Source organism: Micromys minutus (assembly GCF_963924665.1).
Source record: "Micromys minutus genome assembly, chromosome: 31".
Lineage (NCBI taxonomy): Eukaryota > Metazoa > Chordata > Mammalia > Rodentia > Muridae > Micromys > Micromys minutus.
This window is the reverse complement of record NC_137966.1, coordinates 17,002,089-17,074,177: the sequence shown is the minus strand read 5'-3', so window position 1 is coordinate 17,074,177 and position 72,089 is coordinate 17,002,089. Positions and strand designations below refer to the sequence as shown.

At 39.5% G+C, this 72,089-nt stretch overlaps 3 protein-coding genes across 3 annotated transcripts; all 3 read right to left on the bottom strand.

The window, feature by feature from the left end:
* Positions 1-7,707: 7,707 nt before the first annotated feature.
* On the bottom strand, positions 7,708-8,649 carry LOC308440301 (olfactory receptor 1f45-like; the record flags this gene model as incomplete). Its single annotated transcript, XM_080942317.1, has 1 exon — positions 7,708-8,649. The coding sequence occupies one exon, from the start codon at positions 8,647-8,649 to the stop codon at positions 7,708-7,710; it is 942 nt and encodes a 313-aa protein (XP_080798443.1).
* Positions 8,650-28,403: 19,754 nt separating this feature from the next.
* Positions 28,404-29,342, bottom strand: LOC308440300 (olfactory receptor 1f45-like; the record flags this gene model as incomplete). Its single annotated transcript, XM_080942316.1, has 1 exon — positions 28,404-29,342. The coding sequence occupies one exon, from the start codon at positions 29,340-29,342 to the stop codon at positions 28,404-28,406; it is 939 nt and encodes a 312-aa protein (XP_080798442.1).
* A 16,890-nt stretch (positions 29,343-46,232) lies between these two features.
* LOC308440299 (uncharacterized protein) lies at positions 46,233-62,318 on the bottom strand (the record flags this gene model as incomplete). Its single annotated transcript, XM_080942315.1, has 2 exons — positions 46,233-47,188; positions 61,376-62,318. 2 exons carry the CDS (start codon positions 62,316-62,318, stop codon positions 46,233-46,235), a joined length of 1,899 nt encoding a protein of 632 aa, XP_080798441.1.
* Positions 62,319-72,089: the final 9,771 nt, after the last annotated feature.

Sequence of the window (72,089 nt, the reverse complement as noted above, 5' to 3'; positions counted from 1 at the left end):
AAAGGGTAGGGGCCAGATGACATTACTTTAGGAGATTGTAAAGTTAAGCCTCTCTCAATTAATGACTCTGTATGCAAAGCTTAGAAGTAACACAACTTTACAATTCTATTGGCATTGTTTCCATGGGTGGAGGCAGAGGTCCAAACTCCCCATGTGCAAAATTTTAGGGGCCTTACTCAGAACCACAGCTGGGCTCATCACCCATTGATATTGTGGCCAGCTCTCGTGTCGTTTTTTCTGGGGGGGGAACACTAGGACACTGAAACCCCCATCTAGTTGGTTATACCGCCCAGAGAATGTCTAGCTGGAATTCGACTATTCTCTGTGCAGTGCTCGGCCTGACAACCCATGTGCCAAGTCCAAAACTAAATTTTTAAAGCAGCTAACCAAGCTGCTGGTGACAGGCTGTTTTCAAGAGCTTGCATAGCCTGTACCATGACCGCTTTAGTTTGGTGCTGTTCGCACCATATTTTACAGAAACACCAATAGCATACTAGACAGGCCAGGAGGAGCATGGATATGAGCGCTCCCATCCATGCCCACTCCTTAATAAAACTGAACAATTGTTGTAACCAATTTATAACAGACTGAGCAGTGGGAAGGCTAACTTTTGTGTTATTGAGAGTCACTATTTCAAACAAAAGTTGGTTAGTAAGGTTTTCTGCCTGCAAGGACCAATTGCCTTTTAGATAATTACTAATTGCCTGTGACTGGTGTTTATCATAGGTCCAATTCTCAGCCAAATAAGGGGTAATGCACAAACCATTTAGAGAATGTACACAAGAGAGGGTTATCAACTGATGGAGTTGATCTAGCTGATGTTGTAGTAGATCAGCTCTTTGGTTTAAAGAGAGAATACCTGATACTATATGAGAATCTATTTTTCTTTGTGTCTCCAATGCTGTAGCTGTCTGTTCTACAATTTTATTAACTACACTAGCTGTCTGTACTGTTTTAGTCATAGCTACTGCTGCAGTTGTGGCTTGGAGGTATTGTGTTTTGGAGGCACTGCAATTAGGAGCATCAGAATTATTATTGCGATGAAACAATAAGAAAAAGAAGGGGGCTTGCAGACATACTGCAGCCTCACGTATAGTATAATCAGCATACAAACTATTAAACTTTATATTTGAGAGTTTGAGTTTCTTGTCTCTTGTGGCTGAAATATTGTAAATAGAAAAATTGTTTGTAGTCAGTAAAGAAAAAGGCTCTAGGGTAGTAAAGGCACCCTTGTCATTAGATAAAATCCATAGATACCATGGCCATCCAGTACTTTCAGTGCTATTCCAGGTGAATAGCATTCTACCTAGAGGTGGGGAGAATTCAAAACCTGGAGCTATCTGCTTTGGTTTGTGGATGGGGCTCTGGCAAGAGGTAAGCTCAGGAGGGAAATTCTGTATGGGGAGGCAGAATGGGAGAATCTTACGTTTAGTGGAATTATAAAATATTTTTTCCTTTGTTTGATGGGCACAGGCCATGTACAACCATTATCAATGTAGTAATGTTAATTTTAGTATTATTACTGCCAGACCCTGATCTGGAGGTCGTTCTGCTTGTTACCTGTGTCAGAGCCTCATTTCGGAAAGTTAGCTGCACCTTAGAACATTGCAAAGGGTCTAGCCAATTGTGGAGGGAACTATTGTGAAGCCAAATGCAGTTTGTACTAAAATTAACTAGGGTAAAGCATAAGGTGTCAGCAAGGGAGAAATTTGTGACAGAGTAAAACTCTGCTGAGAGGTCAGGTTGTATGCAGGGTAGGCCAGAGTCACAATTAGTAGAAAAGAAAACCGGTAAAACAGGGGAATAGGGATGAATGGGGAGGGGGACTGGCCAGATCTTGGCCACCCCCCAAAAGATGGCATCTTCAGCTCTCATGACGGATGTTATCATTGCTAGGAGTAATAAAAGTTTCTGCATCTTTGTCTTCTTTCAGCTTTCTCGTCAGCCGTTTAGGTACCCACAAAGGATCACTCCGGTCCTGGGGAAAAACACAGCTTCCCCAGACAATTAGGCTTCCTAAGACTGCGAACCAGGGTGCAATGGTATTGCATTTATTTAAAAACCTTTTTAGGGTGCCCTTTTTCATTTTGAGGTTTTCTTTCTTTCTTTCTTTTTTTTTTTTTTTTTTTTTTTTTTTGACAAGAGTAGCTCTTGAAGAGCCAGAAAAATTGGATGAGACTGAGAAGTTTACATCCTAAATCTTTTACTTTCGGTTTGCTGCTGTTGCAAAGTTCCTTGCTTGATACCTGAGACCTTATTACTGCTTTTCTCTGTGGTCCTTATCATCCCAACTTACCTTGGGAACTTTTCCAGCATTGCCCTGACTGCAAGAAGTTCTGACCTTGAGTGGAGACTTTCATTCGTTTGAAGAATGTAACAGCTGTTGCAGCAGTATAAGCCTGACCACTGTCTGTTTTAATATTTGCAGGTTTTTCCCTGGCAGCCCATGACTCAAGGCAATTTCTGTCTTGTCTTTTGGCAATGTATCCTTTTGTGCTGTTTTATTTTTTTGATGCCTTGTTTCCCTTCTCTCACTATGACTATCACCAGATTTTGACTGACTCTCTTGATATTCTCTGAGTGCCTTTTGGCTGTTTTTAATAGCAGCGCTACAGCGGCTGTCTTCAAGACAGGCACAAATCAACTTCCAGATAGGTCTCATACCTGATTTTAACCTGTTTTCTTTATATGCCCTATCTAAGTCTCTTCTTAACTTGTCCCAACAAGGAAGGTTAAGGTTCCCAGAGACCACAAACCATGGAGCATGTAGATCACACCGAGACAAAAATGTTTGGATGTTTTTCTCGCTTAGTTTCACTTTTCTTTCTCTTAGTAATTCTCTGAGAGCCAAACATATGGGATGGCTCTGGTTACTCCCCATGTTGGGGACACACTTATCTACGTGTGCAGATTCTTGGACCATGACCAAATGAGCCTAATGAGCGTAATGAGCCTAATGAGTCTATCACTCTTCTGCGGGGATGAGGAACACTATCAACGCTATGACTGTCTACACCGGTACAAACAGTGCAAGTTCTAGGAAGTGATCCATTCAGATCGTCACTTACTGTGAATATTATAGTCCCAAATTGCAGGGAGCTTCATAGTCCCAAATTACCGGGAGCTTTATTGCCCCAAATTACCGGGAGTTTTATTGTTTATTGTCCCAATCCAGGGAACTTTATTGTCCCAGTCCAGGGAACTTTATTGTCCCAATCCAGGGAGCTTTATTGTCCCAATCCAGGGAATTTACCGGTACCGCTCCTGACACCGCTGGAGAGTTCTGAATCTTCACGGCTCCCCCTGGTTCGATTCCCGGGTTTTCAGCACCATTTGTCGTGCCCAACCTCATCCCGCAAGGAAAAGATGCAACAAGGCCAGATTCTTCTCTCAGCGGTTTATTCAGGACTCCTTTCTTGATGCCTTTTGTGGAGGGGGAGCCCCGTGCCTGGGAGGCTCTCTCCTTTTATTTTCCCTGCTGTCCACCAGCTGAGGTGTATCATTATAATTGGTCAGTAATGTGGCATGATATAGGTGCATGCACTCTTGAGGTGTTTACTAGTTAGAGAGGGCAGCAGCCAGCGCCATCTTAGGGTGCAGCCCTTTGTCTCCAAGTCCAATATGGCTCCCTACACTGGATGAGGTAACTCAGACCCAAGAGGAAATGCAGGGTATATACTCATTATTAGACAAAAACAAAAAGTACAGAACACCCAAGATTCAATCCACAGAATTCAAAAAGGTCAACAAGCTGCAGGTCCCAAGTGAGGGTGCCTCAGTCTTACTTGGGAGGGAGAAGAAAACAACCACAAAGCAAAAGGGAGGGAAGTACATGGGAGGCAAAGGCGACTGAGGAAATGGAACGTGATCTGGTGTAAAGTGTTAGAAAAGGATGAAGCCCTGAGGGCCAGCAGAGAAGATGGAAAAAGGAGGCCTTGAGGGTTTGGAGATTGTGAGGACCCTTGAGAATGTACCAGAGACCTGGGAGGTGAGAAACACTTCGGGATCAAAGGGAGGGACCCCTTCATGTAATGCACTACATGCCTGAGAGGTCACTTGTAGATCCCATCTTCAGCTGAAAAACAGGGCATTGAGTGAAGGATGGGGTTGAAATCCCACAGTCAAATTCTGACCCATAATTGTTCCTATTAAAAAATACTGCAGGGATGGATATGGAGAAGAGCTTGAGAAAAAGAAAGTACAGAGAAAGACCCAAAAGGGGATCCAACTCAAGGGGAGGCCCCAAGGCCTGTCACCATTCCTGAGGCTTTGGACCACTCACCAAAAGAGACCTATCGTGACTGCCCTCTGAAAGACCCAACAAGCAGCTAAAAGAGTCAAACACAGATGTTTGCACCCACCCAACCAACAGAAGCTGCCGATGCCTGTGGTTTAATTAAAGAAAAGCTGGTAGAAGTTGAGGAGGAGGGTGAACTTGTGAGAGGACCAGCATACTGAATTAACCTAGAACCCTGAGATCTCTCAGACACTTGGATCACCAACCAGGCAGCATACAGCAGCTGATATGAGTCCTGCAACACATGTACAGCAAAAGACTTTCAGGTCTGTGTTTATTCAGAGAAAATGTACTTAACACTCAGGATACTGGATGCCCTAGGGTGTTCAGAGGTCTAGCGGATGGGTGGGGTGGGGACATCTTTGTGAGGACAGGGATTTTAAGGAGGAGGTATAAGATGTGTAACAGGAGGAGGGTGGATCAAGAGGGAAATAAAATCTTGAGTATAAAAATAAAAGAAAATTAAAAAAATAAAAAATTAAATATAAGTGTTTACTCTATTGACATTCATAAAATAAACTAATATTAAATTTGATTGAGAAAATGTGAACTGGAATGATTCTGCATGTCATGTTGCATGAGTAAAGCGTTGTCTGTATTGTTGAACATTACAATGTACTATTACATATGAAAAATATTACAGGAGAATCGTTTACCCCAAAAAAAGAAGACCTATGAAATATGGAAGTTTAATTGATTTTCAATCAGATTTACATTTCCATCACAAACAGTCAGGGGTGATATTAAATCTGATGAAAATAAAAGATTAGGAAAAATATTTCATATGTTTCAAATCTATTTTCTTTTCTTTATTGAGACACAATCTCACAGTGTATCCTGTAACCTGGATCCCACAATATAACCTCAGCTGTCCACAAACTCGGGATCCTCCTTCCTCAGCCCCCGGTGCTGGCACTTTAGGCCTGTGATACCATGTCACTTTATTAGTCATTTTCAAGATAAATTTCAAAGCACGCTGTACATTTTTATGTTTTTAAGGAAATGTCAAGCTACTAAGGGGTGGACATACATAAAATAATTCAAAATTAACACATAAAGACTTACAATAATTTAGAAATCCTGCTTTATAAAATAACTGTTGAAGGCTTAGTTTAGACTACATTTTGAGTAAAATTATGTGAGCCCATTCACATGAATATGACAGAAAGTGATAAAGAGTGTAATTGGCCTGCAGGATACTGGGATTGAAGAAGACATTTTCCTTTTTTAAACCTTTTTTCTGCTTTACTATTGGATGACACATGTGTCCATGGAAAGATAAAACAACAAATTAGCAATAGAATCATTTTTCTGTAGCTTCAAATAAAAATTTTTCCAATTTGAACCATCAATATTGTGAAATATATATTGATATTCATATAATAGTCTCTCTGTCTCTGTCTCTCTGTTTCTCTCCCAGAGACAGGGTCTCCAAAGAGTCCCCCTCTCCTGGAACTCACTATGTAGAACAAGCTGGCAGACATGCATCCTGACCTGAAATTATTCACTGTAAACAAACAACATGCAGCAAGTGTAAAATAGAACGAAAGGATGGTTTGACAAAATGTCACATCAAATGGAGACTCAGGAAAGAGGAAATGTGAGAAAGCAGGGGTCAGGTGGAGGTTAGGAAATCAGGAAGATCCTGATCCTAACAAACAGCTCATCAGAGGCCTCAGCAGAGTTTAACCTGAGGAAGAAAGAGTGAGCAAACCAGAAGACAGAGGAAGACACAGTGCAAGCTGAGGCTCAGAGAGGAAGGAAGAATGGAGGACAAGGGACAGAGGATGAAGGCAGACAGTGCTGCCAGACACACACAGAACAGGACTCTAGAGGAAATGGACAGGAAATAGTGGGAAATTGCTTATAGAAACAATGTCTGAAGATGTTTCACATTCGCATGATAACTATCATCTATACATCTTAGAATTCCTACCATCTTTAGCCATAAACTATATAAGAACTGGAGGTGGAAGATGCCTTCTGGGCCCTGCTGTACACATGAGCCCACAGCGAAGTGACAACATATATGAGACAGGTGTGAGCAGAAGCTAGACACAAGCTCAGAGAAAGTGGGTGTGAGGTCTTACTGCTAGTTGATATCTGGGGAGCTGTTGGCAGTGTTAGCCACTAGGAAAGGAAGAGTCAATTTTCTTTAAGAGAGCAGGCCCTTTAACTCAACCGCCTTTCAGTGAAGGCCGTACATTGGAGTATATTGGAACACAAATTAAACTTGGTGTGAAAGAAAAAAAAAGAAAGAATGAGAGGAATGGAGAGAGGAATGAAGGAAGAGAAAAAAGAAAAAAAAAGAAATGATAAAAACCAAATGAATGAAAATTTACATTACAGTTGAAAAATTAAGTGTTAGAAATAAAAATACACAAAATCAACAGAATCAAGTTACAGGAACTAACTTTCAATTTTTTTCTTTGAAATAAAAACTGAAATGCAACATATATTGTTTTCATTCAGTGAAAGACAGGACAGACTAGAGTAAATAGCAGATAGTCTCTAATAAAACAACACAACAACAATAAAAACAACAGCAAAATAGAACAAGCTACCCAAGAACAGCAGCAAACATGGACAGAGGTAGAAGAGGACAGAGGGGCTGACATGTCTGCAGATTAGATATGTAGAAGACACAGTTCATTTTTATTAAATTGACAGATTTCCTGCTTAATGTTAGATGCTATGTAATGTTCAGATAACAAGAGTAACATAGTGAATACAAATCAGCTGCAGAAGTAGGGTTGCCTGGAGCTGCAGACCCTTCCTTCTCAACACAACAGTCTGTCCTTCCTGTGAGATTTTCTCATGTTGGTGTCTCTGTGGTGAGAAAGATGAAAAGATCTGGTATCCCAGAGGTGACCCTGATACTCCCAGTTATATGCTGGCACTCTGCAAGGAACATGGAGCATTGGAAAGAATGTCAGTAGCAGACAGGTCTCTGATGCAGTGAAGCACAAGATGCTGAAAGTGCAACTGAACACAGGAGCAGAGGATCTGCTGATGCCAACAGAATAGCAGCTCACCTATTGCCCTGAATATGGTGATTGTGTGTCACTGCTGCTGCCTGGCCAGTCTTGTTGTGAACTGCATGAAGTCAGCCATCCATAATTATTCCAATCCAGACACCACATATCTGGTGCAGGAATCAGTTCTCTATTGTGACAAAATGTGACCTAGTTTTGACCTTACCATTGGTTGCTTCCCAGTGTTGTCCCATTGAGACTCTTCCTCTTCTCCACAATTGTGCAATGGTGCTCATGGTGCAGTCTGCCATGTCACTGACATGACAATCCGCATAACAACCTTTGTTAAACAGTTTTTTATACTTTTATTTAAAGGATTTGTATCTCAGGCTCTGATTGTGGTAGAGAATATAGATGCTTTCCATCCAAAAGACATTACTGCTTAGGTAGAAACTGCATGGTAAGCATTTTACTTAAAGCCCCTTTCATGTCCCTGTTCCTCAGGCTGTAGATGAAAGGGTTCAGCATGGGGGTCACTACTGTGTACATCATGGAAGCTGCCATGTCCTTCCCAGGTGAGTGAGAGAATGAGGGGTTTAAATACAGGGATATGATGCTGCCATAAAAGAGGCAGACCACAGCCAGGTGTGAGCCACAGGTGGAGAAGGCTTTCCATCCTCCCCTAGTGGATGAGACTCTCAGGACAGCACAGGTGATGTGGATGTAAGAGATCAGGATGCAGACAAATGGGGTGATCATGTTTATAGATCCCACTGTAAAAATAATCAGATCATTTATATGTGTGTCTGAGCAGGAGAGTTTGAGGAGGGCACCCATATCACAGAAGAAGTGAGGGATGATGTTGTTTCCACAGAAGGAGAGTTGAGCCATGAGCAGTGTGTGCAACAGACAATTCAGGCTGGCTACCACCCATGACCCAGCAACAAAAAGAGCACAGAGCTTCTGGGTCATCTTTGTTGTGTAGTGTAAAGGGTGGCATATGGCCACAAATCGGTCATAGGCCATCACAGCCAGCAGGAAATTGTCCATGTCACCAAACACACACATAAAATACAGCTGTGTGAGACACCCAGAGTAGGAAATGGCCTGATTGCCACTTATGTAGTTGGCCAACACCTTGGGAACAATAGTAGAGGAAAAGCAGACATCCACCAAGGAGAGGTTTCTTAGAAAATAGTACATAGGAGTCTGCAGGTGGGAGTCTGTGCTGATGGCCAGGATGATGAGCAGGTTTCCCAGGACAGTGGCCAGGTACATGATGAGGAAGAGCAGGAAGAGGAGCTGCTGCTGTTCAGGCTGCATGGAGAGTCCCAGGAGGAGAAACTCAGAAACACTCGACTGGTTGATGCTGCTCATGAGTGTGAGCCCAGCTACAGAAAGGAGAAGCAGAAGTCAGAAGGCCATCTTCAGGTTTAGATGCTACAATAAGGTTCACATTATTCCTTTATTATAGTTTCTGAATGGAGATTCACTCCTATTTTTAACATACTCTATGTACAAATCACAGTTTTAGGTCATGTTGGTTTCTCAGAAACACACGCTCATCTGCTTTGTACATAAAATAAAAGCATTCATTTATACACACCACTCTTACCTGTATTTTGTAACATTTTCAGACTTCCTTCCAATCATTGGCAATATAAAGAAAATTAGAAGCATCCTGGTATTTCATTGGTCACAAGCTCCAAATTATGGAACTGTGACTCCTGCTGCTGCCCCCTCTATGGGAAGGAAAGAGCAGCACTTTTTTTTTGCAGAAGAAACATTGGCATCTCTAGTATCCTAAAATTACCTGTTCTATTAGTTTACCTTAGAGTTGTTGGCTAATAGTGTTTCTTATTCTAAGGGTAGGAAAAAGTTGGGTATATAGAAAGGTTCTAAGAAGATGAAGAGTGAAGATCAATATAAGAGCCCTCTGTGTTGGAAGGAGGTCTGGGAGGATTAGACAGTTATTTACTGCAGCATGAAGTCCCACTGGGGAAAGACTCCCTGAGTTTCTCATTAAGGACCAGCAGAAGGTAGCTGTGTAAGCCAGCTCTCGGTCCCTCTTGACCAGCAAGGACAGAACATAACATCTAAGCTCCAGTCAGACCTTGGAGATGAAGCAATCTGTGTGCAGTCAAGTTCCAGAGAGAATTCCCTGAGACTGATGTAAGCCTGCAGTGTTGAAGAATCAGTCCCCATTCTTCTTCCTCCTCTTATCACAGAAAATGAAGTTCTGGCACTATTTGAGGAACAATCATCTCTTCCTCACTTTTGATCACTTACCACATGGCCCAGTTGCTTATAAGGAGTCAATTACATAAGTGTCATTATAGGTTCAGGTTTAAGCCTGCACAATATCTAGTGTAATGTTCAATGAGAGAATATTTAGATGGAAGTGTGTAGACCTCCATGGCTGAAGGGGCCTGTGCTCAGAGAACCCACACCCTTGAGGATGGAATTTATCCAGGTGACAGTGATAGGTGCAATTCTGGAAATATAGACTCAAGTCCAGCTCCAACTGCTTCCTTTATACTTCCCATCACTTCCCCATAGAGGATTCATTAGAAGACTTCAAATTCAGTATGGGAGCATCCCCTGTGTGATTTGACTTGTCTGTGAACATCCAGAAGCTTATAAACTTTTCCCAGTTGATTTATAGATGAATAAAAATGTTTTAGATTGTTTGATGTCTTTATTGGACAATTTCTGTATTTACATATCACATGTTATTCCCCTTTTCCCCAATATAGTCTCCCCTCCCTTTCTCATTGCCTCTATGAAGGTGCTCCCTCTCCCAACCACCCTCTGCCCCCTTAATGTCTTGACATTCCCCTACACTGGGAAAACAAATCTTTGCTGCACCAAAAGCCTCTCCTCCCATTGATGCCAGAGAATACTATCCTCAGCTGCATAAGCACCTAGAGTCATGTGTCTCTTTGTGTGACCTCATTGGTTGGTATTTTAGTCCCTAGGAGCTCTTGTAGGTTTGGTTCATGAACAATTTTATTTTTCCCATGGGGTTGCAAACCATTTTTAGCTTCTTCAGTCCTTTCTATAGCTCTGTAAGTCCTTTCTCCAGCCCCCTCACTTGGGTCCCCTTGTTCAGTCTGATGGTTAGCTGCAAGCATTCTCCTCTGTATCAGTATTGCTTGGTAGAACCTCTGAGGAGGCATCCATATTATGTTACTGCCAGTAAGCACTACATGGCATCACCAACAGTGTGTGGGTTTAATGGCTGTATATAGGATAGATCCTCAGATGAGGCAGTCTCTGGATGATCTTTTCTCTATTCCCTGCTTCTCAATTTGTCTCACTATTTCCTCCCATGAGTGTTTTGTTCTCCCTTCACAGAAGGACTGAGACATCCACTTTCTGCCCTTCTTCTGTTTGAGCTTCTCTAATTCTGTGAATTGTTACATGGATATTCTGAGATGTTTGGTCTAGTATCCCTTATCAGTGAGTACAAACCATAAGTGCTTTTTTGTGACTGTGTTACCTCACTCAAGATCATAGCTTCAAGTTCCATCCATTTGCCTAGGAATTTCATAAGGTCATTGTTTTTAATAGCTAAGTAGTACACCATTGTGTAAGTGCAATCATTTTCTGTATCCATTCGTCTTTTGAAGAACATCTGGGTCCTTTTCAGCTTCTGGATTTTATAAAAGAGGCTGCTAAGAGCATGGTGGAGCATGTTTCCTTGTTAGATGTTGGAGCTTGTTTTGGGTATAAGCCCAGGAGTGGAGATGACAAGGAAACTTCAACCCTACAAGAGGAGAAGGAGGAAGTTGGAAAATCCTCCTGGCTGCTGAGTTCAGGATTCAGGGACCTTCTGATGACAAGATAGATGAGGCCTTTATTCCCAGTCAGTGTCAAACTGTAAAAGCCAAGTCTTTTCTCAGCTCAGCCTGGGAACGAGTGACAGAAATGACAGCATGGATTTTTCCAGTGGAAACAGAGATCCAGGGACACAGGCCTGGTGATACTATTGCATGAGTAGCCAAAGCACAGAGAGGTCTAGGCGGAGCACAAGAAAAACTTAACCCTCTGGTTCAGTGGAGCCGAACCGCTGGCAGAGGGACTTGGGATCTTTCTGAATAGCCCTGGCTCAAAGTCTACACACACAGGCCCACAATAAGGCGCATGACCTTGTCAGTGGGAGCTGGGGTTTGCCTGGGAAAGGCAGTGCTTGCAATTAAAGTTAAACCAGGACCACGTAAACCATCTAAATAATCTCATAACACCTAAAAAATAGAAGCAGTCATCAAAAGCCTCCCAACTAAAAAAAGCCTAGGTCTAGATGGGTTCAGTGCAGAGTTCTATCAGATATTTAGTGATGATCTAATACCAATACTCTCCAAACTACTCCACAAAATAGAATCAGATGGAACACTAGCTAACTCATTTTTCGAGGCCACAATAATCCTTGTTCCTAAACCACACAAAGACCCTACAAAGAAGAAGAACTTCAGACCAATCTCACTTATGAACACTGATGCAAAAATACCCAACAAAATACTTGCAAACTGAATCTAAGAACATTTAAAGCGATCATTCACCATAATCAAGTAAGCTTCATCCTTGGGATGCAGGGATGGCTTAATATATGGAAATCCATCAACGTAATTCACCATATAAACAAACTCAAAGCAAAAATTACATGTCATCTCACTAGATCCTGAGAAAGCATTTGACAAATTCAACACCCCTTTATGTTAAAAGTCTTGGAAAGAACAGGAATCCAAAGCCCATACCTAAACATAATAAAAGCCATATACTGCAAAGCAATAGTCAACATCAAGCTTAATGGTGAGAAACTTGAAGCAATCCCACTAAAATCAGGGACTAGACAAGGCTGCCCACTCTCCCCCTACTTATTTAACATAGTACTGGAAGTCCTGGCTGGAGCAATTAGACAGCAAAAGGAGATCAAGGGGATACAAATCGGAAAGGAAGAAGTAAAAACATCTCTGTTTGCAGATGACATGATAGTGTATGTAAGTGACCCCAAAAATTCCACCAGAGAACTTGTCTAGCCTATAAACAATTCAGCAAAGTGACTGGATATAAAATTAACTCAAACAAATCAGTAGCCTTCCTTTACTCAAAAAATAAACATTCGGAGTAAGAAATTAAGGAAAAGATACCCTTCGCAATAGTCACAAACAATATGAAATACCTTGGTGTGACTCTAACTAAGCAAGTGAAGGACCTGTATGACAAGAACTTCAATTTTCTGAAGAAGGAAATCGAGGAAGATCTCAGAAGATGGAAAGATCTCCCATGCTCATGGAATATAAGTATCAACATTGTAAAAATGACCATCTAACCAAAAGCAATCTAAAGATTCAATGCAATCCCCATCAAAATTCCAACCCAATTCTTCATTGAGTTCGAAAGAGCAATGTGTAATTTCATCTGGAATAACAAAAGAATTAGAATAGCGAAGTCCATCCTCAAAAACCAAAAAAAAAAAAAAAAAAAAAAAAAAACCATCTGTGAGAATCACTATCCCCAATCTCAAGCTATATTAAAAGGCAATTGTGTTAAAAACTACATGGTACTGGTACAGAAATAGGCACATGGATCAATGGAATAGAATGGAAGATCCAGAAATGAGCCCTCACATATATAGTCACCTGATGTTTAACAAAGGAGCTGTAAACATTAAATGGAAAAAGAACAGCCTATTCAACAAATGTTGTTGGTCCAACTGGCACACAGCATGCGGAAGAATGAAAATAGTCCCTTTCCTATCTCCTTGTACAAAACTCAAGTGCAAGTGGATCAAAGATCTCCACATTAAACCAGGTACACTGAAACTATTAGATGAGAAAGTAGGGAAAACCTTAGAACACATAGGCACAGGAGAAAATTTTCTGAACAGAACACCAATGGCTCCAGCTCTAAGGTCAAAGATTGACAAATGAGACTTAATGAGATTACAAAGTTTCTGTAAGGCTAAAGACACTGTCAAGAAAACAAAATGGCAGCCAACAGAGTGGGAAAAGATCTTTACCAACTCCACATCAGATAGAGACCTAATATCCAAGATATACAAAGAACTCAAGAAGCTAGACACCAAAAAATCAAACAACCCTATTAAAAATGGGGTACAGAGCTAAACAAAAAGTTCTCAATTGAAGAATATCGAATTGCTGAGAAGCATCTAAGGAAGTGCTCCACATTATTAGCCATCAGGGAAATGCAAATCAAAACTACCCTGAGATTCCACATCACACCAGTCAGATTGGCCAAGATCAAAAATTCAGATGACAGCAGATGCTGGCGAGGATGTGGAGAAACCGGAACACTTCTTCACTGTTTGTGGGGTTGTAAACTGGTACAACCACTCTTTAAATAATTCTGGTGATTCCTTAGAAAATTGGACATAGTACTACGTGAAGACCCAGTTATTCCACTTCTGGGCATTTATCCCAGATACGCTCCTACATACAACAAAGATACATGCACCACAATGTTCATAGCAGCTCTATTTATAATAGCCAGAAGCTGGAAAAAACCCAGATGTCCTTCAGTAGATGAATGGAAACAAAAATTGTGGTACATTTACAAAATGGAGTACTATTCATCTATCAGAAACAATGACCTCATGAAATTCTTAAGAAAATGGATGCATCTAGAGAATATCATCCTGAGTGAGATAACCCAGTCACAAATGAACAGACATAATATGCAGTCACTGATAATTGGATCCTAACCCTAGAAAGCTCTGAACACCCCAGAAACAACTCACAGACTGTGTGAAGTTGAAAAAAAAAAAAAGAAAAAAAACCATTATGTTTACTCCTTACACACCAAGAAAACCTTGACTAATTCCAGGTTACATCCTGTTTTCTATGTAGTTTATGCTCATTGTAACTAGTAAGATCTTAATGCACACTATCAAACCTTATATAAAAAAGGAAAAAGCCAAACAATGACAAAATGCATTCGTATAGTTTTATGCAAAAATGTTTAAAATTTTTACATTTATCTTTGTTTTTTAAAAATAAAGTTCTTCAATAAAAAAAGAAAAAAAACAAAAACAAAGAAAATACTACTGGGTGTGATTATGCGGGAAGACAATTTTGTTAGCTTTTTTTATTTGTAGTGCTGGAGGTTGGTCAAAGCTAAGGATTTGCAGTGGTAGCCACTGAGCCTCACCTCCAGCTTGACTTCTTTGTTCCAGCCACAGCTACAGCCTCAGTCCCAACACCAGGTAAGACTTAATTGACTCAGCTAACATTTAGTTTTTCTTTCTTTGGCTTCTTGCTCTTGGAGTGAGTTTCTCTGCTGCAGGTAAGTCCTACACTTGTTTAAAAGCTCTTGCAGAGTTGGGATCAGAGCTGGGTTTAACTGTTTGGGAGTGTGTACTGACAGGAAGAAAGCAAGTGCCCTCAGGTCCTACAAAAACCCAGACAGGGAGAGTTCAAATCCTGAAGGCAACATTTGGACAAAACTTCACAGTTATATGAAGATGTTTATTTCCCAGGCATCTATTCTGGTTTTTATGTTAATGTGGAATAATGCTAAAACCAGCATTAGGACATTAGCATTCAATCAGTTGAGCGATTCAACTGGCTCATAAGCATCTTGTTAGGAAGCTGCTGCTGCCTAACAGTTGGTTGTTTTCTGCATTATTGTGTGCTTAGTAGGTCAGAGTAAAGACTTTACAGAAACCAGATAATGCAGCTTATACTTAAATAGTAATTTCAAACTCAAACCTCCCTTAGTACATCAGAAATGTGGGTTTTATTTAATGGAAGTCAGTTTTTCAAGCGCAGTCATTGTGGATATCTCAGTAAGGACCTCCCTGCTTAGCTTGGTTTGGCTGTTGTTAGCCAGTTTTGGCTCGTAAGCATCTTGTAAGTAAGGAAGCTGCTGCCGAGTGACAGTAGGTATGTTTCCTGGATGTTCCAATGTACAGCTGAATGTATGTAAATCGACACTCTAGTTGTAACTGCCTTTATAATCTTTAGTGTGACTGCTTTGATTACTTAGCCATAGAAAACAATACAATGCTCACATGTCTTTTTAAAAAAGAATCTTTCCTCAAGGTCAAAGCACACATTGAACCTCACACAGTAATAGTAGGAGATTTCAACACCCCACTCTCACCAATGGACAGATTGTGAAAACAGAAACTAAACAGAGAAACAGAGAAAGTAAAAGAAGTTATGGACCAAATGCATTTAACAGATATCTAGAGAACATTTCACATTAAAACAAAAGAATAAACCTTTTTCTGGGCACCCCATTGCATCTTTTCAAAAATCAACATATAATTGTGCACAAAAGAAACCTCAACATATACAGGAAAATTTAATTACTCCTATGTATCTTATTGGACCACCATGGACTAAGGCTGATCTTCAATAACAAAACCACTACATCAACAACAACACCAACAACAAAAAACAACAGAAATCCCACATACATGTGGAAGCAGATCAGTTATCTATTCAGTGACAATATTGTCAGGGAAGAAATAAAAAAAGAAATTAAAAATGTTTTAGAATTTACTGAAAATTAAAGCACAACATATCCCAACTTATGATAAAAACAAAAGTAGTGTTAAAAGGAAAACTTATAGCCCTGAGTTCCTCCATAACACAATTGGAGAAATAATACACTAGCAGTCTATCAGTACATCTGAAGGGTCTAGCACAAAAGGAAGAAAAATATACCCATGAGGATTAGACAGCAGGCGATAATCAAACCCAAGGCTGAAATCAACCAAGTAGAAACAAAGAGAACTATTCAAAGAATCAACAAAATTAGGATCTAGTTCTTTGAGAAAATAAACAAGATAGACAAAACCTTAGTCAAACTATTTAGAGGACACAGAGACAGTTTAGAAATTAACAAATTCATAAATGAAAAGGGAGGCATGTCAATAGAAACTCGGGAAGTTCAAGAAGGAATCGGATCCTACTACAAAAGACTATATTGAAAAAAAACCCTGGAAGATGTAGATAAAATGGATGATTTTCTAGACAGAAAAAAGGTTCCAAAGTTAAATCAAGATCAGATAAATGATCTAAACCATCCCATAATCTTCAAGGAAATAGAAGCAGTCATTAGAATTCTCCTAACCTAAAAAAGCCCAGGGGCAGATGATTTTAGTGCAGAATTCTATTAGACCTTCGGAAAAGAAGAGATACAAATACTTCTCAAACTATTCCATAAAATAGAAACAGAATGAACACTACCTAATTCTTTCTCTGATACCTAAATCACAAAGAAACCCAAAAAGAAAAGAGTACCAATTTCCCTTACGATTATTGATGCAAAAATACTCAATAAAATTCTCACAAACTGAATTCAAGAACACTTAAAATTGATCATTCACCATGATCCTGGGAAAGCAGTGATAGTTAATATACAGAAAACAATCTATATAATCCACTATATAAGTTAACTCATAGAAAAAAATCTACATGATAATCTCATTCTATGCTGAAAAAGCCATCGACAAAATACAACACCCATTCATGTTAACAGCATTGGAGAGATCTGGAATTCAAGGTTCATACCTAAATATAATAAAGCAAGCCAATAGCCAACATCAACCTAAATGGCGAGAAAGTCAAATCAATCCCATTATAATCAGGGACAAGACAATGCTGCTCACTTTTGCCTTACCTTTTCAATATAGTACTAGAAGTTCTAGCCAGAGCAATTAGACAACAAAAGGAAATCAAAGAGATATAAATTGGGACCAAAAAAGTCAGTATATCCCTATTTGCAGATGATATGATTGCATACATGTGACCCAAAAATTCTAAGAGAGACCTCATACAGCTGATAACTTCAGCAAAGTGGCTGGATATAAACTTAACTCTAAGAAATCAGTAGCCTTCCTCTTCTCATAGGAAAAAATGACAGAAAGAATTTAGGAGAAAAACACTCTTCACAATAGTCACAAATAGAACTTCAAATCTCTGAAGAAAGAAATTATAAAAGACCTCAGAAGATGCAAATATCTCCCATAGTCATGAATTGGTAGGATTAATATAGTAAAAATGGCTAGCTTACTGACAGCAATTGCCAGGGTCACCGCAATCCTCACCAAAAATCACACTCAAATATTCATGAAGTTAGAAAGAGCTTTACTCAAAATCATTTGAAATAATAAAAACCCAGGATAGCAAAATCTAGTCTCAACCATAAAAGAATTTCTGGGGGAATCACCATCCCTGACCACAAGCTGTATTGCAGAGCAATAGTCATAAAAACATGGTATTGATACAGAGACAGGCAGGTAGATCAATAGAATAGGACTGAAGATTCAGAAATAAACTCACACACCTATGGTTTACTTGATCTTATGCAAAGAAGCTAATATCATGGTGTGGACAAAAGACAACATTTTCAACAAATGGTTCTGGTTCAACTGGCAGTCTGCATGTAGAAGGATGCAAATCAATCCATTATTATCTTCTTGTATATTGCTCAAGTCTAAGTGGAACAAGAACATCTACATAACACCAATTAAGTTGAATCTAATAGAAAAAGAAGAGAAGTGGGTAAGTGCCTGGAATACTTGGGAACAGGGTAAAACTGTCTGAAGAGAACACCAATGGCTTACAGTTTAAGATTAACAATCAACAACTGGTACCTTATAAAACTGAAAATCTGTAAGGCAAAGGGCACTATCAAGAGGACCAAACAGCAACCCACAGGTTGGAAAAAGATCTTTATTAACGCTGCACCTGATGGAGGGTTAATATGCAAAATATACAAAGAACTCAAGAAGTCAGACTCCAGAGAACCAAATAACCCTGTTAAAAGGTGGAGAACAGAGCCAAACAGAAAATTCTCAACCAAGGAATCTGAAATGTCTGAGAAGCACTTCAAGAACTGTTCAATATTTTTAGTCATCAGGGAAATGCAAATCAAAATGATCCTGAGATTCCTCCTCACACCAATCAGAATGGCTAAGATAAAAAAAATGCAGGTTACAGAAGATGCTGGCAACTATGTGGAGACAGAGGAACACTCCTCCATTGCTGGTGGGCCTCAAGAAAATTGGAAGTACTTCTATCTAAACACCTAGCTGTACCATTACTGGGCATCTACACACACAAAAAATGTCCAAACATGCAACAAGGACACATACACCACTATGTTCATAGCAGCCTTATTTATAATAGCCCGAAACTGGAAACAACCCAGATGTCCTTCAACAGAAAAATGTATACAGAATACATGGCATAGTTACACAATGGGTAACTACTCAGAGAATTAAAACAATGACTTTGTGAAATTCACAGGCAATTGGATGGATCTAGGAGATATCATCCTAACATAACCCAGTCACCAAAGAACATACATAGGATGTACTCATTGATAAGTGGATATTAGCCCAAAATTTCACAATGCCCATGATTCATCTCACAGACCATATTGAGCTTAAGAGGAAGGAAGACCAGAGTGTGGATGCTTCAGTACGCCCTTGAGTAGGGAACAGGATTATTGGGCTAAGTAGAGGGAGAGGGAGACCATGGAGAGAGGAACAGGAGGAAATACAGAGGCGGTGTCAGGTACTAGAGGGGCTGGGAGAGAAGGAAAGAAGGTCATGGAATTGGATACAAATATGTAGCAGGGGAGATGAGGAACTGGGGATAACCAGTGGAAAGAGTCCAAGACACCAGAGAAAGATAGGTTTGCAGGATCTAGTGGGGTTGACCTTAGCCAAAATGTTCAGAGAAAGGGAAGATTGAACCTCTAGAGACCATCTCCAGCAGATAGGCTCTGCCCCAGATGTGTAGCCACACACCTGGGACTGGGTATCCACACATTTCAAAGGGACAAAAAATGAAGTAGAGACTGAAGGAAAGGCCATCTGGGGACTGCCCCACCTTGAGATTCATCCTGTCTGCAGACACCTGTGGTCAGGAAGCACTTGCTGACAAGAACCTGGTGTGGCTGCTCCTTAGGAGGTTAGGCCAGCAACTGACCAATGCAGATGTGGATGCTTGCCGCCAACCATGGCATTGAACTCAGTGATCCCGTGGGGGAGCTGCAAAAGATCTAGAGGAGCAGAGGAGGGTTGCAACCTCATAGGAAGAACATCCTCGGCTGGCCTGACAACCTACTTCTCTCAGAGACCAGACCACCAACCAAGGAGTGTACAGAGAGGGATCCATGACTCCAGATACTTATGTAGCAGAGGATGGCTTTGCCTGACAGCAATGGGAGGTTTGGGCTTTGGTCTTGTGAAAGTTTGATACCCCAGTGTAGGGGGGTTTGGAGCTGTGGGGTAGGAGAGTGTGAGTGGGTTGGGCAGCACCCTCATAGAAGAAAAGGGGAGGTTGGGAGAGGGTGGGTTTGGGATGGGGGTTTGTGGAGGTGTATCCAGGAAGTGGGATATTATTTGAGATGTAAATAATTGAGTGATTAATTTGAAAAAAGAATGTGAAAAAGATGAGGAGAAAATATTTTGTATGTTTCAAATTAATATTCTTTTCTTTTGTTTCTTGAGATCAAGTTTCACAGAGTAACTTATGTCCCAGAACCCATAATATAACCTAGGCTGGTCACAAACTTGTGATCCTCCCTTTTTAGCCCCCTGGTGCTCATTACGGTAAGTTTATGATATCAGTCATTTTCAAAATAAATTTCAAAATATATTGTACATTTCCATGTTTTAAAAGAGAATTGAAGTACTAAGTTGTGGATATACATAAAGTGAATTAAAATAAATGTATAAATATTTGAAGTAATTTACTAAGCCTAAGCCTGTTTTATAACAGTTGAAGCCTGAATGCAGATCACTATTTGAGAAAAATTATGTCAGCCCGTGTACACATATATGACAGAAAGCGATAAAGGAAACACTTCACTTACATGCTGAATACTGGGAATGTAGAAAGCATTTCCCTCTTAATTAACTATTTTCCTGTTTTAATATTATATGCCATACATGATCACGAGAAAATAAAACAACAGCTCAAATGAGTAGTAGGAATATTTTTTTGTAGATTCAAATAAATTTTTCTCTATTTGGACCATCAATATGGTGGTGTTGATATTTGTTTATATCAAGGTCTCTCTGTCTCTGTTTATCTGTCTGTCTGTCTGTCTGTCTGTCTGTCTCTCTCTCTCTCTCTGTCTCTCTGAGACAGGGTCTCCACATAGTCCCACTGTCCTGGAACTCACTATGCAGACAATACTGGCAGACACACTTGCTGACCAGAAAATATGCACAGTAAACAAATGACAAGCAAGTACATGTAAAGCAGAATTAACCCAGAGTTTGGCAAAAATGTCAGAACCATCGGAGGCTTGGAAAAGAGGAAATGTGAGAAAAGGAGGGATCACGTGGAGATTAGGGAATCAGGCAGATCCTGATCAAAACAAACATCAGACCAGAAATCAGAATTAATAGTGAGCAAACCAGAAGTGAGGGAGAGGGAGAGGGCAAACTGAGGCTCAGAGAAGAAGGAAGAGCCAAGGACAATGGAGGGAGGTGAAGGCAGGCTTGCTGCCAGACACATAGAGGGCTCTACAGAAAAGGAAGAAGTGGGGGAATTACTTTTAGAAATAATGCCTGAAGATATCACCAGTTTCTTTGAAATCGATAATTTATACATCTCAGAAGTCCTACCACCTTTAGCCACATAGAGAAGAAGAACTAGAGTTTTTATATGTCTCTCAGGCCCAGCTGTTCACAGAGTCTCACAATGGACAATATCCATTAGATGTCTATGAGCAGAAACTAGACACCAGCAGCAGAGCAAGTGGGTGTGAAGTCTCACTGCCGGCCTCTCGATGGAGAGCTGTTGGAAAGTGCTTCCATTAGGAAAGAAAGGGTCAGTTTTCTTTAAGTGTGCTGCACCTTTAAGTTCACCAGAGTCTTGTGAAGACCAGATGGCAGCACAAGCTAAAATGGTATGAGAGAGAGAGAGAGAGAGAGAGAGAGAGAGAGAGAGAGAGAGAGAAGAAGGGGCAGTGGGAGGAAGAGAACAAAAGGAGGAAGAAAGAATGGGAGAAAGAGGGAAAGAGAGACAGAGAGTGAAACACAAAGAAACAAAAATTAAAAAAGATAACAACAAAAATATTTATTAGAATTGAAAACAAAAAATTTTTGAAATAAAGATACAAAAGATCAGCAAAACCAAGTTACAGGCACTACCATTAAAAGTTTTACAATAGAGCAGTGAGCCAGCAGTGAGCCAGCCTGCGGTCCCCTGTTCCCCCTCCTCGCCCCAGCTTGCTTCAGGTAACCAGTAACCCTGCATCAGGCTATTCCCAGCGGGATAACAAGGAGCTAGGAACCACACACAGACCACCCTCCACCAGGATCAGCAGTGAGCCAATGGCAGACAACACAGAGTGAGGAACCACACTCAGACCACCCGCCACCAGAAACAGGAGTGAGCCAGAGGAACAGCAGTGAGCCAGCTGTGAGCCAGTAGTGATCCAGCTGTGATCCAGGGACAAAAGACTGACAACAAGATGGCAAGAGGAAATGGAACAAACTTACCCCAGGTAAACCAAGAAAACCTGGCAACACCAGTACCCACCTCTTCCATCATAGCAAACAGTGGAATGCAAAACACACCAGAAAAAGAAGATGCAGACCTAAAATCATACCTCAAGACAATGATAGAGATCCTTAAACAAGAACAAGAGAAAAAGCAAAAAGAATCAGAAGCTTTTAAAGAGGAAACAAGAAAAACATTCAAAGAACTCAAAGAACTAGAGGAAAACAGAACCAAAGAGATGAAGGAATGGAAGAAGGAATTTAAAACGGAAATTGACACAATAAAGAAAACAGTAAAAGAGATAACCCTAGAGGAAGAACACGTAAAAAAGAAATCAGGAGTCACAGATGCAAGCATTTTCAATAGACTACAAGAGATGGAAGAGAGAATCTCGGGAGCCGAAGACAACATTGAAAATATAGACAAAACAGTCAGAGAAGATGGAAAAACCAAAAAGCTCCTAACCCAAAATGTCCAGGAGATCCAGGACACAACGAGAAGACCAAACTTAAGGATAATAGGAATAGAAGAGGGAGAAGAGTATCAACTAAGAGGCACAGTAAATATCTTCAACAAAATCATAGAAGAAAACTTCTGTACCCTTAATAATGAGATGACCATGAGCATAAAACAAGCCTACCAAACTCCAAATAGATTGGATCAGAAAAGAAACTCCTCCCAACACATAATAGTCAAAATGCCAAGTGCGCAAAGTAAAGAAAAATATTAAAAGCAGTAAGGGGAAAAGGCCATGTAACTTATAAAGGCAAACCAATCAGAATCACACCTGATTTCTCAACAGAGACTATGAAAGTGAGAAGAGCATGGTCAGACATCATGCAGACCCTAAGACAGCACAGGTGCCAGACAAAGCTGCTATACCCAGCAAAACTCTCAATCACCATAGATGGAGAGACTAAAATACTCCAAGACAAAACTAAATTTATACAATATCTGACAACAAACCCAGCAGTACAACGAATTATAGGTGGAAAACTGATTACAACAAGGGGAACTACATTCCAATAAAAACAAGAAAACTTCTAAGCAAGAAAACCAAAAGAAGAAAGACATACAGGCACAATTCAACCTCCAAAAGCAAAAATAGCAGGAAACAACAACCATTATTACTTGATATCTGTTAACAAAAATGGACTCCATTCCCCAATAAAAAGATATAGGCTATCAGACTGGATACATAAACAAAATCCAGCAATTTGTTGCATACAAGAAACTCATCTCAGAGACAAAGACAGACACTATCTCAGAGTAAAAGGGTGGGAAAAAAACTTCCAAGCAAATGGCCCCAAGAAGCAAGCTGGAGTCACCATTCTAATATCGAATAAAGTAGATTTTAAACCAAAAGTTATCAAAAAAGATAAGGAAGGAAACTTTTTACTCATTAAGAGGAAATTTGTCAGGAGGAACTCTCAATCCTTAACATATATGCTCCAAATACAAAAGCACCGATATTCATAAAAGAAACCCTAGTAAAGCTCAAAAAATACATTGTGCCCCACACAATGATAGTGGGAGACCTCAAGATCCCACTCTCACCAATGGACAGATCAGGGAAACAAAAACTGAACAAGGATACTGTAAAAATAGCAGAGGTTATAAACCAACTAGAATTAATAGATATCTACAGAACATATCATCCTAAAAAAAAAAAAAAAAAAGAAAAGAAAAGAATACACATTCTTCTCAGCACCCCATGGCACCCTCTCAAAAACTGACCACATAATTGGTCACAAAATGAGCCTCAATAGATATAAGAAGATTTAAATACTCCCATGCATCCTCTCAGATCACCATGGTCTAAGGCTAGTCTTTAACAACAACAAAGACAACAAAAAGCCCACATACACATGGAAACTAAACAATGCTCTGTTAAACAATAGCAGGGTCAAGGAAGAAATAAAGAAAGAAATCAAGGATTTTTTTAGAATTCAATTAAAATGAAAACACAACATACCCAAACCTATGGGATGCAATGAAAGCAGTAATGAGAGGAAAACTCATAGCTCTGAGTGCTTCCAAAAAGAAGCTGGAGAGAGCACACATCAGAAACTTGACAGCACAGTTGAAAGCTCTAGAACAAAAGGAAGCAGATACGCCCAAGAGGAGTAGACAGCAAGAAATAGTCAAACTTAGGGCAGAAATTGACCAAATAGAAACAAAAAGAACCATTGAAAGAATCAACAAAACCAAGAGCTGGTTCTTTGAGAAAATCAACAAGATTTTAAACCCTTAGCCAGAATAACTAGAGGGCAAAGAGAGAGTATCCAAATTAACAAAATCAGAAAGGAAAGTGGAGACATAACAACTGAAACTGAGGAAATTCAAGAAAGCATCAGATCCTACTACAAAAGCCTCTACTCAACAAAGTTGGAAAATCTGGAGGAAATGGATGAATTCCTAGACAGATACAAGGTACTAAAGTTAAATCAGGACAAGGTAAAACATCTAAATAATTCCACAACACCTAAAGACATAGAGGCAGCCATCAAAAGCCTCCCAACCAAAAAAAGCCTAGGTCCTGATGGGTTTAGTGCAGAATTTTATCAGACATTTATTGATGACATAATACCAATACTCTTCAAACTATTCCACAAAATAGAATCAGATGGGAAACTACCCAACTCATTTTTTGAGGCTACATTAACCCTCATTCCTAAACCACACAGAGACCCTACAAGGAAAGAGAACCTCAGACCAATGTCAATTATGAACATTGATGCAAAAATACTCAACAAAATCCTTGCAAACTGAATCCAAGAACATATCAAAACGATCATTCACCATGATCAAGTAGGCTTCATCCATGGCATGCAGGGATGGTTAAACATACGGAAATCCATCAGTGTAATCCACCATATAAACAAACTCAAAGAAAAAAACCACGTGGTCATCTCACTAGATGCTGAGAAAGTATTTAACAAAATTCAACGCCCCTTCATGTTAAAAGTTTTGGAAAGAACAGGAATCCAAGGCTCATACCTAAACATAATAAAAGCAATATACAGCAAACCCATAGCCAACATCAGACTTAATGGTGGAAAACTTGAGGCAATCCAACTAAAATAACGGACTCGACAAGGCAGCCCACTCTCCCACTACCTATTCAACATAGTACTGGAAGTCCTGGCTGGAGCAATTAGGCAGCAAAAAGAAATCAAAGGGATACAAATTGGAAAGGAAGAAGTAAAAACATCACTATTTGCAGATAACATAATAGTGTTTGTAAGTGATCCCAAAAATTCCACCAGAGAACTCCTACAGCTGATAAACAAGTTCAGCAAAGTGGCTGGATATAAAATTAACTCCCACAAATCAGTAGCCTTTCTATATTCAAAGGACAAACATGTGGAGAAAGAAATTAGGGAAAAGATATTCTTCACAATAGTCACAAAAACTATGAAATACCTTGGTGTGACTCTAACTAAGCAAGTGAAGGACATGTATGACAAGAATTTCAAACCTCTAAAGAAGGAAATCAAGGAAGATCTCAGAAAAATGGAAAGATCTCCCATGCTCATGGATTGGAAGGATCAACATTTAAAATATGGCCATCTTACCAAAAGCAATCTACAGATTCAATGCAATCTCCATCAAAATTCCAACCCAGTTCTTCATTGAGTTGGAAAGATCAATGTGTAATTTCATCTGGAATAACAAAAGACCTAGAATAGCGAAATCTATACTCAACAACAAGAAAATGTCTGCAAGAATCACTATCCCTGACTTTAAGCTATATTACAAGGCAATTGTGCTGAAAACTGCATGGTACTGGTACAGAAATAGGCATGTGGATCAATGGAATAGAATAGAAGATTCAGAAATGAGCCCTCACGTATATGGTCACATGATTTTTGACAAAGGAGCTGTAAAAATTCAATGAAAAAAGGACAGCCTATTCAACAAATGGTGTTGGTCCAATTGGCACTCAGCACGCAGAAGAATGAAAATAGACCCCTTTTTATCTCCTTGTACAAAGCTCAAGTGTAAATGGATCAAAGATCTCCACATTAAACCAGGTACACTGAAACTATTAGATGAGAAAGTAGGGAAAACCTTAGAACTCATAGGCACAGGAGAAAATTTCCTAAACAGATCACCAATACCTCGAGCTCTAAGGTCAAAGTTTGACAAATGGGACTTAATGAGATTGCAAAGTTTCTTTAAGGCTAAAGACACTATCATGAAATGGCAGCCAACAGAGTGGGAAAAGATCTTTACTAACCCCACATCAGATAGAGGCCTAATATCCAAGGTATACAAAGAACTCAAAAAGCGAGATGCCAGAGAATCAAACAACCCCATTAAAAATGGGGTACAGACTTAAACAAAATTTCTCATTTGATGAATATGGAATGGCTGAGAAGCATCTAGGGACATGCTCGACATCATTAGCCATCAGGGAAATGCAAATCAAAACAACCCTGAGTTTCCACCTCACACCAGTCAGATTGGCCAAGATCCAAAACTCAGATGACAATAGATGCTGGCGAGGATGTGGAGAAAGAGGAACACTTTTTCACTGTTGGTGGGGTTGTAATCTGATACAACCACTCTGGAAATCAGTCTGGTGGTTCCTCAGAAAAATGGACATAATACTACCAGAAGACCCAGCTATTCCACTTCTGGGCATTTAGCCCAGAAATACTCCAACATACAACAAAGATACATGCACCACAATGTTCATTGCAGCTCTATTTATAATAGCCAGAAGCTGGAAAGAACCCAGATGTCCTTCAGTAGATGAATGGATACAAAAATTGTGGTACCTTTACACAATGGAGTACTACTCAGCTATCAGAAACAATGGCCTAATGAAATTCTCAAGAAAATGGATGCATCTAGAGAATATCATCCTGAGTGAGATAACCCAGTCACAAAAGAACAGAAATAACATGCAGTCACTGATAATGTGATACTCACCCCAGAAAGCCCTGAACACCCCAGAAACAACCCACAGACTGTGTGAAGATCAAGAATAAAAGAAAAAAGCATATATTTTAATTAAAATAGAACTGTATCACATCCCCCTTTTTCTCCTAAAGCCCCTCCCAGTTTCTCTCCTATCTCCTTAAATTAATAACCTCTTTTCCTATATTATGGTTACATTTATACATATGTATATGTATAGCTACCCACAATTACTTAATTACAACCTTATAAAAATGTGTTTGTATACTTTTATGCAAAAATGCTTCCAAATCTGTACATTTATCTTTGTTTTTTAAAATAAAGTTAAACAAATGTGTAAAAAAAATTTGTTAATTCAACCCCAATAATTTTAGGGAGCATAAAGAACATATATAGTATGGTGTATATAAGATATTAATTACAGAAGATTGAAAAAAAGCCAAAGAGTATAATTAGTATTCAATCAGTGGATAAAAAGAAGTGTAATAAATTAATCAAGATGGGAATAATAACGGTGGTAAGGAAGTTCTAGCTAAAGCAGAATGAAAGTAGAAAGACATAAAGAAATCTCAACACTAAGAAGGCTATGGCAGGGCCAACCTATAAAAAAAATAAAGTTTTACAATAAAATAAATATTGAAAGTTTATAAATTTTTTACTTCTTGAATATTTCAGGAGAGCCAAGCCTGCATAGCTAGACACTGACTCATATAAAGGAAAACAAAATAAAAAACAACAATGTCAACCGAATACTTAGCTATGTAAGGGCAAACACCTGCAAACATGGTCAGAGGCAGGAAGAGAGGGAAGTTGGACTGATATGTCTGCAGATTAGAAATGTAGAAGGCACAGTTCATTTTTATTTAATTGACAGACTTCCTGCTTAATATTAGATGCTATATAATGATAAGATAACAAGAGTAACACAGTGAATAGAAATCAGCTGCAGAAGTAGGGCTTTCTGAAGCTGCAGACCTTCCCTGCTTAACCCATTGACTCTGACTTTTCTGTGAGATTGTCTGAGGTTGAGGTCTCTTTGGTGAGAAGGATAAACAGCTCTGGTTTCCCATAGGTGGCCCTGATACTCCCAGGTGTGTGCTGACACTCTGTAAGGAACATGGAGCATTGGAAAGAACGTCAGTACCAGACACATCTCTGATACAGTGAAGCACAAGATGCTGCAATCACAACTGAACACAGGAGCAGAGGATCTGCTGATACCAACAGAATAGCAGCTCACCTATTGTCCTGAATGTGGTGAGTGTGTGGCTGCTGCCGCCTGGCCAGAGTCTAGTCTTGTAATGTACTGCATGAAGACAGAATCCAGAATTATCCCAACTTGGACACCACATGCCATCTGGAGCAGGAGTATTACCCATTCTGACAACATCTGACCCAGTTTTGACCTTACCATCAGTCGATTTGCAGTGCTGTCCCATTGAGACTCCTCTCTCTTCCCTAAAATTGTACAGTGAGTTCATACTGCATTTTGCCAAGTCATCAACATGGCAATCCAAATAACAATATTTGTTATAGTGTTTTTTCCCATTCTTTTACCTAAGAGATTTATACCCTGTCCTCTGCAAATGGTAGAGATAGTAGATTCTTTCCTTACAAAAGACAAGTGCTAAGTTTAAGAAAATTGACAAAGCAAAAAGAATGTTTAGAAATTAGTTTCCTCTGTGATATAAAACAATTTCAACATTACAGCTTAGATAAAAATCTCATGGTAAGCATTTTCTTTATAGCCCCTTTCATGTCCCTGTTCCTCAGGCTGTAGATAAAAGGGTTCAGCATGGGGGTCACCACTGTGTACATCATGGAAGCTGCCATGTCCTTACCAGATGAGTGAGAGGATGAGGGGTTGAAATACTCAGCAATGATGGTGCCATAGAAGAGACAGACCACAGCCAGGTGTGAGCCACAGGTGGAGAAGGCTTTCCATCCTCCCCTAGTGGATGAGACTCTCAGGACAGCACAGGTGATGTGGATGTAGGAGATGAGGATGCAGACAAATGGGGTGACCATGACCACAGCTCCCTCTGTAAGAATCAACAGCTCATTGAGATGTGTGTCTGAGCAGGAGAGTTTAAGGAGGGGAGTCATATCACAGAAGAAGTGAGGGATGATGTTGTTTCCACAGAAGGAGAGTCGAGCCATGAGCAGTATGTGCAACAGACAATTCAGGCTGGCTACAACCCATGACCCAGCAACAAAAAGAGCACAGAGCTTCTGGGTCATTTTTATGGTGTAGTGTAAAGGGTGGCATATGGCCACAAATCGGTCATAAGCCATCACAGCCAGCAGGTAATTGTCCATGTTAACAAACACACACATAAAATACAGCTGTGTGAGACACCCAGAGAAAGAAATGGCCTGATTTCCACTTATGTAGTTGGCCAATACCTTGGGGACAGTAGCAGAAGAAAAGCAGACATCCACCAAAGAGAGGTTCCTGAGGAAGAAGTACATGGGGGTGTGCAGGTGGGCGTCTGTGCTGATGGCCAGGATGATGAGCAGGTTTCCCAGGATAGTGGCCAGGTACATGATGAGGAAGAGCAGGTGGAGCAGGTGCTGTTCAGGCTGAAGTGAGAGTCCCAGGAGGAGAAACTCAGAAACACTCGACTGGTTGATGCTACTCATAAGTCTGAGCCCAGCTACAGATAGGAGAAAGACAGGTCAGAAGGCCATCTTCAGGTTTAGATGCTACAATCAGGTTCACATTAATCCTTCCTAGAGTTCTTGAAACGAGATCCACTTCTATTTTTCACATACTCTATGTACAAATCACAGTTTTAGGTCTTTTTGGTTACCCATAGAAACATGTTCAGTTGCTTTGTACATAACTTAAAGGCATTCATACATACACACCACTCTTACCTGTATCTCCTAACATTTCTAGTCTTTCTTCCAATCTTTAGGAGCTTAAAGAAAAAGAGAAGCAGCCTGTTATTGTATTGGTCACAAGCTCCAAATGGTGGAATGGTGACACCTGCTGCTTTCTCCTCTGTGGGAGACAGTGAGCAGCACGTGCTGCAGAAGAAACATGGGCATCTCTACTTCCCTGAAAATAGTTAAGTTGGACATTTCTACTATTTTATCTTGTAGTTGTTGGCCAATAGTATTCCTTATATTAAGTGTGGGAAAGACTTGGGAAGATAGTAAGGTCCTGAGAAAATGAAGCCTGAAGATTAATGTCCTAGCACTCTGTGTTAGAAGGAGTCCTGTAAGAATTAGACAGGTATTTACTGCAGCATGAAGTCCCACTGGGGAAAGACTCTTTGAGTTTCTCATTAAAGACCAGCAGAAGGTAGTTGTATAAGCCAGTTCTCGGTCCCTCTTGACCTACTAGGATAGAACATATCATCTAAGCTCCAGTCAGAACTTTGGGATGAAGCAATCTGTGTGCAGTCAAGTCCCAGGAGAATTCCCTGAGACTGATGTAAGTCTGTAGGGCTTAAGAATCAGTCCCCATTCTTCTTCCTTCAGCAAAAAAAGAAAAAAAAAAAAAAAAAAGAAAAAAAAGATGATATGGCATTATCTTGGGAAACTCCTCTCTTCCTCACATTTGATCACTTACCACATAATGTTTATGGCACATATCCTCATAGGCACCCCCTTACATAACTGGCATTACAGGGTCAGGTCACATTCTGCAAAATATCCAGTGTAAAGATCAATGAGAGAATATCGACATGTGGGAGTGTGTTGTCCTCCATGGCTGCAGAAGACCCGTGCTCAGAGACCCACATCCATGAGGATGATGTCTTCCCAGCCCAGAAGTGGTGTGTGCACTTCTGAAAATCTATAGACACTTGAGTCCAGCTCTAGCTGCTTCTTTTATATTCCCCATCCCTTTCCCCAAAGACAAATCTTGACAGGACTTCAAAACATATCCTCAAAACATCTTCAATGTGACTTGTCCTGTCCATGTTCATCCAGAACAACGTTTACCCACTACTTAAACATAAGTAAGCAAAATTCTAAGAGATGACAGCAAAAACTGCAAACAAATAGATAGTCTTGAAAGGAATCTTGTTAAGGTTCTACTGGCTGCTGACTTCAGGATTCAGGGCCCTTTTATTGATAAGGTAGAGGAGGCCTTCATTCCCAGTCAGTGTCAAACAGTAAAATCCAAGAGTTTCCCAGCTCAGTCTGACACAGAATTTATTAAAATGTTGGCATGTGCTGGCTCAAGGTTCTATCCAGACACACTGAAGTCTGAGACAAGAAGATTGCTCTCATGTTTAAGGCTAGCCTTCCTTATCAAGCTAGACTCGGCCTCATAAAAACAAAAAGAGCATAAAGGAAAAGAGACATCAGAAGTGGGAGAGATGACTCGGGGGTCACATCACTTTTTGTGTCTGCAGAGGGATTAGGTTCCACTCCAAGCACCCATATAGTGTTTCTCAATCGTCCATAACACCAGTTTCAGTTAGATATGGCACCATCTTCTAGTCTGCTAGGACACACACATGGTGCACCAGTAACTATATGCAGGCAAATTACATGCAAATATGATTTTTAGAAAGAAAAAGTGATAATGGCTGTATAGTTTGGGCTACAAAGGCATGTCTCTCCACAAAACAAAACAATCCAAAAACAATGTTGTAGTATTACTACAAAGAATATCTATAATAACCACAATTATAATAAAAATAGAGAAACTACCAGGGTAGTGGTGGTGCATATATTTGCTGTAGGAAATCAGACAATTGGTCTCTGTGGGTTATGCCAACTTTGTCTACAGAATGAGTCTCAGGAAATCTAGCCCAGTTACAGAGAAACTTTGTATCAAAAATCAATCTACAAACAAACACAAATAAATTTAAATAAGAAAACAAAGTTTGGATCTGCCACCCGGAACGGCGGCTCGTAGAGGCTGAGCAACTGGTGGGTGGGAGACAGGGGCTGCCGGGGAGCAGAGAGATCTCTGCGGAGTGCACACGGAAAGTGCACACCCTAACTTGCCCTGCCCTGCCTTGCTTGATCCAGCGATTGGGAACAGAAAATTAGAACTTCTGTTTCCACCCGGAGGCAACTTCAGGACGCAGAGCAGAGCCTGGCCCATCTGCCACCTGGAACGGCGGCTCATAGACGCTGAGCAACTGGGAGGTGGGAGACCGGGACTGCCGGAGAGCAGAGAGATCTCTGCGGAGTGCACACGGAAAGGGCACCCCCTGCCCTGACCTGCCCAAAATTCACACAATATCTGACCACAAACCCAGCACTACAACGAATTATAGGTGGAAAACCCAATACAATGAGGGAAAATACAGCCTAGTAAAAACAAGAAAACTCCTAAACAAGAAAACTAAAAGAAGAAAAAGACACAGACACAACTCAACCCACACAAGCAATAATTGCAGGAAACAGAAACAACTATTCCTTGATATCTATTAACATAAATGGTCTCAACTCCCCAATAAAGAGACATAGGCTATCAGACTGGATACATAAACAAAATCCAGACTTTTGCTGCATACAGGAAACTCATCTCAGAGACAGAGACAGACACTATCTCAGAGTAAAAGGGTGGGAAAAAAACTTCCAAGAAAACAGCTCCAAGAAGCAAGCTGGCGTGGCTATTCTAATATCGAATAAAGTAAATTTCCAACCAAAAGTTATCAAAAAAGATAAGGAAGGACACTTTTTACTCATTACCGGAAAAATCTGTCAGGAGGAACTCTCAATCCTTAACATATATGCTCCAAATAAAAAATCACCCACATTCATAAAAGAAACCCTAAAAAGCTCAAAAAATACAATTCACCCCACACAATAAAAGTGGGAGACTTTAATACCCCACTCTCACCAATGGACAGATCAGGGAAACAGAAACTGAACAAGGACACTGCAAAACTACCAGAGACTTTGAACCAACTAGAATTAATAGATATATACAGAACATACTATCCTAAAGTAAAAGAATACACCTTCTTCTCACCACCCCATGGCACCTTCTCGAAAATTGACCACATAATTGGACACAGAATGAGCCTCCATCAATATAAGAAGATTGAAATACTCCCATGCATCTTCTCAGATCACCATGGTCTAAGGCTGGTCTTTAACAACAACAAAGACAACAAAAAGCCCACATACACATGGAAACTAAACAACGCTCTGTTAAAGGATAGCAGGGTCAAAGAAGAAATAAAGAAAGAAATTAAGGATTTTCTAGAATTCAACAAAAACGAAAACACAACATACCCAAACCTATGGGATCCAATGAAAGCAGTATTGAGAGGAAAACTCATAGCCTTAAGTGCTTCCAAAAAGAAACTGGAGAGAGCTCACATCAGCAACCTGACAGCACAGCTAAAAGCCCTAGAACAGAAGGAAGCAGATATACCCAAAAAGAATAGAGGGAAGAAATAATCAAAATTAGGGCAGAAATAGACCAAATAGAAACAAAAAGAAGCATTGAAAAAATCAACAAAACCAAGATTTGGTTCTTTGAGAAAATCAACAAGATTGATAAACCCCTAGCCAGACTAACTAGAGGGCAAAGAGAGAGTATCCAAATTAACAAAATCAGAAAGGAAAGTGGCAACATAACAACCGAAACTGAGGAAATTCAAGAAATCATCAGATCCTACTACAAAAACTTATACTCCAAAAAACTGGAATATCTGGAGGAAATGGATGAATTCCTAGACAGATACAAGGTCCCAAAGTTAAAGCAAGACCAAGTAAACCATCTAAATAACCCTATAACACCTAAAGAAATAGAAGAAGTCATCAAAAGCCTCCCAACCAAAATAAGCTTAGGTCCAGACGGGTTCAGTGCAGAATTTTATCAGACATTTATTGGGGATATAACACCAATACTCGCCAAACTATTCCAAAAGATAGAATCAGATGGAATAATACCCACCTCATTTTTTGAGGCTACAATAACCCTCGTACCTAAAACACAAAGACCCTACAAGGAAAGAGAACTTCAGACCAATCTCACTTATGAACATTGATGCAAAAATACTCAACAAAATCCTTGCAAACCGAATCCAAGAACACCTTAAAACGATCATTCATCATGATCAAGTAGGCTTCATCCTTGGGATGCAGGGATGGTTTAACATAAGGAAATCCATCAAAGTAATCCACCATATAAACAAACTCAAAGACCAAAATCACATGGTCATCTCACTAGATGCTGAGAAAGCATTTGACAAAATCCAACACCCCTTCATGTTAAAAGTCCTGGAAAGAACAGGAATCCAAGGCCCATACTTAAACATAATAAAAGCAATATACAGCAAACCAACAGCCTACATCAAACTTAATGGCGAGAAACTTGAACCAATCCCACTAAAATCAGGGACTCGACAAGGCTGCCCACTCTCCCCCTACCTATTCAACATAGTACTGGAAGTCCTGTCTGGAGCAATTAGACAGCAAAAGCAGATTAAGGGGATACAAATCGGAAAGGAAGAGATAAAAACATCACTCTTTGCCGATGACATGATAGTGTACTTGAGTGACCCCAAAAATTCCACCAGAGAACTCCTACAGCTGATAAACAAGTTCAGCAATGTGGCTGGATACAAAATTAACTCAAACAAATCAGTAGCCTTCCTGTACTCAAAGGACAAACATGTGGAGAAAGAAATTAGGGAAAATGTACCCTTCACAATCGTTACAAAAACTATGAAATACCTTGGTGTGGCTCTAACTAAGCAAGTGAAGGACCTGCATGACAAGAACTTCAAACCTCTAAAGAAAGAAATTGAGGAGGATCTCAGAAAATGGAAAGATCTCCCATGCTCATGGATTGGAAAAATCAACATCTTAAAAATGACCATCCTACCAAAAGCAATCTATAGATTCAATGCAATCCCCATCAAAATTCCAACCCAGTTCTTCATGGAATTGGAAAGATCAATGTGCAATTTCATATGGAATAACAAAAGACCTAGAATAGCGAAATCCATCCTCAACAACAAAAAAACATCTGCGGGAATCACTATCCCTGATCTCAAGCTATATTACAAGGCAATTGTGCTGAAAACTGCATGGTACTGGTACAGAAATAGGCATGTGGATCAATGGAATAGAATAGAAGATCCATAAATGAGCCCTCATGTATATGGTTACCTGATTTTTGACAAAGGAGCAGTAAACATTCAATGGAAAAAGGACAGCCCATTCAACAAATGGTGCTGGTCCAACTGGCACTCAGCATGCAAAAGAATGAAAATAGACCCTTTCTTATCTCCTTGTACAAAGCTCAAGTGTAAGTGGATCAAAGATCTCCACATTAAACCAGATGCACTGAAACTATTAGATGAGAAAGTAGGGAAAACCTTAGAACACATAGGCACAGGAGAAAATTTCCTGATTAAAACACCAATGGCTCAAGCTCTAAGGTCAAAGATTAACAAATGGGACTTAATGAGATTGCAAAGTTTCTGTAAGGCTAAGGGCATCGTCAAGAAACAAAACGGCAACCAACAGAATGGGAAAAGATCTTTACCAACACCACATCAGATAGAGGCCTAATATCCAAGGTGTACAAGGAACTCAAAAAGCTAGACACCAGAGAATCAAATAACCCTATTAAAAAATGGGGTACAGAGCTAAACAAAACGTTTTCAGTTGAGGAACACCGAATGATCGAGAAACATCTGAGGAAGTGCTCAACATCCTTAGCCATCAGGGAAATGCAAATCAAAACAACCCTGAGATTCCACCTCACACCAGTCAGATTGGCCAAGATCCAAAACTCAGATGACAGCAGATGCTGGCGAGGCTGCGGAGATAGAGGAACACTTCTCCACTGTTGGTGGGGTTGCAAGCTAATACAACCACTTTGGAAATCTGTCTGGCGATACCTCAGAAAATTGTATATAGTACTACCTGAAGACCCAGCTATTCCACTTCTGGGCATATACCCCAGAGACACTTTAATACACAACAAAGATATATGCACCACAATGTTCATAGCGGCTCTATTTATAATAGCCATAAGCTGGAAGGAACCCAGATGTCCTTCAGAAGATGAATGGATACAAAAATTGTAGTACATATACACAATGGAATACTACTCAGCCACCAGAAACAATGACTTAACCAAATTCTTAAGAAAATGGCTGCATCTAGAGAAGATCATCCTGAGTGAAATAACCCAGTCACAAAAGAACAGACATAATATGCAGTCACTGATAGTGGGATGCTAACCCCAGAGGCTTGCACTCCCCCAGTACAAGTCACAGACTGTATGAAGTCCAAGAAATAAAGAAAACAAAACAAAACAAAAAATATTTACAAAACAAGAAAACTTTAACTATTTCCATGTTACATTTTGTTTTACATGTACTTTAGCTCATTGTCACTATTAATTTTTCAAGGCTTGAAAAAAATCAAATACTGACAAAAATATATTCATATAGTTTCATGTAAAAATTATGTTAAAATCTGAAAAAAATTACTGACAAAAAATGTATAATTTTAAGCAAAAAATGTTTAAAATCTGTACATTTATCTTTGTTTTGTAAAATAAATTTGTTTAAAAAAAAAGAAAGCGACAGGATTCAGAGGCATCAAGGGTCATGAGGAAGTCAACTAAAGTTTGAAAAACTGATGCTTGATATGTTAATAAGTAAATCACTAGCATCTTTAGCAACTCTTTGGTGGAAGAAGAGGAACATAATGCATTAGTCAAATCAAATTAATATGTAATATGTTGATCATTAGATAAACTATAGAAAGCATAAAGAAATAAATCAAACTATTGTATACTCTCATAAAAAAAACAAAGTTTGAGGTGTAGATGAAATAAAACTAGCTTTTAGTTGATTTTTATATTAACTAAATATCCATGCTGTCTGCTCTTAATGTATATTTGAAATATATACATATAAATGTAAAATTCTATACAATAAAATTCTTATTTTAACATCAGTACTTTTGCTGGACATGGTGGCTCATGCCTTTATTCCCAGTACATAGAAAACAGAAACAAGAGGCTTCCTGTGAATTTGAAGGCAGTCATGGCTACATAGTGAAACTTGTCTTAAGAAAGAAACAAATAATTCCTTTAGCAAACTTGGCTCTATAGGTAAACTGTGTGCTGTATAGGATTTGACCACAGTTCTTTCCAGCACTTACATATATACCAAACAAGCTACAGCCAGCCTGTAATCTAAGGGCAAAGGATAGAGAAGAAATCCTGGGGGGAAACTGGTAAAGTAAACTAGCTGAGTCAGCAAGCTCTTGGTTCAGTGAGAGAGCCTGCCTCTCCATACAGCATGTGGAAAGATATCAATAAGGATACCTGGCACCATCTCTGACATATATGTGCACACACATGCACTCACCTGTATACACACAGGAGCACACATAAACAAAGGCATACATATTACACACACACATGCATGCTCCCACACACATACATCATACAGTTTTATTCATTAGTTATCAAAATTTAAAAAAAAGTAATATCAAAATTTCTGATGATGAAGCAAAAGAAAAGCTCATGATCTGCTTGAGGATAATTTTAAGGGGTGACTATAGTGTTACAATTCATGTTTGTACATGTCTAAATTTTCTCAGGGGGACTGAGAAGTGATGATCCTGAGATCAAGATCAGGCTGGGCTACACACACACACACACACACACACACACACACACACACACACACACACAAACACACACACACACATACACACACAGACAAACACATACACACACAAACATACACACATACACACACACAAACATATACACACACAAACATACACACATACAAACACACACACACACACACACACACACACATACACACACACACAAACTACCTAGCTTCGGTGCCAGAACACATAGTAACAATAAATTCAGAAACTATTATTTGTAAAGATGGTATACAATCTTATTAGATTTTCATTTTTTAAAACTTTTATCTGTATGAGTGACTAAACATTATTGAACTCACACATAAGCTGTACGGAGCCCTAAATATTAAGCACACAGGGTTGTCTCTGCAAGACATGTATAAGCTGTTTGCCTCCTAAAAAGCCTTTGACTCTCTGTGTGACCAGGCTCTCACTGAGATCCTTATTTTAATTTGTTTTAATCTATGCCAGCTTCCCCCTACTTCGTCATCATGCTTGCTTATCTGGAACCTCCTCAGTTAATCTATGAATCCTTTCTTTATAGAAGATGTTCCTGGCACTTCATGAGTTTCCATGTAGTCATGTCTTAAGCTTTGCTGTGCACATGGGACAGAGTTATCAATCCCCAGACAACTTGTTTTCAAATGTTCTTTCTTAATTATAATGAAAATAAGCTTTGTTGTATCAGATCCTCAAAGACTGAATCAACACCTGCTACTGAGTTCTGTTTAAGTCTATGGAAGTATCTTTTTGAAATCATCCTTGGTTTGTTGCTTTGCTGGCATTGGGATCATGAATAGGGCACAGAGTCCCCCTTGTGAGTGTTTGGTTGGAAACCTATCTATCATCTATCTCTCTATCTATCTATCTATCTATCTATCTATCTACATTACATGCATGCCTAGTACCCATGGAGACCAAAAGAGGATTTCAGATCCCCAGGAAATGGTGTTACTGATGGTTGTGAGTTGCAGTGTAGATACTGGGAATCAAACCCTGGCACTGTGATAAAGCAATCACTGCTCTTACCTCTGAGCCACCCCTGTAGATCAGATGCTTTAGTGAACTACATTTCTATCAACATAGTAAGTAAGTGTGGTCCAAAGTACTAGAAGTTATCAGCCCATGTGTTCAACAAAGTGGAACAGACCTCTGCCATGGTGAAGACTGAAAGCTGTTTTCATGAGGTACCTCATCAGAGGATACAAAGTGATAAAGGGATAGACTGAATAAAATAACCCAACCAACAAAAAGTAAAGAAGGACAAAAGTAGCAAGAACAACACAATATGGGGAACCAAAACTTTGATATTCTATGACATATTTACAAAGTATCCAATGTTTGACAACCAAATGAATGATTGGAAAAAAAACAGGAAAGTATGATCTTACAGCAAAATAACAAGCAACAGGTATGGTCTCTGGGAAGAGCAGAAGCCATCTTTAACAAAAATATCTCCAAGTAGCCATTATAAAAATGTTGCCAGAGGGAATGGAGGGCAACATTGAAGAAGTAATCAAAAATATGAAGACAATTTCAAATCAAATAGGGAATGAATTGCCAAAAATTATGGAGAAATGTTGAATGTACATTTTATGTGGGAAAGCAAACAATAAATATAAACTGTTTGCTAAATGAACTATGGTCTATAAATTTGAATCAGAGAAATAAATAATTAGCAAATTTATAAACTGTCATATAGATATTCTTATTAGAAAAGAATGAGGAAAAAAATAAATTTAGGGTCAAATGTAGACAGTGTTAGTACAGTAAATATATACATCCAGGACTCTTAAAGAAAGCAAAGCCAAGCTATGAAGAAACAGTGGCTGAAATTCATTTTAAAAAATGACCTGTGTCCTTCTGCCTGGCACTTTCTGCTGGGACAGAATGCTAACTAGTTTGTTCCTTGTAAGAAGCTCTTTCCCCAGGCATATCAGAGGATCCTGTGCACCTACAGCATTTGCTAAGACATTCCCTGCCCCCTCCCAAGTCCCACAGTGGCTTTTGGGAGCCCAGTGGACTTGGAGATTAACCATCTTCTCAAGCTTTCCCACCCAACTTACTGAATGCCACTCCCCTTCTGACTTGGCTTTTCTGCTGGGATAGACTACTAGGTAGTCTGCTCTCTGGAAGAGGTTATATCCTGAGGCATACTAGAGTATCTACTGCATTCCGAGCATTTGACTGATCACTAGTCTACTTCACATAAGAAGCTATATCCTTACTCATATCAGAGGATCAGCTGTACTCACAGCATTTGAAAGCACATCCTGAGGCATCCAGGGTGATCTGCTGCACCCAGGGCATTTGACACCACAGCTGGAAATACCCCAGGAGATCCACTGCACCCAGGACACCACAGCTTGAAGGGATCCCAGGAGTACCTCTGTACACAGGGCAAGTGGGCAACTTACACCATAGTCTGAAGACCTAATGGGGTCTCTGTGGCATGCAGTGCAACTGACCGAACAACTGAAAGCCTCTCTTGAGTTCAGTTAAAAATGGGAAAACAGAAACTATAGTCCATCAGCCTCCCCTGGAGAACAGCTTCACAGAGGAAAACAGTTTCAGTACTCCTCTGAAGACACAACAGTCTGAAGCCCTCTCAGAGGATCGACTGCAGCCAGGGCAACAAATTATCAGCTTCTCAGCCCCTATAAAACTTTCAGGATGGAAGGCTGTACTGGATATCTGCTACAGTCAGTACAGCAGGACTAGCAGGAGACCTGTAGCAACCCAGGTACAAAAGAGGCAGTCCCTGGATAAAGTCATCCAGACCAGTAAACACTAAAGATAACCAGACGGTGAGAAGCAAATGCAAGACCATAAGGAACAAAAGCCAATATATGTTGACATCCTGAGATCCTAGTTCTCTTACCACAGCAAGCCCTGAATACACCAACACAACTTAAAATCACGCAGCTAAACTAAAATTCTACCACAAAAATAATACATTTAAAAGGATATAAATAACTCACTGAAATAAATACAGGAAAACACAAGTAAACAGGTGAAGAGATTTCATAAAGAGGATTAAGAACTGAAAGTGAAAGTAGAAACAATAAAGAAATCACAAATGGAAACAAACCTGGAAATTGAAAATTTAGTTAGAGGTCAGGAATTAGAGATATTAGTATCATCAACAGCGTACAAGATATAGAAGAGAGAAGCTAATATGTAGATAATACCATAGAAGAGATATACACAACTGTCAAAGAAAATTCAAACACAAAGAACTTTTAATCCAAACCATCCAGAAGTTCAGAACACAAATGAAATGGCGAAATCTAAGAATATTTGGAATAGATAAGAATGAAGATTTGTACATCAAATTATCTGAATATGCCTTCAACAAAATTACAGAAAAGTACTTGACCAACCAAAAAAAGGGATGGCCATAAAAGTACAAAAATTCAACAGAACACCAAACAAATGAGAGCAATAAAGGAAATCCTCTTGTCAAATAATAATCAAAACACTAAATGCACATAACAAAGAAAGAATATTAAAAGCTGCAAGAAAAAGGCCAAGTAAAATACAAATGTATACCTATGAGAATTACACCAGACTTCTCAACAGAAACTATGAAAGCCAGAAGAGCCTGGTCAGAGGTCATGCAGACTCTAAGAGAATACAAATTCCAGCCCAGGCTCCTACATTCATCAAAACTCTCAACATAGGTGGAGAAACTAAAATATTCCAGGACAAAACCAAATTCAAACATCATCTATCTGCGAAACCAGCACTATTGATTATCCTAGAATGAAAACTCTAATACAAGGAAGGTACGTACAACAGAGGAAAATCAACATATTAAACATCTAAAGGCCAAAAGGAGATAACCACCAACATATAAAGCCATCTACAAAAACAAATCAACAGGAGCCAACAGTCTTCTGTCTTTAGTATCTCTAAATATTAATGGATTCAACTCACTTATAAAGAGACATAAGCTAGAAGACTGGATATACAAACAAGATTTAGCATTTGCTGCTTACAAGAAATGTATCTCATTAACAAAGACAGTCATTATCTCAGAGTAAAAGGATGAAAAAAGGTCTACCAGGCAAATGGTTCCAAGAAACAAGCTGGAGTTACCATTCTAATATCTAATAAAATAGACTTTCAACCAGAAGTTATCAATCGTTATGAAGGATACTTCATATTCATCAAATGGAAAATCCACCACGAGAGGGTCTTAATACTGAGAATCTTTGCCACAAACTCAAGGACATCCATAGTCACAAAAGAAACTTTACCAAAACCGAAAACACATTGAACCCCACACAATAAAAATGGGAGACTCCAATACCACACTCTCACCAATGGACATGTCATTGAAACAGAAATTAACAAGACGCACTGTTAAACTAACAGAGATTATAAACCAATTAGATTTCAAAAATATCTAAATAATATTTCATCCTAAAAAAAGAACACACCTTCTCAGCACCTCATGGACCTTCTTTTAATTGATCAAATGATTAGTTACAAGACAACCCTCAACCCATACAAGAAGATCGAAATAATCCCATGTACCCTATCAGACCACGATATCCTAAGGCTGGTCTTTAATAAAGGAAAAACAACAGAAAGCACAAATACACTAGAAAACTGAACTACTTACTAATCAATGATAACATGGTCAGAGAAGAAATAACGAAAGAAATTAAAGACTTCCTGGAACTTAATGAAAATTTTGACACATCATACCCAAACTTATGGGACACAATGAAAGCAGTGCTGAGAAGAATATTCATAGCACTAAGTGTCCAGGTAAAGCACCTGGAGAGATCTTAACAGTAGCAACTGAACAGCACACCTGAGAGCTCTAGAACAAAAAGAAGCAATGATACCCAAGAGGAGTATAAGTCAGAAAGTAGTCAAACTCAGGGCTGAAATCAACCAAATAGAAACACAGAACAATAAAAATGAAATCTGGTTCATTGAAATCATCAACAAGATAGATAAAGCACTATCTAAATTAAGTAAAGGGTAGAGTCAGGATCTAAATTAACAAAATCAGAAACATAAAGGAGACATAACAACAGAAACTGAGGAGAAAATATCAGCAGTTCCTACTACAAAAGCCTATACTCAACAAAACTCAAAACTCTATATGAAATGGATGGTTTTCTAGAGAGATACAAAGTATCGAAGTAAAATCATGGGCAAGTAAATTTTCTAAACACGTCCGTATGGTATAAGGTAGTAGAATAAGTCATTAAAAACCTCCCAATCAAAAAAAAAAAAAAAAAAAAAAAAAAAAAAAAGTCCAGCGCAGATGGATTTATGGCAGGATTCTACCATACCTTCAAAGAACTCCTGAGTCCAACAGTCCTTGAAATATTCCATAAAATAGAAACAGAACGAACATTACCTAATTCATTTTATGAAGGTACAATTACTTGGTACCTAAACCAAAAAAGAGAAGTTCAGACAAATCTCGCTTATGAATATTGATGAGTAATATTTAACAGAGTCATTGCAAACCGAATCCAAGAACTCATTCAAACCATCATTCACCATGATCAAGTAGGCTCCATCCCAGAGATGCAATTTCATTCACTATATGAAAATTCATTAATGTATTCCACTATATAATCAAACTCAAAAAATCACTTGATCATTTCCTTAGTGGCACAACAGGCATTTGAATAAATACAACACTCCTTCATGTTTTTGTGAAAGGAGGAATTCAATCTTCATTCCTAAACATAATAAAAGCAATTTACTTCAAACCAACAGCCAATATCAAATTAAATAGAGAGATACATGAAGCCATCCCATTAAAACCAAGGAAAAGACAAGGATGCCCACTCTCTCCATATCTATTCAATATAATACTCAAAGTGATTGTTAGAACAATAAGACAACAAAAAGTGATCAAGGGATATACTTTGGCAAAGAAGAAATAAAGGTATCACTATTTGAAGATGACATGATGGTATACATAAGCCACCCCAAAAATTCTTCAAGGGAAATTCTCCAGCTGATAAAAAACTTTTGCAAAGTGACAGGATAGAAAATTTACTCAAAGAATTCAGTAGCCTACCTTTATACAAATTATAAAATAGGCTGTGAGAGAAATAGCCACAGATAATATAAAATATCTTAAGGTAATACTAATCAGACAAGAAAAGATCTGTAGGACAATATCTTCAAGTCTCTCAAGAAAGAAATGGAAGGAATCAGAATATGGAGAGATCTATCATGCCCATGGGCTGCCAAAACAAATTAAGTAATTAAGTAAAAATGGCCATTTTACTAAAGGCAATCTACATATTAAATGCAATCCCCATTGAAATCCCAACACAACTTCTTAAAGACAGGAGAAAAGTAATTCTGTAATTCATCAGGAAAGGAAAAAAAAAACACAGAATAGGCAACACAGTTCTTAACAATAAATGAATGTCTGGGAGAATCACTACCCCTGGCCTCATGATCTACTACAGAGCGATAGTGATAAAAACTGCATGGTACTGGTACAGAGACAGACAGATTGATCAATGGAATAAAAGTAAAAACCCAGAAATAAACCCCATTAACTCACACTTGATCTTTGACCAAGAAACCAAAAGTATACAATGGGAAAAAAGAAAGCATCTTCAAGAAAAGGTTCTGGTCTAACTGGATGTCCATAAGTAGAAAAATGAAAATAGACACATATTTTTCACCTCACACAAAGCTCAAGTTCAAGTGGATCAAGGATGTCAACATTAAAACTAGATACACTGAATCTAATAGGCGAGAAATTGATAAAGAGCCTTGAACTCCATTGGCTCACACTTTAAGATCAAGAATAGATAAATGTGATCCCATGAATCTGGAAAGCTTCAGCAAGGCAAAGAACATAATCAATAAGACAAATTGGCAACCTACAGACTGGGAAAAATCCTGCACTAAGCACATAGTAGACTGAGAGCGGACTAGTATCCAGAATATATCAAGAATTGAAAAAAATAACCATTGAAGAAGACAAAAAATAAAAACAATTAAAAAATGAGGTATAGATTCAAAATGAGAAGTCTCAACAAATGAAATTCAAATGGCTCAGAGCATTTAAACAAATACTCAAAGTCCTTAGTAGTCAGAGAAATGCAAATCAAAATGACCCTGAGATTTTTTTTTTACCTTACATCAATCAGAATGGCTAAGATCAAAACCTCAGGTGATTACAACCCATGTTGGTGAGACTGTGGAGAAAGAGAAACACTCCTCCATTTTCGATGGGACGACAAAGTGGTACAATCATTCAGGAAATCAATTTAGACTTTCCTCAGAAAATTGTAATTAGATCTAACTAAGGACCCAGCAATACCACTCTTGGGAATAAACAGTAAAAATGCTCACCCATGGCAAAGGGGTTCATGTTCTACTATGTTCATAGTGGCCTTATTTGTGATAGTCATAAGCTGGAAACATCCCAGATGTCCTACAGAAGTAAAATGGATAAGGAAATGTAGAACCAGAAGACAGAGGGAGACACAGTGAAAGCTGAAGCTCAGAGAGGAAGGAAGAATGGAGGACAAGGGACAGAGGATGAAGGCAGACAGTGCTGCCAGACACATACAGAACAGGATTCTAGAGGAAATGGACAGAAAATAGGAGGATATTGCTTTTAGAAACAATGGCTCAAGATGTTTCACATTCTCATGACAACTATCACTTATACATCTTAGAAGTCTATCAACTTTAGCCATAAACTGTATAAGAACTGGAGGTGGAAGAGGTCTTCCAGGACCCGCTGAACACATAAATAAAAAACTTAGATATAAAAATACACAAGATCAACAAAATCAAGTTACAGGAATTAACTTTAAAATTTTTTCTATGAAACAAAAACTGAAATACAATGTATATGTTTTTTAGAAAGTGAAGGTTTCAGGACAGCCAGGTGCAATTAGTAGACAGTCTCAAACAAAACAACAACAACACCAATAAAAACAAGAATGAAATAGTAGCTACACAAGAACAGCATCAAACATGGACAGAGGAAGAAAAGAGGTCAGAGGGACTGACATATCTGCTCATTTGAAATATAGATGGCACAGTTTATTTTTACTAAATTGACAGATTTCCTGCTTAGTGTTAGATGCTATATAATGCTCAGATAACAAGAGTAACATAGTGAGTCCAAATCAGCTGCAGAAGTAGGGTTTCCTGGAGACCCAGACCCTTCCTTCTCAACACAAAGGTCTGAACTTCCTGTGATTTTGTTCCAGGCTGAGGTCTCTGTGGTGAGAAGGATAAACAGCTCTGGTTCTCAGAGATGGCCCTGATACTCCCAGGTGTGTGCTGACTCTCTGCAAGGGACATGGGGCATAGGAAGAAAGTCAGTAGCAAACAGGTCTCTGATGCAGTGAAGCACAAGATGCTGCAATCACAACTGAACACAGGAGCAGAGGATCTGCTGATGCCAACAGAATAGCAGCTCACATATTGCCCTGAAAATGATGAGTGTGTGTGGCTGCTGCTGCCTGGCCTATCAGAGTCCAGTCTTGTACTGACTGAGTGAACTGCATAAAGACAGTCATTCAGAATTTTCCCAGTTCACAAGCCCTGCCATCTGGAAAAGGAGTCAATTCCCTCATTCTGACAACTTCTGACCCAGTTATGACCTTACCATTAGTCACCAGTGTTGTCACATTGAGACTCCTCAATCATCTCCACAACTGTGCAGTGAGCTCATAGTGCAGTCTGCCAAGTCATGGACATGACAACCAAATAACAACATTTGTTAAACAGTTCTTTCATTCTTTTACCTAATAGAATTGTATCCTGTCCTCTGCATATGGTAGAGATAGTAGATTCTTTCCTTTCAAAAGACAAGTGCTAAGTTTAAGATGATTGACAAAAGAAGAAGAATGTTCAGGCATTAGTTTCCTCTACAATATAAAACAATTTCAGTCTTCACCGCTTAGATAAAAATTTCATGGTAAGGATTTTCTTTAAAACTCCTTTCATGTCCCTGTTCCTCAGGCTGTAGATGAAAGGATTCAGCATGGGGGTCACCACTGCATACATCATGGCAGCTGCCATGTCCTTCCCAGGTGAGTGAGAGGATGAGGGGTTGAAATACAAGGATATGATGGTGCCATAGAAGAGGCAGACCACAGCCAGGTGTGAGCCACAGGTGGAGAAGGCTTTCCATCCTCCCCTAGTGGATGAGACTCTCAGGACAGCACAGGTGATGTGGATGTAGGAGATCAGGATGCAGACAAATGGGGTGACCATGACCACAGCTGCCTCTGTAAGAATCAACAGCTCATTTAGATGTGTGTCTGAGCAGGAGAGTTTCAAGAGGAGAGCCACATCGCAGAAGAAGTGGGGAATGATGTTGTTTCCACAGAAGGAGAGTTGAGCCATGAGCAGTATGTGTAATAGACAATGCAGGTTGACTACCACCCATGACCCCAAAACAAGAAGGACACAGAGCTTATGGGTCATCTTTGTTGTGTAGTGTAAAGGGTGGCATATGGCCACAAATCGGTCATAAGCCATCACAGCCAGCAGGAAATTGTCCATTTCCCCAAACACACAGAGAAAATAGAGCTGTGTGATACAACCAGAGAAGGAAATGTCCTGATGTCCAAGTATGTGGTTGACCAATACCTTGGGTACAGTAGTAGAGGAAAGGCAGACATCCACAAAGGACAGGTTCCTGAGGAAGAAGTACATAGGGGTTTTCAGGTGGGAGTCTATGCTTATGACCAGGATGATGAGCAGGTTTCCCAGGGCAGTGGCCAGGTACATGATGAGGAAGAGCAGGAAGAGGAGCTGCTGCTGTTCAGGCTGCATGGAGAGTCCCAGGAGGAGAAACTCAGAAACACTAGACTGGTTGATGCTGCTCATGAGTGTGAGCCCAGCTACAGAAAGGAGAAGCAGAGGTCAGAAGGCCATCTTCAGGTTTAGATTCTACAACCAGGTTCACATTAATCATGTATAAGGTTATCACCACTCATAGCTGTATCTTGTAACATTTCTAGACATCCTCCCAATTCTTAAAACCTTCAGGGAAAGAGAAGCAGCCTGTTACTGTATTGGTCTCGAGCTCCAAATGGTAAAACTGTGACACCTGCTGGCCCCTCTATAGGATGGAAAGAGCAGCACTTGTTGCAGAAGGAACATTGGCATCTCTACTACCCTGAAAATACTCGTATTGGCCAGTTTTATTATTTTACCTTGCAGTTGTTGGCCCATAGTGTTCCTTATTCTAAGAATTGGAAAGAGTTGGGAAGGTAGAAAGGTCCTGAGATGATGAAGAGTTAAGATCCACATAAGCACCCTCTGTGTTGGAAGGAGTTCTGAAAGAACTAGACAAGTTTTTACTGCAGCATGAAGTCCCACTAGGGAAAGACTCCCTGAGTATCTCATTAAGGACCAGCACAAGGTAGTTGTGTAAGCCAGCTCTTGGTCCCCCTTGACCAACAAGGATAGAACATATCATCTAATCTCCAGTCAGAACATGGGGATGAAGCAATCTGTGTACAGTCAAGTCCCAGAGAGAATTCCCTGAGACTGATGTAAGTTTGTAGGGTTGAAGAATCAGTCCCCATTATTCTTCCTCTCAGCACAGAAAATGATGATATGGCACTATCTGAGGAAAAGTCCTCTCTTCCTCAGATTTGATAACTTTCCTCATAAGGCTTATGGCACATTTGCTTATAAGCAGTCCCAGAAATAACTTTCATCACAGAGTCAGATTTATTCCTGCCAAATATCCAGTGTAAATTTCAATGAGAGAATAGCTAGATTGAAGTGTGTTTAGTCCTCCGTGTTTGACAAAGTCACATTCTCAGTGAATCCACTACTTTGGGAATGATGTCTTACCATCCAAAAGTGATATTTCTTCTTCAGAAAAATTTATAGACTTTTGACTATCTCTCCACCTGCTTCTTTATACTCCCCTTCCCTTACTCAGCGATGAATCATGACAGTACTTCAAAACCTCACTTAGGTACATCTTCAAAATGAATTGATCTGTCTATGTACATCCAGAAGTTCACGAGAAGTACATCCAGCCTTTTCCACCTTTTTTTATTGAACAACTTTATTTTAAAAACAAAGATAAATGTATGACTTTTAAGCATTTTTGCATTAAAGTACATGAGTACATTTTTGTCAGTGCTTGACTTTTTTTTTTAAGGTTTGAGAGTATGCATTTAGATCTTACTAGTTACAATGAGCATAAAGCAAATGTAAAAGAGGATGTAACCCGGAATTAGTCAAAGTTTTCTTGGTGTGTACGGATTAAGCATAATGGTTTTTTCTTTCCTTTTATTTTTTCTTTTCTTGAACGTAACACAGTTAGTGAGTTTTTTCTGGGGTGTTCATTGATTTCTGGGGTTAGTATATAATTGTCAGTGACTGTAACTGGGGTTAGTATATAATTGTCAGTTAGTATATAATTGTCAGTGTCCCATTTTTTACTTAAAATTATACATTTTTGTCAGTACTGTTTTTTCAGACATTAAGATAATTTTTTACATAAAACCATGTGAATATATTTTTTTTAGTCAGTACTTGATTTTTTTCAAGGGCTTGACAGTATGCATTGAAAACCTAATAGTTACAATAAGTGTAAAGTACATGCAAAACAAAACGCAATATGGAAACAGTCAAAGTCTTCTTGTTTTGTAAATATGTGTATATTTTTTGTTTTCTTTATTTCTTGGACTTTCTACAGTCTGTGAGTTGTTTCTGGAGGAGTGCAAGCCTCTGGGGTTAGCATCCCACTATCAGTGACTGCATATTATGTCTGTTCTTTTGTGACTGGGTTATCTCACTCAGGATGATATTCTCTAGATGCAGCTATTTTCTTAAGAATTTGGTTAAGTCATTGTTTCTGTTGGATGAGTAGTATTCCATTGTGTATATGTACCACAATTTTTGTATCCATTCATCTTCTGAAGCACATCTGGGTTCCTTCCAGCTTCTGGCTATTATAAATAGAGCCGCTATGAACATTGTGGTGCATATATCTTTGTTGTGTATTAAAGTGTCTCTGGGGTATATGCCCAGAAGTGGAATAGCTGGGTCTTCAGGTAGTACTATATCCAATTTTCTGAGGTATCGCCAGACAGATTTCCAAAGTGGTTGTATTAGCTTGCAACCCCACCAACAGTGGAGAAGTGTTCCTCTTTCTCCGCAGCCTCGCCAGCATCTGCTGTCATCTGAGTTTTGGATCTTGGCCAATCTGACTGGTGTGAGGTGGAATCTCAGGGTTGTTTTGATTTGCATTTCCCTGATGGCTAAGAATGTCGAGCACTTCCTCAGATGTTTCTCGGCCATTCGGTGTTCCTCAACTGAAAATGTTTTGTTTAGCTCTGTACCCCATTTTTAATAGGGTTATTTGATTCTCTGGTGTCTAGCTTTTTGAGTTCCTTGTACACCTTGGATATTAGGCCTCTATCTGATGTGGTGTTGGTAAAGATCTTTTCCCAATCTGTTGGTTGCCGTTTTGTTTTCTTGACGATGTCTTTAGCCTTACAGAAGCTTTGCAATCTCATTAAGTCCCATTTGTTAATCTTTGACCTTAGAGCTTGAGCCATTGGTGTTTAGTTCAGGAAATTTTCTCCTGTACCTATGTGTTCTGAGGTTTTCCCTACTTTCTCATCTAATAGTTTCAGTGTATCTGGTTTAATGTGGAGAATTTTGATCCACTTACACTTGAGCTTTGTACAAGGAGATAAGAACGGGTCTATTTTCATTCTTTTGCATGCTGAGTGCCAGTTGGACCAGCACCATTTGTTGAATAGGCTGTCCTTTTTCCATTGAATGTTTACTGCTCCTTTGTCAAAAATCAGGTAACCATATACATGAGGGCTCATTTCTGGATCTTCTATTCTATTCCATTGATCCACGTGCCTATTTCTGTACCAGTACCATGCAGTTTTCAGCACAATTTCCTTGTAATATAGCTCGAGGTCAGGGATAGTGATTCCTGCAGATGTTTTTTTGTTGTTGAGGATGGATTTCGCTATTCTAGGTCTTTTGTTATTCCATATGAAATTGCACATTGATCTTTCCAATTCCATGAAGAACTTGGTTAAAATTTTGATGGGGATTGCATTGAATCTGTAGATTGCTTTTGGTCGGATGGCCATATTTAAGATGTTGATTTTTCCAATCCATGAGCATGGGAGATCTTTCCATTTTCTGAGATCCTCCTCAATTTCTTTCTTTAGAGGTTTGAAGTTCTTGTCATACAGGTCCTTCACTTGCTTAGTTAGAGTCACACCAAGGTATTTCATAGTTTTTGTAACGATTGTGAAGGGTACGTTTTTCCTAATTTCTTTCTCCACATGTTTGTCCTTTGAGTACAGGAAGGCTACTGATTTGTTTGAGTTAATTTTGTATCCAGCCACTTTGCTGAACTTGTTTATCAGCTGTAGGAGTTCTCTGGTGGAATTTTTGGGGTCACTCAAGTACACTATCATGTCATCGGCAAAGAGTGATGTTTTTATCTCTTCCTTCCCGATTTGTATCCCCTTGATCTCCTTTTGCTGTCTAATTGCTCCGGCCAGGACTTTTAGTACTATGTTGAATAGGTAGGGGGAGAGTGCGCAGCTTTGTCGAGTACCTGATTTTAGTGGGATTGCTTCAAGTTTCTCACCATTAAGTTTGATGTTGGCTGTTGGTTTGCTGTATATTTCTTTTATTATGTTTAAGTATGGGCCTTGGATTCCTGTTCTTTCCAGGACTTTTAACATGAAGGGGTGTTGGATTTTTTCGAATGCTTTCTCTGCGTCTAGTGAGATGACCATGAGATTTTGGTCTTTGAGTTTGTTTATATGGTAGATTACGTTGATGGAGTTTTTTATGTTAAACCATCCCTGAATCCTAGGGATGAAGCCTACTTGGTCATGATGAATGATCGTTTTGATGTGTTCTTGGATTCGGTTTGCAAGTATTTTGTTGAGTATTTTTGCATCAATGTTCATAAGAGAGACTGGTCTCAAGTTCTCTTTCCTTGTAGGGTCTTTGTGTGGTTTAGGTACGAGGGTTATTGTAGCCTCAAAAAGTGAGTTCGGTAATATTCCATCTGATTCTACCTTTTGGAATAGCTTGGCGATTATTGGTGTTATATCCTCAATAAAAGTCTGATAAAATTCTGCACTGAACCCGTCTGGACCTGGGCTTTTTTTGGTTGGGAGGCTTTTGATGACTTCTTCTATTTCTTTAGGTGTTATAGGGTTATTTAGATGGTTAACTTGGTCCTGGTTTAACTTTGGGACCCTGTATCTGTTTAGGAATTCATCCATTTCCTCCAGATTTTCCAATTTTGTGGAGTATAAGTTTTTGTAGTAGGATCTGATGATTTCTTGAATTTCCTGTTTCAGTTGTTATGTCCCCACTTTCCTTTCTGATTTTGTTAATTTGGATACTCTCTCTTTGCCCTCTAGTTAGTCTGGCTAGGGGTTTATTAATCTTGTTGATTTTCTCAAAGAACCAACTCTTTGTTTTGTTGTTTTTTTCAATGGTTCTTTTTGTTTCTATTTGGTCTATTTCTGCCCTAATTTTGATTATTTCTTGCCATCTACTCTTTTTGGGTGTATCTGCTTCCTTTTGTTCTAGGGCTTTTAGCTGTGCTGTGAGGTTGCTGATATGAGTTCTCTCCAGTTTCTTTTTGGACGCACTTAGGGCTATGAGTTTTCCTCTCAATACTGCTTACATTGCATCCCATAGGTTTGTGTATGTTGTGTTTGCGTTTTCGTTGAATTCTAGAAAATTCTTTATTTCTTTCTTTATTTCTTCTTTGACCCTGCTATCCTTTAACAGAGCATTGTTTAGTTTCCATGTGTATGTGGGCTTTTTGTTGTCTTTGTTGTTGTAAAAGACCAGCCGTAGACCATGGTGATCTGAGAGGATGCATGGGAGTATTTCAATCTTCTTATATTGATGGAGGCTCGTTCTGCGTCCAATTATGTGGTCAATTTTCGAGAAGGTGACATGGGATGGTGAGAAGAAGGTGTATTCTTTTACTTTGGGATAGTATGTTCTGTATATATCTATTAATTCTAGTTGGTTCAAAGTCTCTGCTAGTTTTTCAGTGTCCTTGTTCAGTTTCTGTTTCCCTGATCTGTCCATTGGTGAGAGTGGGGTATTAAAGTCTCCCACTAATATTGTGTGGGGTGAAATGTATTTTTTGAGCTTTAGTAGGGTTTCTTTTATTAATGTGGGTGATTTTTTATTTGGAGCATATATGTTAAGGATTCAGAGTTCTTCCTGACAGATTTACCCGGTAATGAGTAAAAAGTGTCCTTCCTTATCTTTTTTGATAACTTTTGGTTGGAAATTTACTTTATTCGATATTAGAATAGCTACTCCAGCTTGCTTCTTGGAGCTGTTTTCTTGGAAGTTTTTTTCCCACCCTTTTACTCTGATATAGTGTCTGTCTTTGTCTCTGAGATGAGTTTTCTGTATGCAGTAAAAGGCTGGATTTTGTTTATGTATCCAGTCTGATAGCCTATGTCTCTTTATTGGGGAGTTGAGACCATTTATCTTAATAGATATCAAGAAATAGTTGGTTCTGTTTCCTGCCATTATTTCTTTTTTGGGTTGAGTTGTGTCAGTGTTTTTTTCTTCTTTTAGTTTTCTTATTTAGGAGTTTTCTTGTTCTTACTAGGCTGTTTTTTCCTCATTGTGTTGGGTTTTCCACCTATAATTCGTTGTAGTGCTGGGTTTGTGGTCAGATATTGTGTGAATTTTGATTTGTCTTGAAATATCTTCGTCTCTCCATCGATGGTGATTGATAGTTTTGCTGGGTATAGCAGCTAGGGCTGGCACTTGTGCTCTCTTAAAGAGTGCATGATGTCTGTCCAGACTCTTCTAGCTTTCATAGTCTCTGTTGGGAAATCGGGTGTGAGTCTGATTGGCCTGCCTTTATATGTTACCTGACCTTTTTTCCTTACTGCTTTTAGTATTCTTTCTTTAATTTTGGCGCTTGATGTTTTTACTATTATGTGTCGGGAGGTATTTCTTTTCTGGGCCAACCTATTTGGAGTTCTGAAGGCTTCTTTTATGCTCGTGGTCATCTCATTCTTGAGGGTAAGGAAGTCTTCTTCTATGATTTCGTTGAAGATATTTACTGTGCCCCTTAGTTGATACTCTTCTCCCTCTTCTATTCCTATCATCCTTAGGTTCGGTCTTCTCATTGTGTCTTGGATTTCCTGGACATTTTGGGTTAGGAGCTTTTTGTTTTTTGCATCTTCTCTGGCTCTTTTGTCTATGTTTGCAATGTTGTCTTCTGCCCCCGAGATTCTCTCTTCGATCTCTTGTAATCTATTGGAAATGCTTGCTTCTGTGACTCCTGATTTCTTTTTTTGGTGTTCTGACTCTTGCGTTATCTCTTTTAGTGTTTTCTTTATTGTGTCAATCTCTGTTTTAATTTTCCTCTTCCATTCCTTTATTTCTTTGGTTCTGTTTTCCTCTAGTTCTTTTAGTTCTTTGAGTGTTTTTCTTGTTTCTTTTTAAAACCTTCTGAATCTTTTTGCTTTTCCTCCCTTTCTTGTTTAAGTAACTCTATCAGTGTTTTGAGGCATGATTTCAGGTCTGTGTCTTCTTTTTCTGGAGTGTTTGGAGTTCCGATGTTTGCTGTTATGGGAGTGCTGGGCTCTGGTTTTGCTAGATTGTCTTGGTTCCCTTGGGATATACTCTTTCTCTTTCCTCTTGCCATTTTGTTGTCAGTGATATGTTCTTTCCTTTCCCTTGTATCTGGTCCGTGTCCCTGGTTCTTCACTGGTTGAGGTGTCAGATGGGTCAAGCCCTGTTTTATGCCTCAGAGTCGTCGGGTGTGAGCAGAAGTTCCAACGTTCTGTTTCTGTTTGCTGGATCAGGCACGGCAGGGCAGGGCAATGCAGGGGGTGCACTTTCCTGGTGTACTCCACAGAGATCTTTCTGCTCCCCTGCAGCCTAGGTCTTCCACCCACCAGTTGCTCAGCATCTACAAGCCTCTGTTCCAGGTGGCAGATGGGCCAGGCTCTGCTCTGCGTCCTGAAGTCGCCTCTGGGCAGAAACAGATGTTCTAATTTTCTGTTCCCAATCGCAGTTGCTCAGCCTCTATGAGCCGCCGATCCGGGTGGCAGGTAGGCCAGGCTCCGCTCTATGTCCGGCAGTCGCCTCCGGGTGGAAACAGAAGTTCTAATTTTCTGTTCCCAATCGTTGGATCAGGCAAGGCGGGGCAGTGCAAGTTATGGTTTGCACTTTCCGTGTGCACTCCTCAGAGAACTCTCTGCACCCCTGCAGTCTTGGTCTCCCACTCACCAGTTGCTCAGCCTCTATGAGCCACCGATCCGGGTGGCAGGTAGGCCAGGCTCCGCTCTGCATCTGGAAGTCGCCTCTGGGCGGAAACAGAAGTTCTCATTTTCTGTTCCCAATCGCAGTTGCTCAGCCTCTATGAGCCGCCATTCCACCTAGCAGGTAGGCCAGGCTCCGCTCTGTGTCTGGAAGTCGCCTCTGGATGGAAACAGAAGTTCTATTTTTCTGTTTCCAATCGCTGGATTGGGTAGGGCGGGGCAGGGCAAGTTAGGGTGTGCACTTTCCGTGTGCACTCTGCAGAGATCTCTCTGCTCCCCTGCAGTCTTGGTCTCCCACTCACCAGTTGCTCAGCCTCAATGAGCCGCCGTTCGGCCTGGCAGGTAGGCCAGGCTCCGCTCTGCGTCTCTTTTTATACCTTGGATATTAGACCTCTATCTGATGTGGGGTTGGTAAAGATCTTATCCCATTCTGTTGGCTGCCATTTTGTTTCCTTGACAGTGTCCTTAGCCTTACAGAAACTTTGCAATCTCATTAAGTTTCAATTGTCAATCTTTGATCTTAGAGCACGAGCCATTGGTGTTCTGTTCAGGAAATTGTCTCCTGTGCCTATGTGTTCTAAGGTGTTCCCTGCTTTCTCATCTAATAGTTTCAGTGTACCTGATTTAATGTGGAGATCTATAATCCACTTGTACTTGAGCATTGTACAAGGAGATAGGAAAGGAACTATTTTCATTCTTCTGCATGCTGAGTGCCAGTTGGAAAAACACCATTTGTTGAAGAGGCTGTCCTTTGTACATTGAATGATTACATCTCCTTTATCAAAAATCAGGTGACCATATATGTGAGGGCTCATTTCTGGATCTTCAATTCTATTTCATTGTTTTATGTGCTTATTTCTGTACCAGTACCATGCAGTTTATAGCACAATTGCCTTGTAATATAGCTTGAGGTCAGGGATGGTGATTCCCTCAGATGTTTTCTTGTTGATGAGGATGGATTTCGCTATTCTAGGTCTTTTGTTATTCCAGATGAAATTTCACATTGCTCTTTCCAACTCTATGAAGAATTGGGTTGATATTTTGATGTGGATTGCATTGAATCTGTAGACTGCTTTTGGTAAGATGGCCATCTTTAAAATGTTGATCCTTCCAATCCATGAGCATGGGAGATCTTTCCATTTTCTGAGATCTTCCTCGATTTCCTTCTTTAGAGGTTTGAAGTTCTTGTCATAGAGGTCCTTCACTTGCTTAGTTAGAGTCACAACAAGGTACTTCATAGTTTTTGTGACTATTGTGAAGTGTATTTTTTCCCTAATTTCTTTCTCCATATGCTTGTCCTTTGAGTAGAGGAAGGCTACTGATTTTTTGAGTTAATTTTATATCCAGATGTTTTGCTGAACTTCTTTATCAGCTGTAAGAGTCCTCTTGTGGAACTTTTGGAATCACTTACAAACACTATCATGTTATCTGCAAATAGTGATGTTTTTACTTCTTCCTTTCCAATTTTTATCCCTTTGATTTCTTTTTGCTGTCTAATTGCTCCAGACAGGACTTCCAGTACTATCTTGAATAGATAGGGGGAGTGTGAGCAGCCTTGTCGAGTCCCTGATTTTAGTGGGATTGCTTCAAGTTTCCCACCGTTAAGTTTGATGTTGGCTATTGGTTTGCTGTATATTGCTTTTATTATGTTTAGGCATGGGCCTTGAATTCCTGTTCTTTCCTCGACTTTTAACATGAAGGGTGTTGAATTTTGTTAAATGGTTTGTCAGCATCTAGTGAGATGACCATGTTGTTTTTTTCGTTGAGTTTGTTTATATGGTGGATTACGTTGATGGATTTCCGTATATTAATCTATCCCTGCATCCCAGGTATGAAGCCTACTTGATCATGGTTAATGATCGTTTTGATGTGTTCCTGGATTCGGTTTGCAAGGATTTTGTTGAGTATTTTTGCATCATTTTTCATTAATAAGATTGGTCTGAAGTTCTCTTTCCTTGTAGGGTCTTGGTGCGGTTTAGGAAAGAGGGTTATTTTGGCCTCAAAAGTTGAGTTAGGTAGTTTTCCATCTGATTGTATATTATGGAATAGTTTGGAGAGTATTGCTATTAGGTCATCAATAAATGTCTGATAAAATTCTGCACTGAATCCACCTGGATTTTGGCTTTTTTTTTTTGGTCGGGAGGGTTTTGATGACTCCTTCTATGTCTTTAGGTGTTATGAGATTATTTAGATGGTTTATGTGGTCCTTGTTTAACTTTAGTATCTGATATCTGTCTAGGAATTAATCCATTTCTTCAAGATTTTGCTGCTTTGTTGAGCATAGGCTTTTATAGTAGGATCTGATAATTTCTTGAGTTTCCTCTGTTTTTCTTAGTATGTGTCCACTTTCATTTCTGATTTTGTTAATTTGGATACTCCCTTTTTACCCTCTAGTTAGTCTGTCTAAGGGTTTATCAATCTTGTTAATTTTCTCAAAGAACCAACTCTTGATTTTGTTGAAACTTTGAATGGTTCTTTTTCTTTCTATTTGGTCTATTTCTGCCCTAAGTTTGATTTGTTCTTGCTGTCTACTCCTCTTGTGTGTATCTTTTTCCTTTTATTCTGGAGCTTTCAACTGTGCAGTCAAGTTGCTAGTGTTTTCTCTCTCAGTTTATTTTTGGAAGCAGTCAGAGCTATGAGTTTTTCTCTCAATACTGCGTTCATTGCATTTTATAGGTGTGGGTATGTTGTGTTTTCATTTTCATTGAATTCTAGAAAATCCTTAATTTCTTTCTTTATTTGTTTTTTGATCCTGCTATCATTTAGTAGAGCATTGGTGTGTTTCCATGTGTATATGTGCTTTTTGTTGTCTTTATTGTTATTAAAGACCAGCCTTAGACCATGGTGATCTGAGAGGATGCATAAGAGTATTTCCATCTTCTTATATCTTTAAGGCTCATTTTTTAACCAATTATTGGTCAATTTTCGAGAATGTGCCATGAGGTGCTGAGAAGAAGGTGTATTCTTTTGTTTTAAAATGATATGTTCTGTAGATATCTATTAATTCCAGTTGGTTCATAACCTCTGCTAGTTTTACAGTGTCCTTGTGCAGTTCCTGGTTTCATGATCTGACCATTGGTGATAGTGGGGTGTTGAGGTCTCCCACTATTATTTTGTGGGGCACTATGTATTTTTGAGCTTTAATATGGTTCCTTTTATGAATATGGGTGCTTTTGTATTTGGAGCATAATATGGACTCAATAACATGTCGATTTTAGCAAAAAAAAAAAAAAAAAAAAAGATACAGAACACCCAAGATTCAATCCACAGACCTCAAAAAGGTCCACAAGCTGCAGGCCCCAAGTGAGCATTCCTCTGTTCCATTTGGGAGGGAGAAGAAAACAAGCACAAGGGGAAAGAAAGGGTGATGGGAAGGAAAAAGGACTGGAGTATGGAACATGATCTGGTATAGGGTGAGGGAATACACCTGAAGCCCTGAGGGCCAGCAGAATGGATGGACACAGGTGACCTTAGGAGGTTAAAGGTTGGGAGGACCCTCATGTACCAGAGACCTGTGAGGTGATAGACCCTCAGGATCCAAAGGGAGGGAATCCTACATGTAATGCTCTACAGTAGGTAGAGGAAACAAGAAGAGCTTATCTCCAGCAGAAGTGCTGGGCATCGAGTGTGGGATGTGGCTGCTATCTGACAGTCATACTCTGATTCATTGTTCCTGTCTGAAAAAACTCCAGGGCTTGAAATGGAGAAGGGACTGACCTCTGAAAGATCCAACAAGCAGCTAAAAGAGTAGGATGCAGATATTTGCACCCAACCAACAGTATCTGCTGACACCTGTGGTTGAATTAGGAAAAAGCTGGAGGAATCTGAAGGGAGGATGACTCTGTAAGAGGACCAGCAGTATCAATTAACCTGGACTCCTGAGATCTCTCAGACACTGGAATCACCAACCAGGCACCATACACCAGCTGAGGAGAGTCATGCAAAACACATACAGCAGAGGATTCTTGGGTCTGGGTTCTATTGGAGACGATGCACTTAACACTCAGGATACTGGGAGCCCCAGTGTGTTTAGATGTCTGGTGGGGTGGGCTAGGTGGGGACATCTATGTGGGGACAGGGATTTCAGGAAGAAAATATGGGATGTGGAACAGTAGGAGGGTTGACCAAGAGAAGAAAAAAAATCGTGAGTGTTAATATTAAGTTAAATTAAAAATAAAACGTAAAAAATTTAATACAAGCCTTTGCTCTAATGACATTCATAACAAAAAGTAATATTAAATTTGATTGATATAAGGTGACTGGAGTGAATCTGCAATTCATTTTTCATGAGTGGGCTACGCTAACACTAGGAGTAAAAGCAATGTCTGTATTGTTTGAACGTTTCAATGTATGGTTTCATATGGAAACATATTACAGGAGAAACATTTACAAAAATATTTACATGTCAAGAAAGAAAGTTGAATTGATTTTCAATCAGATTTACCATTTTCATCATAAACAGTCAGGGGTTATATTAAATATGCTGAAAGTAAAATATGAGTGAAAATATTTCATATATTTTAAATCTATTTTATTTAGTTTATTGAGACAAAATTTCACAGTGTATCCTGTATCCTGGAGCCCATAAAGTAACATTGGCTGGCCACAAACTTGGGTTTTTTTCCCTCAGAACCTAGGTGCTAGCACTTTAGGCCTGTGATGCCATGTCACTTTATTAGTCATTTTCAAGATAAATTTCAAAACACACAGTACATTTTTATATTTTAAAGGAGATGTTTAGCTACTGAGCTGTGAACATACATAAAATCAATAAAAATAAATTCATAAAGACTTACAGTAATTTAGAAATCCTGTTTTATAAAATAACTGTTGAAGGCTTAGATTAAACTACAATTTCACTAAAATTATGTGAGCCCATTCACATGAATATGACAGAGAGTTATAAAGAGTGCAATTGGCCTGCAGGATACTGGGATTGAAGAAGACATTTTCCTTTCATTAACTTTTTCCTGCTTTAATATTGGAAGCTACATGTGTTCATGAGCTAAAGATAAACCATCAGCTAAAAATAGTAGTAGAATTGTTTCTCTGTATCTCCAAATAAAATCTTCCCATTTGTACCATAAATATTGGAATAATACATACATATATATTGATATTTATATGAATGTCTCTCTCTTTCTCTCCCAGAGACAGGGTCTCCACACAGTTTCCTGTCCTGGAACTCACTATGTAGAACAAGCTGGCAGACATGCTACCTTACCTGAAATTATTTACAATAAACAAACAACATGCAGCAAGTATAAATAGAACTAAAGGATGGTTTGAGAAAATGTCATATCAAACGGAGACTCAGGAAAGAGGAAATGTGAGAAAGCAGGGGTCAGGTGGAGGTTAGGAAATCAGGAAGATCCTGATCCTAACAAACAGCTCATCACAGGCCTCAGCAGAGTTTAACCTGAGGAAGAAAGAGTGAGCAAAGCAGAAGACAGAGGGAGACACAGTGCAAGCTGAGGCTCAGAGAGGAAGGAAGAATGGAGGACAAGGGACAGAGGATGAAGGCAGACAGTGCTGTCAGACACACACAGAACAGGATTCTAGAGGTAATGGACAGGAAAGAGTCCTTTTAGAAATAATGGCTGAAGATGTTTCACATTCCCATGAAAACTATAATCTATACATCTTAGAAGTCTATCAAATTCAGCCATAAACTGTATAGGGACTAGAGGTGGAAGAAGTCTTTCAGGCCCTGCTGTACACATGAATAAAAAACTTATAAATAAAATACACAGGATCAACAAAACCAAGATACAGGAACTAACTTTCAATTTATTTCTATGAAATAAAAACTGAAATGCAACATACAATGTTTTTAGTAAGTGAAAGAAAGGACAGCCAGGAGTAAATAGAGGATAGTCTCTAATAAAACAACAACAAAACATTAAAACAACAGCAAAATAGTAGTTACACCAGAACAACAACAAACATAGAAAGAGGCAGAAAAGAGGGCAGAAGGACTGACATGTCTGAAGATTATAAACATAGAAGACACAGTTCATTTTTATTAAATTGACATATTTTCTGCTTTATGTTAGATGCTATATAATGCTCAGATAACAAGTGTAAAATAATGAGTCCAAATCAGCTGCAGAAGTAGGGTTTCCTGGAGCTGCAGACCCTACCTTCTCAACAACCAACTCTGAACTTTACATGTTGGTGTCTCTGTGGTAAAGAAAGATGAACAGATCTGGTTTCCCATAGTTCTGTGCTGGCACTATGCAAGGGACACGGAACATCGCCAAGAACGTCAGTAGCAGACAGGTCTCTGATGCAGTGAAGCACAAGATGCTGTAAGTGCAACTGAACACAGGAGCAGAGGATCTGCTGATGCCAACAGAATAGCAGGTCACCTACTGTCCTGAATGTGGTGAGTGTGTGTGGCTGCTGCTCCAGGACAATCAGAGTTCAGTTTTGTAGTGAACTGCATGAAGTCAGCCATCCAGAATTATTCAAATCCAGACACCACATATCTGGTGCAGGAATCAGTTCTCTATTGTGACAACATGTGACCGAGTTCTGACCTTACCATTAGTTGCTTCCCAGTGTTGTCTCATTAAGACTCCTCCCTCTTCTCCACAATTGTGCAATGGTGCTCATGGTGCAGTCTGCCATGTCACTGACACGACAATCCACATAACAACATTTGTTAAACAGTTTTTTATACTTTTATATAAAGGATTTGTATCTCAGGCTCTGATTATGGTCGAGAATGTAGAGGCTTTTCTTCCAAAAGACATTGCTGCTTAGGTAGAAATTGCATGGTAAGAATTTTCCTTAAAGCCCCTTTCATGTCTCTGTTCCTCAGGCTGTAGATGAAAGGGTTCAGCATGGGGGTCACCACTGTGTACATCATGGCAGCTGCCATGTCCCTCCCAGGTGAGTGAGAGGATGAGGGGTTGAAATACAGGGATATGATGGTGCCATAGAAGAGACAGACCACAGCCAGGTGTGAGCCACAGGTGGAGAAGGCTTTCCATCTTCCTCCTGTGGATGAAACTCTCAGGACAGCACAGATGATGTGGATGTAGGAGATGAGGATGCAGACAAATGGAGTGACTACGATCACAGCTCCCTCTGTAAGAAGCATCAGGTCATTGAGATGTGTGTCTGAGCAGGAGAGTTTCAGGAGGGGAGTCATATCACAGAAGAAGTGAGGGATAATGTTGTTTCCACAGAAGGAGAGTCGAGCCATGAGCAGTATGTGCAACAGACAATTCAGGTTCGCTACCACCCATGACGCAGCAACAAAAAGAGCACAGAGCTTCTGGGTCATCTTTGTGGTGTAGTGTAAAGGGTGACATATGGCCACAAATCGGTCATAGGCCATCACGGTCAGTAGGAAATTGTCCATTTCACCAAACACACACAAAAAATACAGCTGTGTGAGACACCCAGAGAAAGAAATGGCCTGATTTCCACTTATGTAGTTGGCCAACACCTTGGGGGCAGTTGTGGAGGAAAAGCAGACATCCACCAAGGAGAGGTTCCTGAGAAAATAGTACATAGGAGTGTGCAGGTGGGAGTCTGTGCTGATGGCCAGGATGATGAGCAGGTTTCCCAGGACAGTGACCAGGTACATGATGAGGAAGAGCAGGAAGAGGAGCTTCTGCTGTTCAGGCTGCATGGAGAGTCCCAGAAGGAGAAACTCAGAAACACTAGACTGGTTGATGCTGCTCATGAGTGTGAGCCCAGCTACAGAAAGTAGAAACAGAGGTCAGAAGACCAGTCAGGTTTAAGTGCAACATCCAGGATTACATTATTCCTTCATTAGAGTTTCTGAATGGAGATCCACTCCTATATTTATACATACATACTCTATGTACAAATTAGTGATTTTGGTCATGTTGGTTATTCAGAGTCACATTATCAGTTGCTTTGTATATAACATAAAAGCTTTTATTCATACACACCACTCTTACCTGTGTTTTGTAACATTTTAGACATTCTTCCAATCTTGGCAGCTTAAAGAAAAATAGAAGCATCCTGTTATTTTACTGGTCACAAGCTCCAAATGATGGAAGTGTGACTCCTGTTGCTGTCACCTCTATGGGAGGGAAGGAATAACACTTGTTGCAGCAGAAACATATGCATCTCTACTATTTTAAAATTTTCTCTCCTGGCCAGTTCTATTATTTTACATTAGAGTTGTTGGTCAATAGTGTTCCTTATACCTAGGGTAGGTAAAACTTGGGTATATAGAAATGTCCTAAGCAGATGAAGACTGAAGATCAACAAAAGAGCCTCTGTGTTGGAAGGAGGTCAGGGAGGATTAGACAGTTATTTACTGCATCATGAAGTCCCACTGGGGAAAGACTCCCTGAGTTTCTCATTAAGGAGCAGCACAAGGTAGCTGTGTAAGCCAGGTCTCAGTCCCTCTTGACCAGCAATGACAGAATATATCATCTTAGCTCCAGTCAGAATTTGGGGATGAAGCAATCTGTGTTCAGTCAAGTCCCAGATAGAATTTCCTGAGACTGATGTAAGCCTGCAGTGTTGAAGAATCAGTCCACATTCTTTTTTTTTTTTTTTTCAGCACAGAAAATGAAGTATTCACAGTATCTGAGGGACAGCCCTCTCTTCCTCACATTTGATCACTTACAACATGGCATAGCTGCTTATAAGGAGTCCATGGTATAACTGTAATTACAGGTTCAGGTTTAAGCCTCCACAATATCTAGTGTAATATTCAATGAGAAAATAACTAGGTGGAAGTTTATAGACCTCCATGGCTGAAGGGACCTGTGCTCAGAGAACCTACACCCTTGAGGATGGAATTTTTCCAGGTGACAGTGATAGGTGCAGTTCTGGAAATATAGACTCAAGTCCAGCTCCAACTGCTTTCTTTATACTCCCCATTCCTTCCCCACAGATGATTCATTACAAGACTTCAAATTAATTTGTGTGATAGTTAGACAATTCTTTGCTTACTAATGTGACTCAACTCAAGATATTGTTCCAAGTTCACAGGTTTAAAAATTATAGTAGATGATACATCAAAAGTCATTTTATCAGCAATAAAATTTTTATGGCACTTAAAAAAAGACTTCAAATTTAGTAAGGGGACATCCTCAATGTGATTTGACCTGTATGTGAATATCCAGAATCTTACAACCTTTTTCCAGTTGTTTTATACATGAACAAACATGTTTTATATTTTTTTATTAGACAATTTCTGCATTTACATTTCAGATGCTATTCCCCTTTTCTCCAATCTATTCTCCCCTTCCTTTCCCATTGCCTCTATAAAGGTGCTCCCTCTCCCCACCACTATCTTCCCTCTAAATGTCTTGAATTTCTTCTACACTGGGAAAACAAATCCTTGCTGCACCAAAAGCTTTCTGGCCATTGATGCCAGAGAATTCTATCCTCTTCTGCATAAGCTTTTAGCGTCACGTCTCTCTTTGCATGAACTCATTGGTTGGTATTTAAGTTCCTGGGAGCTATTGTGGGTTTGGTTCAAGGATAATTTTATTCTTATCATGGGGTTGCAAACCCTTTTAGCTCCATTGGTCCTTTCTATAGCTTTTTAAGTACTTTCTCCAGCTCCCTCACATGGGTCCCCATGTTCATTCTGATGGTTAGCTGCAAGCATTCTCCTCTGTATCAGTCAGTATGGCTTGGTAGAGCCTCTGAGGAGGCATCCATATCATGTTCCTCCCAGTAAGCATTCCATGGCATCAGCAATAGTGTGTGGGTTTATGGCTGTATATGGATGGAACCTCAGATGAGGCAGTCTCTGGATGATCTTTTCTCCAATCCCTGCTCCTATATTGACCCATTATTTCCTCCCATGAGTGTTTTGTTCTCCCATCAAAGAAGGACTGAGACATTCACTTTTTGCCCTTCTTCTGTTTGAGCACCTCTATATCTGTGAATTGTTCATGGCTATTCTGAGACTTTTGGGCTAGTATCCCTTATCAGTGAGTACAAACCATAAGTGCTATTTTGTGACTGTGTTACCTCACTCAGGATCATAGATTCAAGTTCCATCTATTTGTCTAAAAATTTAATAAGGTTATTGTTTTCATTAGCTGAGTAGTCCACCATTGTGTAAGTGTAATACAATTTCTGCATTCATTTGTGTTTTGAAGAACACCTGGGTTCTTTCCAGTTTCTGGATATTATAAATAAGGCTGCTAAGAGCATGGAGAAGCATGTTTCCTTGTTAGATGTTGTAGCTTGTTTTGGGTACAAGCCCAGGAGTGGAGATGACAAGGAAACTTCAAACACATAAGAGGGGTGAAAGGAAGTTGAGAAAATCCTCTTGGCTGCTGAGGTCGGGATTCAGGGAACTACTTTGACAAGATAGATGAGGCCTTTATTCCAAGTTAGTTTCAAACTGTAAATAGCAACTGTTTTCCAATTCAGCCTAGGAAAGTGTGATAGAAATGACAGCATGGATTTTTCCACTGGAAACAGTGGAAATCCAGTGACAGGAACCCTGGCATGTGGACTTGGTATCTGCCTGGAAACCCTGGTGTACGGACCAAACACTCAGGCCATTTGCCACCTGGAACAGCAGAGAACCAGGGACACAGGCCTGGTGAGAGTACAACATGGGTAGCCAAAGCACAGAGAGGTCTAGGCAAGCACGTGATAAACGGGGCCCTCTGGTACAGTAGAGCATGAACTCTGGCACAGGGACTTGGGATCTTTCTGAAAAGCCCTGGCTCAACATCTAGTCACACAGGCCCAAAGTACAGCACAAGACCTTTTCTGTGGGAGCTGGGGTTTGTCCTGGAAAGGCAGGGCTTGAACTTCAACTCTACAGACCCTCTTATACCTAGACTAGAGAGGAGTCTGGCACATAGGCCTAGGGAGAGCTAATCATGAGTCCTCAGAGAGCAGAAAGCACTGTGCTACTATGAAAAGAGTCTGTTGTGGCCTAGAGAGAGAGCCAGGTTCCTACCAGTAGTGCACAGGACTGGTGGACACAGGGCTGAGTTTACAGAACAGTCTCATAAGAGCTCCCACATCTGAGCCCACAAAAACAGAGCTGACTCATGGCTAAGAGAACTCATTGTTTGCACACCAAAAGCTAAACACTCAGAACGAGTTTTCTTCCTGAAACCTCGGACCCTCATGTACACGTGAGAGATGGGTACCTATCACTGACAATAAGACCACATATAATCACAGACAACAAAATTGCAAGAGGAAAGCCAATGAACTTAAGCAATGGAAATAAAGACAACCAGGCCACATCAGAACCCAGCTCTCCCATTACAGCAAGCAGTAGAATGCTTAAACAAGAATCAGAGGAAAAGCATAAAGAAATAAAAGTTTTTAATGAGGAAAGACAAAAAAACCTCAAAGAAATCAAAGAACTAGAGGAAAACGGAAACATAGAGATAAAGGAATTAAAAATGGAAATAGAAACAATAATGAAAATACTAAAAGAGACAACCTCGGAGGTGGAAAACCAAGAAAAGAAACCTGGAGTCATAGACTTCATAGTTATCTCCAACAGACTATAAGAGGTGGAAGAGAATATCAGGGGCCAAAGACAACATTGAAAACAGACAAAACAGTCAGAGAAGATGCAAAAGCCAAAAAGCTCTGAATTCAAAATGTCCATGAGATCCAGGACACAATGAAAATACTAAATGTAAGCATAATAGGAATAGAAGAGGGTGAAGAATATCAACTAAGAGGCGCAGTAAATATCTTCAACAAGAAAAAAAACTTCCCTACCCTTAAGAATGAGATGACCATGAGCATAAAATAAGCCCACAGAAATCCAAATAGACTGGACCAGAAAACAAAATTCTTCCCAAAATATGAAAGTCAAAATGCCAAGTGTTCAAAACAAAGAAAGAATACTTAAAGCAGTAAGGGATAAAGGTCATGTAACAATAAAGGCAGACCAATCAGAATCACACCCGACTTCTCAACAGAGACTATGAAAGTTAAAAAATTCTGGCCAGCAACATGCAGAACCTAAGAGAACACAAGTGTCAGCCCAGGCTGCTATACCCACCATAACTCTCAATCAGTATAGATGGAGAGACCAAGTAATTCCAGGACAATCTAAATTTACACAATATCTGACCACAAATCCAGCACTACAATGAATTATAGATGGGAAACCCAATACAAGGAGGGAAAGTATATCCTAATAAAAACAAGAAAATACCTAAGCAAGAAAACCAAAAGAAGAAAGACACACAGGCACAATTCTACCTATAAAAGCAAAAATAGCAGGAAACAGCAACCACTTTTCCTTAATATCTGTTAACATAAATGAACTCAATTCCTCGATGAAATGACATAGGCTATCAAATTGGAAACATAAAAAGAATTCAACATTTTGCTGCATACAGGAAACTTATCTTAGATACAATGGCAGAAAATATCTTGGAGTAAAAGGTTAAGAAAAAACCTTCCAAGCAAACAGCCCCATGAAAGGGGCTGGAGTTGTATTTCTCATATAGAATAAAGTAGATTTTCACCCAAAAGTTATCAATAAGATAAGAAAGGGTACTTTTTACTCATTACAGGGAAAATTTATCAGGAGGAACTCTTGAACCTTAACACATGCTTCAAGTACAAGAGCACCAATATTAATAAAGAAACCCCACTAAAGCTCAAAAAATACATTGCAACCCACACAATAATAGTGGGAGATCTCAAAACCCCACTCTCATTGATAGGCACATCATGAAAGCAGTAACTGAACAAGGATGAAATGAAACTAGCAGAGGTTATGAACCAATTGGATTTACTAGACATCTACAGAACATTTCATCCTAGAACAAAAGAATATACCTTGTTCTAAGCACCTCATGGCACCTTCTCTAAAAACTGACCATATAATCAGTCACAAAACAAGCCTCAATAGTTATAAGAAGTTAGAAATACTCTCATTCATCCTATCAGTTCACCATGGACAAAGTCTGGTCTTTAATAACAACAAAGACAACAAAAAGCCCATATACACACGGAAACTCAACAATGCTCTATTAAACGATAGCAGAGTCAAAGAAGAAAGACAGAAATTAAGGATTTTCTACAATGTAATGAAAATGAAAACACAACATAGAAAAACCTATGGGATGCAATGAAAGCAGTACTAAGAGGAATACTCATAGCTCTGAGTATTTCCAAAAAGAAACTGAGGAGTGCATACACAAGGAACTTGACAGCACAGTTGAAAGTTCTAGTAAAAAATTAAGCATATAAACACAAGAGGAGTAGACGGCAAGAAATAATCAAACTGAGAGCAGGAATTGACCAAATAAAAACAAAAGAATCCTTCAAAGAATCACAAAACCAAGAGCTGGTTCTTTGAGAAAATTAACAAGATTGATAAACCCTTAACAAGACTAGCTAGATGGCAAGGAGAGAGTATCCAAATTAACAAAATCAAAAAGGGAAGTGGAGACATAACAAGTGAAATTGAGGAAATTCAAGAAATCATCAGATCCTACTATAAAAGCCTATACTCAACCAAGTTTGAAATTCTGGAGGAAATGGAAGAATTTCTCGAAAGATACCAGATACTAAAGTTAAACCAGGAGCAGGTAAACCATCTAAATAATCTCCTAACACCTAAAGAAATAGAAGCAGTCATTAAAAGCTCCAAACCAATAAAACCCTAGGTCCAGATGGGTTCAGTGCAGAATTCTATCAGACATTTAGTGATGACCTAATACAAATACCCTCCAAACTATTCTACAAAATAGAGTCAGATGGAACACTAGCTAACTCATTTTTCGAGGCCACAATAAGCCTCATTTGTAAATCACCCAAAGACCCTACAAGGAATGAGAACGTCAGACCAATCTCACTTATGAACATTGATGCAAAAATACTCAACAAAATATTTGCAAACCGAATCTAAGAACACATCAAAATGATCATTCACCATAATCAAGTAGGATTCATGCCTGGGATGCAGAGATGGTTAAATATATGGTTCACCATATAAACAAACTCAAAGAAAAAAAAACACAATGTCATCTCACTAGATGCTGAGAAACCATTTGACAAAATTCAACAACCCTTTTTGTTAAAAGTCTTGGAAAAGAATAGGAATCCAAGGCCCATACCTAAATATAATAAAAATAATATAAAACAAACCAATAACCAACATCAAGCTTAATGGTGATAAACTTGAAGCAGTCCCACTAAAATCATCGAATAGGCAAGGTTCCCTACTCTCCCCCTACCTATTAAATATAGTACTGGAAGTCCTGGCCGGAGTAATTAGACAGCAAAAGGAAATCAAAAGTATACAAATCAGAAAGGAAGAAGTAAAAATATCACTTTTTGCAGATGACATGATAGGGTATGTAAGTGACCCCAAAATTTTCACCAGTACTTTTACAGCTGATAAATAAGTTCAGTATAGTGGCTGAATATAAAATTAACTCAAACAAATCAGCAGCCTTTCTCTACTCGAAGGACAAATGTAGAGAGCTGTGAGGTGCTGCGCCCCAAAGATGGCCTTCCACCTCCTTGATGGTGAGTGCTCTCAGTAGTAAACAAGACCTTATTTGGCTGTGCCTGTTCAGCTTGCCTGCTTCTGCATTGAATCAGCCTATCTGCAGGGTGCACATGGTTTACAGGGATTGGTAGGTGTAAGGGGATTTAAGCCTGTGCAGACCTTTCCCTGAAAGCAGAGACAGAAGCAGAGTTAGAAGCAGAAGCTTGTTCAAGGATACTGAATAAACTCCTTTAAGAAGATCTTCCACAGGTGGTGTCTTCCTTGCTGGTGGAGACTGGGTGCGATAGACAAACATGAAGTTAAAGACATTAGGGAAAAGATACCGTTCACAATAGTCACAAACAATATGAAATACCTTGGTGTGACCCTAACTAAGCAAGTGAAAGACCTACACGATATGAACTTTAATTCTCTGAAGAAGGAAATCGAGGACGATCTCAGAAGATGGAAAGATTTCCCATGCTCACGGATCAGAAGGATCAATATTGTAAAAATGCCTATCCTACCAAAAGCAATCTACAGATTCAAAGAAACCAAAAATATACAATTGGAAAAAAGAGCACCCTCAATTAAGGGTGGTGATTTAACTGGCTCTCTGTATGTAGAAAAATGAAAATATACCCATACTTTTCAACTTACACATAGCTCAAGTCCAAGTGAATCAAGGACCTCAAATTTAAAACTAGATACACTGAATCTAATAGAAGACAAAGTGGGAAAGAGCTTTGAACTCCAGTGGCTTGCACTTTAAGATTAAGAATAGATAAATAAGATCCCATTAATCTGGAAAGTTTCAGCAAGGCAAAGAACATAGTCAATAAGACAGATTGGCAACCTACATACTGTGAAAATTTCTCCACTAAGCACACATCTGATAGAAGACTAGTATTCAAAATATATAAAGAACTGAAAAAGCTAAGCCCCCAAAATCAAACAATCCAATTAAAAATATGAGGTCTAGAACTCAACTGAAAATTCAAACAGATGAAACTATTGGCTGAGAAGCACCTAAAGAAATACTCAAAGTTTTTAGTAATCAGAGGAATGCAAATCAAATGACACTGAGATTTCTTCCATCTTATACCAATCAGAATCGCTAAGATAAAAACCTCAGTTGACAACACATGTTGTCGAAAATGTAGAGAAAGAGAAACACTCCTTTATTGTTGTGGGTTGACAAACTGGTACAATAACTCCGGAAATCATTTTGTAGTTTCCTCAGAAAATTGGAAATGGGTCCACTTAAGGACCCAGAAACACCACTCTTGGGAATATACCAAAAAGGTGCCCACCCATGGCACAGGAGCATATATGATCTACTATGTTCATAGTGGCCCTATTTGTGATAATCAGAAGCTGGAAAAAACCCAGAAGTCGACAACAGAAAAATGGATACAGAAAAGGTGGTTCATTCACTCAATGGAGTACCAGTCAGCCATTAAGAATGAGGACATCCTTTGTTTTGGAGTCAATGGATAAAAGTACAAATTATCATTCTGGTTGAGGTAACTCAGACCCAAAAGGACATGCATGGTATGTACTCACTAATATGTCGATTTTAGCAAAAGAAGAAAGATTCAGAACACCCAAGGTTCAATCCACAGAACTCAAAAAGGTCCACAAGCCACAGCCCCCAAGTGAGCATGCCTCGGTTCCATTTGGAAGGGAGAAGGAAACAACCACAAGTGGTAAGAATGGGGCATGGGAAGGAAAAAGGCCTGGAGTATGGAACATGATCTGGTATAGGGTGGGGGAAAACAACTGAAGCCCTGTGGGCCAGCAGAATAGATGGAAACAAGGGACCTTAGGCGGTTAAAGGTTGGGAGGACCCTCATGTTCCAGATTCCTGGGAGGTGATAGACACCCAGGATCCAAAGGGAGGAACTCCTACATTCAATTCTGTACAGAAGATAGAGGGAAAAAAAGAGCTTATTTCCAGCAGAAGTGCTGGGCATCAAGTGTGGGATGTGGTTGCTATGCCAAAGTCACACTCAGATCCATTGTTCCTGTCTGAAAAAAATTGTTCCTGTCTGAAAAAACTGCAGGGTTTGAAATGCAGAAGAGCCCGAGGAAAAGAAGAACAAGGTAAAGAAAGTCAAGAGAAAGACCCAAAAAAGAATCCAACTCAATATGAGGCCCCAAGGCTTTTTACCATTACTGAGGTTCTGGAGCACTCACCACAAAGGGTGCTGTCATGACTGCCCTCTGAAAAACCCAACAAGCAGCTGAAAGACTCAGATACAGATATTTGCACCCAACCAATGGACAGAAGCTTCGGACCCTTGTGGTTGAATTAGGGAAAAGCTGGAGGAAGCTGAGGAGGAAGGTGGCTCTGTAAAAGGACCAGCAGTCTCAATTAACCTGGACCCTTGAGATCTCTCAGACACTGAAATAACAAACCAGGCATCATACACAAGCTAATGAGAGTCATGCAATAAACATACAGCAGAGGAATTTTAGGTCTGGGTTCTACCAGAGAAAATCCATTTAACACTCAGGATATTGGGAGCCCCAGGGTGTTTAGAGGTCTTGTGGGGTTGATTTGGTGGGGACAGAAATTTCAGGAAGAAAATATGGGATGTGGAACAGTAGGAGGCTGGACCAAGAGAAGAAAAAAACTTGAGTGTAAAAATTAAATTAAATTAAAAATAAAACAAAAAAGTTTTATACAAGCATTTGCTCTACTGACATTCATAAAATAAACTCATATTAAAGTTGATTGATAAAAGTGACTGGAGTGAAAGACTGGTGAGAAGAAGATCTGAGCAGCCAGGGAGCAGAGAAATCCCTGCCAAGTGTTCATGAAAAGCGTGCCCCTGCCCTGCCTGAAATAGGGACCAGGAACCCAGCATTGGGACCTCTGTTCCCAACCAGTGGCTTTGGGGCACAAAACAGGGCTCGGACTATCTGCACCTGGACCAGTGGAGATCCAGGGACACAGACCATGTACAAGAGAAAGGCAAGAACATGTCACTGATAACAAGATGGCAAGAGGAAAGC